This window comes from Choloepus didactylus, chromosome 14 (genome assembly GCF_015220235.1).
Source record: "Choloepus didactylus isolate mChoDid1 chromosome 14, mChoDid1.pri, whole genome shotgun sequence".
Taxonomy (NCBI): Eukaryota; Metazoa; Chordata; class Mammalia; order Pilosa; family Megalonychidae; genus Choloepus; species Choloepus didactylus.
This window is the reverse complement of record NC_051320.1, coordinates 35,065,974-35,138,062: the sequence shown is the minus strand read 5'-3', so window position 1 is coordinate 35,138,062 and position 72,089 is coordinate 35,065,974.

Here is a 72,089-nt window from a genome sequence, read left to right as displayed (position 1 = left end):
GACCAATTGCTGAGATAACGGGTTTTCAAAGAGAGAAAGAGTTTTGTTGCTAAGGGTGAAGCGGGAGATCAGATGGTCTATCAGCCCAAACTCCATCTCCCTGAACTATAGTAATTTTACAGTATCAAAAGATGAGCAGGTTTAGGATAATGAGCACAATGGCTCCAGATGATGTAACTAGAGGTGATTTAATTATTGAGCATGCCCAGATTGATTACATCCTTAGCCACAGAATTTATGTAAGAAAATGGCAGCCTGAATATGATGGGCATGATTTTTGGTATTATGGGATATAGGTCACTTGTAGATTAAAGTCTAAGCTACTGCACATGTCAGGTGAGCCCATTTTGGTTAGATCCAGCTTCAGTTATCAAGATAATTTTGGACTTGGGGTGGGTTAGTTCTAGGCTGATCCAAGACCATTCATTAATAAACATTAGGGGCCGTCTTTAGTGATTGTTAAGACTCTAATGTGGAAATACTGGATAAATGGGTACCAGTGAAGGTTAGTCACAAAGTTTTTACAATCACAAGAGCACAAGATAAAGGCTATACAATCATTATCAGAGATCAAGGCAGCTGGATTACAGTTCAGGTTTCAGGTATTCCCTCTGTCTACTCCAATATACCAGAAAGTAAAAAGGAATATCCATACAATGATTCAGTAATCGTTATCAGCCCTTAAATCCAAACTTCCCAGTTATAGTTTGGTGTGAGAATATAAAACACAGTATCCTCAAAATTAGTGGGAAATGAAGAAATATATTAATATACACTCATATTAAAGTCATGCTAAAAATCTTATTAGAGGTAATTACAAACCTCAATATGAACTCATGGCCTTCTTTTTTTTCCCAACTCTTTCACTAAAGTAACTAGGATCCTTTGCATCATCCTGCTTTTTTCCAGTGATTATGTCATTCACTCCAGGCGTCCAGATTTTGTTGTCTAAATCTGTGCTTTGCAGGGCAATTCATTCTAAAATTGCGAAGTACAAAGGCCAAGTGGACCCAGAATATTTTCTTGGGAAAAAGCAAAGCTTTCTAGGTATGGAAAGAAAGTGTTCATGTCTAAAAGCCTCCCACTAGTTAAATTGTCTATATTCTGTACAAAAATATCAACAACAAAAATGATTACAATCAAGTGAAATAAAATTAATCTATAAAAGACTATAAATATTTGATGATGCTTGAGAAGGACCAATAATATAAAATATGTAAGAGAGAATTCAATATACACTAACAAGAGCCAATTTTTTACTGTATTACCAAAAAGATAATTGCACGTGAAACACACAGTGCCTGTATTATACATGACCACCTCTCAAAGGTCAGCAATGGGCTGACAGGAAACTGGATTTATAATGATCGTCCTCAACAAACTCAGTCTCAGGACCACACAGATAAAGAGGTATTAAGTCAGATTATTGTGGAGAGAAGGCTTCCTGGGAACTGAAGTAGAAACATTATGATGACATCTGGGTGCTGATTCTTCCTTATTTCCATTGAATTCAGACACATGGAGTCCAGCTATTGCTGTGTGGGGTTCAAGAATACAGACAATGTTGGATTTCTGCAAATATTTTCAATTAAGGAATAGATTATTTAAGTTCTTCCTGAATAGTAAAGTGTAAAGGGAATATGCTGTAGCAAAAAAGTTGGTATTATCCTATCTGGCAAGATGCTGTTTTATGTTGACAGGCCACTGTACAATGTGTGATCCCATGTTATAAATTCTATGGCCAAGGGAAGCTGCCTGAGATGAGCAGTCTCTTAAATTGCTCTGAAGATCTCGTTCTGTCCAATAATTTTCAGCATATTTGACTACATAAATAGGGATTTTAATCTAATCTTGGAATGTGCATGTTTACGTGGTCTCTTCTCAGAATTGATAGCCTTCCTGAAAAGATACATATATTTTTTTCCCCATCTTTTTATCCTTGCACAAATAATCTTCATCAAGATATCAAGACCACCTATATTGTAACCGAGAAGTTAGGATTTAACAAATGATTATAACTACTGACTCATTATATAGATACTTCTTTTTACCTTCTAGTGAATTAGAACAGCCAGAAGGAAATTACTGAACTGTAATCCAGTTGCCTTGATCTTTGATAATGATTGTATAACTATATAGGTTTCATCTTGACCTTGTGATTGTAAAAACCCGGTGACTGACCCTCCTTTGTATACTCTTTATCCATTTTTTTTTTTAACTTCAAGGTCTTGTAATTACAAAGGCAACCCCTAATGCTAATGGAGGAACTTGAATCTGCTCAGAACTAACCACTGACTTGTTCTTATTAGCTTGATTCTAGCATAGCTCCATTCCTTTACATTTGTAAATTGTTTCTGCTTATACTTGCTATTCAGCTATTGAGATGGTAACAACGTCACTTCCCTTGTTTGAATCCATAAAACCATGAACTCCTCAGAGTGGGGAGACAAATTTTTAGGCCAATAAGCTGTCTGATCTCCTGCTTTGCACCTAACAATAAACTCTTTCTCTCTTTGAAACCCCAGTGTCTCAGGAATTGGTCATTTGAGCAGATTGGGCAGAGAACTCATTGCTTTAGATTGATAAAAATATTATTATCCTTTTTCCATTTCTTATTCCTAAAAGTTTCTCATTACATTACAGTTAGATTAAATTACACATTTTCATTTCTTCATTACTGGAACATTTATTCCAAAGTCATTTGTAAGTATGTCAAATGATCTGTCTGTTAAAATGGTAATACCTTTTTCAGAGTAATAATTTTTACTGAATTAACTTTTAGAAAGCATTTAATTTTTATTTTGTTAGGTGCTTTATAATTTTTCTGTACCTTACTTTTATCTCTAAATCACTTTGTAACCAAGAAGTTAGGACTTATGGGCTGGTTATGATTACTGAATCATTATATAGATATTCCCTTTTATTCTCTGGTATATGAGAGTAGACAGAGAGAAATACCTGAAACCTGAACAGTAATCCAGCTGCCTTGATCTCTGATAATGATTGTATAGCCTTTATCTTGTGCCCGTGTGATTGTAAAAACCTTGTGACTAACCTTCGCTTGTACCCATTTATCCAGTTGTTCGACATTAAATGATCACCAAAAACAACCCCTAGTGTTTATTAATGAATGGTCTTGGGCCAGCCCAGAACTAACTAATCCCAAGTCCAAAGTTATCTTGATAACAGAAGCTGGATCTAACCAAAATGAGCCCACTTGACATGCGCAGCAGCTTAGACTTTAATCTACAAGTCACCTATAACTCATTACAATACTAAAAATCATGCCCATCATCATATTATGGCTGCCATTTTCTTATGTACATTCTGTGACTAAGCAAGTAATCAATCTGCACATGCTCTATAATTAAATCACCTCTAATTACATCATCTGGAGCCATTGTGCTCATTATCCTAAAACCTGCTCATCATTTGATACTATAAAACTATCAAAATTACTGCAGTTCAGGGAGATAGATTTTGGGCCAATAGACCATCTGCTTTCCTGCTTCACTCCTAGCAACAAAACTCTTTCTCTCTTTGAAACTCCGATATCTTAGGAATTGGTCATTTGAATGCATCAGGCAAAGAAGCCACCACCTTGGTCTGGTAACAATTTGGCGACCCAGATGTGACTACGCCCAAGGCTCTGGAGTCCCAGTAGCACAGGTAAGCAAGGTAACCAAGCCTTTCACAGCCACTGGACTATATTAAGTCTAGAATATTGGCAATCAGGTTTTTCTCTGTCCTGTCAGCACTCCAGACCCTTGGTGCCTTAAAAAGCTCCAAGAGAGAAACTGTTTCCAATTTCATGTCCAGACATCTGACTGGGTGAGTATGTTATCAGGGTAAAAGTGGATCGGGGAGTTAATAGTGTGGCTCAAGTCCCCCTGGACCTGGCTTGAAGGCCTGGCCCTGCTTCCAGAACAATCCCCTTTACTTTGACCTCTAAACTTTTCTGTTTTCTGGGTACCATTCTGTATGGGATCCAAGGCTCTGACCTAAATTTGTCTGTTGTATATGCTCCTGGAAAATAAGTAATCCAACAATTAACTGGTGTTAAATGAAATTAAGAAGCCCTGTTTAACTGTTAGCCAGTATGTTACCTAGATATAGTGTTTAATGCTTTTTTAATTGTTAATTGGTGTGTTACTTAGATATAATGATGCCTGCTTAATTGTTAATTAGTGTGTTCTTGTCTAGCTATAGTGTGTTACTTAAATATATAATAAGTATTAAGTTCTTTAAATTTGTTAGTTGGTATCTTATTGCATTTGTATTGATCAAATTTTCCTAATTGGTTACTGATTATGGAAATTCTTTAAAAAGGGATCCACTGGGCTGTATTGAAAAATTGGAAAGATTTTAGTTATGAGCCTATGAAACAAATGTTTATTTCTGTACCACAATCTGGACTCAATATGATTTAAGATCATGGGAGAAATGGCTTGAAAATGGCTCTATAATTGTTCTATAAAAAGGGCAGAAATGGAATAAGATGATGTGTATTCAATCCTTTATTTGTCCTTCTCAAAAGTATTTCTGTGTTTCTGTTTCTTGTGTCTAACTTTCTGTTTGTGTCTTGTCTGCCTATTCAATATAGGATGGTAATAGCAAATTAACAAAAAATTCTTAAAGAGCTCTTTGAATTGCTTAAAAATGAATAAGCGCTATATCTCCTCAGTTTTGTGGTTACTATAAACAAACCTGCATTAGAAGGAAATCACCCCTGAATTTCCCTAAGGCAACAGAAGGCTGCCAGAGGGTTGCCTCTGGAAAAGGCAAAGAACTGTTCCAATTGTCCGGGTCACAGATTTAAGTGACATAGATCTAATAATTGGAAATAATTAAAAGAAGGGCTTAGGAACTCTCAAATCCCTCTGCCCTCATCTAAAACTTTTAAATTCAAGTTCAACAGACCAGACCCATTTTTTCCTTGTCTCACCTATCCCTGCCCCCAGGGCCTACCACCAAAGGCAGCGCTGAGGGAAGGGCTAGGTGCAGAAAGATGGCAAAAGTGTGGTTTATAATTCTTTCAACTGAGCCTGGAAATTAGAAATAGTAGGGCATAGAAGAAATGCTGTGCAATAGGTCATGGTTGTTAAAAATTATTTTTTCCAGTAATTACTTTGCAATGGTAACCATAGCGTTCAGATTATTATTAAAATATAAATAGCCTTGGGATAGGAGCAACTGAATAAGATCTAATTGCCAAAATTTCAGTAAGTGAAATGAAAGGTCTTTGAGAGCTATGGAAATGTTTTCCCGAATTTAGGCTTGGGAGAAATTAAACAATTGTGGTATATTTTCCAGAACTTAGTAGTCAATGTACTTTTTTTTATTAAGATTTATTCACACACCATACAATCATCCAAAGTATATGATCATTTGTTCACTTACCATCATATAGTTGTTCATTCATCACCCTGATCTATTTTTTAAACATTTTCCTTGTACCAAAAGAAGTGAAAATAAAAATAAAAAAATAAGAGTAAAAAAAGAACACCCAAATCATCCCTCCTGCCCTATTTTTCCTTTAGTTTTTTGCCCCCCATTTTTTCACTCATCCATCCACACACTGGATAAAGGGGACTGTTATCCACAAGGCTTTCACAATCACATTGTCACCCCTTGTAAGCTGCATTGTTATACAATTCTCTCCAAGATTCAAGGCTACTGGGTTGTAGTTTGATTGTTTCAGGTATACACCACTAGCTATTCCAATTCATTAAAACCTAAGAAGAGTTATCTATGTCATGCATAAGAGTGCCCACTACAGTGACTTCTCTACTCTATTTGGAATCTCTCAGCCACTGAAAACTTATTTCATTTCATTTCACATCACCCTTTTGGTCAAGAAGATGTTCTCCATCTCATGATGCTGGGTCCAGATTCCTCCCCAGGAGTCATATTCCACATTGCCAGGGAGATTTATACCCCTGGGTGTCAGATCCCATGTAGTGGGGAGGACTGTGATTTCACCCACCAAGTTGGCTTAGCTAGAGAGAGGGACACAATTGTAAGGAGGCCTAGCCTCTCCTTTGCAGTAACAAGCTTCTTAAGGGCAAGTCCCGTGATTCAGCGTTTGGCACATCAAACCATCATCCTCAATGTTTGTGAGAACATCAGCAAGAATCCAGGTGAGGAAGCTCAACATCTCTGCATTTTCCCCCAGCTCCCCAGGGGGGTTCTGCACATTTTTTTTTTTCATTGTTTTTAATTAACTTTATCAAAAAATTATTTAAAAACAGACAATAAAAAACATTTCAAACAAAACCAGAACAAAGGAATAAGAAAAAGCAAATAACCTAAAATATCTACATTACTTCCAATATGTTCCTACTCTATCCCAAGAAAATATACAGACTATAACTTAGCAAAAGAATAAAAAAAACAGATAACCTAAGATAATAACATTTCTGTGAACTTGTTCCTACCATACCCACTGGAAATTAACAAACCATAGTCATTCCTGGGCACTCCTAGAACATTAGATTTACCCACAATAACTTATCTGTTCTTATTAGATTATCGTTCCCCCTTCACTAATTGCTATCGCTAGGTCCCCTACATTCTACATTATAAACCATTTATTTTACATTTTTCAGTGTTCACATTAGTGGTAGCATATAATATTTCCCATTTTGTGTCTGGCTTATTTTGCTCAGCATTATGTCTTCAAGGTTCATTCATGTTGTCATATGTTTTACGACATCATTTCCTTCTTACTGCTGAGTATTATTCCATCGTGTGTATATACCACATTTTACTTATCCACTCATCTGTTGAAGGACATTTGGATTGTTTCCGTCTCTTGGCAATTGTGAATATTTCTGCTATGAACATTGACATGCAGATATCTGTTCATGTCACTGCTTTCAGATCTTACAGGTGTATACCAAGAAGTGTGATTGCTGGATCAAAGGGTAACTCTGTATCTAGTTTTCTAAGGAACTGCCAGACTGTCTTCCAGAGTGGCTGAACCATTATACAGTCCCAACAATGAATAAGAGTTCCAATTACTCCACATCCTCTGCAGCATTTGTAGTTACCTGTTTAATGGCAGCCATTCTAATTGGTGTGAGATGGTATCTCACTGTGGTCTTAATTTGCATCTCCCTAACAGCTAGTGAAGCTGAACATTTTTTATGTGTTTTGTAGCCATTTGTATTTCCTCTTCAGAGAGCTTTTTTTTCATATCTTTTGCCCATTTTATAATTGGGCTGTCTGTACTATTGTCATTGAGTTGTAGGATTTCTTTATATATGGCAAGATATCAGTTTTTTGTCACAAACATGGTGTGCTGGTTTGGATGTATTATGTCCGCCCAAACACCATTATCTTTGATGCAGTCTTGTGTGGGCAGGAAATGTATTGGTGTTGATGGGGTTGGAGACTTTTGATTGGATGTTTCTGTGGAGATGTGATCACTCAACCGTGGGCAACATCTTTCATTGGATAGTTTCCATAGAAGTGTGGCTCCACCCATTCAGTATGGGCCTTGATTAGTTTACTGGAGCACTATATAAGCTCAGACAGAAGGAGTAAGCTTGCTACAGCCAAGAGGGACACTTCGAAGAAAGCACAGGAGCTGAGAGGAGCTTCAGCTTACAGAGACATTTTGGAGATGGACTTTGAAAGCAGACTTTTGCTCCAAAGAAGCTAAGAGAGGACAAATCCCCCAAGAGCAACCAAGAGTTACATTTTTGAGGAGCTGAAGCCTAGGGATGAATGTCCTGGGAAAAAGCCATTTTGAAACCAGAACTTTGGAGCAGATGCCAGCCACATGGCCTTCCCAGCTAACAGAGGTTTTCCAGACACCATTGGCCATCCTCCAGTGAAGGTACCCGATTGTTGATGTGTTACCCTGGACACTTTATGGCCTTAAGACTGTAACTGTATAACCAAATAAACCCCCTTTTATAAAAGCCAAACCATTTCTGGTGTTTTGCATTCCAGCAGCATTAGCAAACTGGAACACATGGTTTCCAAATATTTTTTCCCATTGAGTTGGCTGCCTCTTCACCTTTTTGACAAATTCCTTTGAGGTACAGAAACTTCTAAGTTTGAGGAGTTCCCATTTATCTAGTTTTTCTTTTGTTGCTTATGCTTTGGGTGTAAGGTCTAGGAAGTGACTGCCTAATACAAGGTCATGAAGATGTTTCCCTACACTATCTTCTAGGAGTTTTATGGTACCATCTCTTATGTTGAGGTTTTTAACCAATTTTGAGTTAATTTTTGTGTAGGGTGTGAGGGAGGGGTCCTCTTTCATTCTTGTGGATACAGATATCCAACTCTCCCAGCCCCATTTGTTGAAAAGATTATGTCCCAGTTCAGTGGCTTTGGGGGCCTTATCAAAGATCAGTCAGCCATAGATCTGGGGTTTTATCTCCGAATTCTCAATTCAATTCCATTGATCAACATGTCTATCTTTGTGCCAGTACCATGCTGTTTTGACTACTGTGGCTTTATAATAAGCTTCAAAGTCAGGGAGTGTAAGTCCTCCCACTTCATTTTTCTTTTTTAGACTGTTTTTAGCGATTAAAGGCATCTTCCCTTTCCAAACAAATTTGATAGCTAGCTTTTCCAAGTCTGCAGAATAGGTTGTTGGAATTTTGATAGAGATTGCATTGAATCTGTAGACAAGTTTGGGTAGAATTGACAGCTTAATGACATTTAGCCTTCCTATCCATGAACATGGAATATTTCCGCACCTTTTTAGGTCCCTTTCTATTTCTTTTAGTACATTATGTAGTTTTCTTTGTATAGGTCTTTTACATCTTTGGTTAAGTTTATTCCTAGGTACTTGATTTTTTTAGTTGCTATTGAAAATGGTATATTTTTCTTGAATGTTTCTTCAGTTCAGTCATTTCTAGTGTATAGGAACATTACTAACTTATTGCATTAATCTTGTCTCCCGCTACTTTGCTAAATTTGTTCATTAGCTCTAGTAGCTGTCTCATTGATTTCTCAGGGTTTTCTAGATATAAGATCATATCATCTGCAAATAATGACAGTTTTACTACTTCCTTTCCAATTTGGATGCCTTTTATTGCTTTGTCTTGCCGGATTGCCCTGGCTAGCACTTCTAGCACAATGTTGAATAACAGTGGTGATAGCGGGCATCCTTGTCTTGTTCCTGATCTTAGAGGGAAGGCTTTCAGTCTCTCACCATTGAGTACTATGCTGGCTGTGGGTTTTTCATACATGCTCTTTATCGTATTAAGGAAGTTTCCTTCAATTCCTACCTTTTGAAGTGTTTTTATCAAGAAAGGATATTGGATTTTGTCAAATGCTTTTTCAGCATCTATTGAGATGATCATTTGATTTTTCCCTTTTGATTTGTTAATGTGTTGTAATACATTGATTGATTTTCTTATGTTGAACCATCTTTGCATGCTTGGAATGAACCCCACTCGGTCATGGTGTATGATTTTAAAAATGTGTCTTTGGATTCGATTTGCAAGTATTTTATTGAGACTTTTTGCATCTATTCATGAGGGAGATTGGCCGGTAGTTTTCCTTTTTTGTAGCATCTTTGCCTGGTTTTGGTATTAGAGTGATGTTAGCTTCATAAAATGTGTTAGGTAGTGTTCCATTTTCTTCAATGTTTTGAAAGAGTTTAAGTAAGATTGGTGTCAGTTCTTTTTGGAAAGTTTGGTAGAATTCCCCTGTGAAGCCATCTGACCTTGGGCATTTATTTGTGGGAAGCTTTTTGATGACTGATTGGCTCTCTTTGCTTGTGACTGGTTGGTTGAGGTCTTCTATTTCTTCTCTGGTTAGTCTGGGTTGTTCATGTGTTTCCAGGAAATTGTCTATTTTCTCTACATTATCTAGTTTGTTGGCATACAGTTGCTCATAGTATCCTCTTATAATTTTTTTAATTTCTTTGGTATCTGCAGTAATGTTGCCTCTCTCATTCATTCTTTTGTTTATTTGGGTCTTCTTTCTTTTTAATTTTGTCAGTCTAGCTAGGGACTTGTCAATCTTGTTGATCTTCTCAAAGAACCAACTTTTGGTGTTATTTATTCTATTTTTTGTTGTTGTTCTCTATGTCATTTATTTCTGCCTTAATCCTTGTTATTTCTTTTCTTCTACTTGGTTTAGGATTATTTTGCTGTTCATTTTCTAGCTGCTTCAGTTGCTCCATTAGTTCTTCAATTTTAGCTCTTTATTCCTTTATAATGTATGCATTTAGAGCTACAAATTTCCCCCTCAGTACCACTTTTGTTGCATCCCATAGATTTTGATATGTTGTGTTCTCATTTTCATTTATCTCTATATATTTAGTGATTTCTCTTGCTATTTCTTCTTTAACCCACTGATTGTTTAGGAGTGTGTTGTTTAATGTCCAGGTACTTGTGTATTTTCTAAGTCTCTGATGGTTATTGACTTCTAATTGTATTCCATTGTGATCAGAGAATGTGCTTTGAATAAGTTCAATTTTTTAAAAAATTTATTGAGGCTTGTTTTATGTCCCAGCATAGGATCTATTCTGGAGAAAGTTCTGTGAGCACTAGAGAAGAATGTGTATCCTGGTGATTTGGGATGTAATGTTCTATACGCATCTGTTAATTCAAATTCATTTATCAGATTGTTTACCTTTCAGTTTCCTTATTGGTCTTCTGTCTGGTTGATCAATCTATAGGAGAGAGTGATGTATTGAAGTCTCCCACAATTATTATGGAAACATATTTAGTTTTGCCAATGTTTGTCTCATATATTTTGGGGCACCTCAAGTGAGTGCATAAACATTTATGATTGTTATTTCTTCTTGTTGAATTGTCCCTTTCTTTAGTATGTAGTGGCCTTCTTTGTCTCTCATAACATCCCTGCATTTAAAGTCTATTTTATCTGAGATTAATATTGCTACTCCTGCTTTCTTTTGGCTGTACCTTGCATGAAATATTTTTTCCATCCTTTCATTTTCAATTTCTTTGTGTCTCTGTACCTAAGATGAGTCTCTTGTATGCAACATATTGATGGTTCATATTTTTTAATCCATTCTGCCAATCTGTATCTTTTAATTGGGGAGTTTAATCCATTTACATTCAATGTTATTACTGTGAAGGCATTTCTTGAATCAGCCATCCTATCCTTTGGTTTATGTTTGTCAGATATATTTTTCCCCTCTCTCTATTAGTGTCCTTTAATGTACCCTTACTGAATCTCTTTAGTTCTGAACCTTTCTCCATACCTCTCTCCTTTCTTTGTTTCTCTGTTGGTAGGGCTCATTTTAGTATCTCAAGTAGGGCAGGTCTTTTGTTAGCAAATTCTCTCAGCATTTGTTTGTCTGTGAAAATTTTAAGCTCTCCCTCAAATGTGAAGGAGAGCTTTGCTGGATAAAGAATTCTTGGTTGGCAATTTTTCTCTTTCAGAATTTTAAAAATGTCATGACACTGTCTTCTCACCTCTATAGTGGTCACTGAGTAGTCACTGCTTAGTCTTATGCTGTTTCCCTTGTAAGTAGTGAATTAATTCTCTCTTGCTACTTTCAGAACTTGCTCCTTCTCTTCAGCATTTGACAATCTGATCAGAATATATCTTGGAGTGGCTTTATTTGGATTTATTCTGTTTGGAGTTTGTTGGGCATCTATGATTTGTGTATTTATGTTGTTTAGAAAGTTTGGGAAATTTACCCCCAACAATTTCTTTGAATATTTTTCCTAGACATTTACCCTTCTCTTCCCCTTCTGGAACACCAATGATTCTTATATTTGTGCACATTATGTTGTCCATGATATCCCTGAGATCCGTTTTGATTTTTTCAATTTTTCCCATTCTTTTTTTCTTTCACTTCCATTCTTTTCTCTTCAAGCTCACTCATTCACTGCTCAGCTTCTAATCTAGTACTGTCTATATCCAGAATCTTTTAAATTTGTTTGACAGTTTCTTTTATTTCCATAAGATCATCTTTTTTTTTTTTTTAATTTACTCTTGCAAATTTTTCTTTATGCTCTTCTAGGGTCTTCTTCATGTCCTTCATATCTTGTGCCATAAACTCATTGCTTGTCATTAGTTCTTTGATCAATTGCTCCAAGTACTGTGTCTCTTCTGATCTTTTGACTTGGGTGTTTGGGTTTGGGGTTATCCATATCTTCTGGTTTCTTCATATGCTTTAAAATTTTCTATTGTTTTTGGCCTCGTGGCATTTGCTTATGTTGATATTGTTCTTTTAGGATACACAGACTTATTTGAACAATTATCTCTAATTTGTCAGAGCTACAGCTTGGTGAAGTGCACTTTCTCTGACTAACCAGAAGGTGGCGTCTGCAAGCCAGCTATTCCCCTCAAGCCAGTTCTCCCCAACTATATCTTTGTTGTGCATGGGTGCTGAATCTTGTGGGTGTCCAATTGGTGCACCAAATTTCCGTGTGTAGTTGGCTGCCCACCCTGAACGTGAGGGGTTTGTCTGAGCAGTTAGGAAGGGAGGGTGGCTTTGATTATCAAATCTCCCAGGCATTCCTGGAGATTTAAAGATGTTGCAGGAGTCCAAACCTTCAGTTCAGTCTCCCCACAGTCTGTCTCTGCCATGGACCCACAAGTCCCTGGTATTGGTGAATGGTCCCTGGGGAACTTCTATGTGGGTCCCTCTTCCAAGCCGTGCCCTCCTACGGCCTCCACAGGGGGAAGACTAAGCTATGTCACAGGTGAGTGCAGTCCCCAAGGGAAGCTCTGAGTTGCAGTGTCCTGAAGGGGCATTCCCAGCCCACTGAAAAGATGGCTGTATGGGGTATGGTAATTTCTCCCTTTCGTGGACCTCTGCCTTCCTAGCTCCGGAACAATTAGCTGCAGGTGTGCAAGAGACTATTGTCCATGCCAGATACTGAGGCATGTGCACAGGTTGTGGGAAGCACTTCCTGCTGCACTGGACTGTGCAGCTCTCACTGCTTGATCCACAAACACTTTTGGGTTTTTAAACTAATCCTTCTCCAAATGCCAACCCCAGTTTCTCCTGACCATGGCATGGCTGCCGGTTCTCCAGCAGGCTCACTCACTCATTTCAGGATGCAGGCTCTCGGTTTAACAAAGTGCATGGTCCCTGTGGATTTAGCAAACCTTGTCCAGCCAGTGCATCGCCAGAACTAGTATTCTGGAGCACTTGCTGTCTTTCGTCTAGTGTTTGTCACAGAGACATTTTTTGCCATATCTCTCCTAATTTGCCATCTTCCTGTACCTCATCAATGTATTTTTTAAGGTTGTTCATAATTTTAGTATATTGTGAAGACAAAGAGATTTTTTAACCTCCAATAGAAGGAACAGAAAACAAATATAGCTACAAAATTGCACTGGCAAAATCTAGTCTGAATCCTGATGATTTTTTGAATCAAATAAATGCTATTTTATTTTGCTTAAGTATGTTCTCCCTAAATTTGTACAAGCTTACTGATAAAGTAAATTGGTATTATAAGTACATTCTCAAAATTTCTCTTAAAAATAGCCTAACTAGGTGGGTATAAGTTGAGCAATATACCTGGTAATGGTGAAACTTATATAAAATGTAATTTAAAAAAAGATATACTGATGCTTCAAATATATCCTATTTAAGAAATCAGTTAAGTTTAGTAAGAAATATAAATGTTATTTTTGTAACCTTGATTACCTGGATTTCAAAGAATTTGGCTTTTTAATTAGTTTGCCATTTGTTACCCCAGTATGTGGAAGAATTTGAAAATCTGAATTTGTAGTGGCTTTGTTAATGTCAGGCAGCACATTCTGTGAGTATATTACATAATCAGGTAAGTGTTGTCATGAATAGGAAAAACATAATTCTTAGCTTCAAAGAGTTTATATTCTGGTTAGAATATACTTGTATGAGGGCACAGTATAAAACAATAGTATTTAAAAGTACCTGCTGATTATCTGAATAAAGAAATAAAAGTGCCAGAATAATTTTAAAAAGCAGATACAATTTTTTAAATGACCTAGGAAGGCCTCATAGAAGAGATGAAACTTGTAAGACCTTTGAATAAGAAAGTAACATTTGAATAAATAGAGCTTTGAATTAATTTTTTTAGAAGTCACAACTTACTATTATAAACTAACATATTGCTGGTGTTATCTAGAACTTGGGAATAACGTTGAAAATTTTGAGTTTTTCCTAGATAGAAACCCCTTAATTATTGAAGAACTGATTATATTTCAAACTTGGTCTCTTCTGACCTTTGACGGTAGTGCTGGATTGGACTAAGAGATTTTAGGCATATTGTAAAGTTATTATTTGTGTGCCATGAGTATAAAGTATATAAATGCCTGGCTATGATCCAAACCCAAGCATAATTTTTTTTTCCTTCTTCCATTATGTTGTAGTATCTCTGTATCTTCTTCCCTTCATGAATACTGTTATTGGAAGGTAGTATGCATGTTCAAAGAGCTTTGTAATTTGTTATTAAATTTATTTCTAATTATATGCAGTCTGAATAAAGACTATAGGAGGGATGGATTATTGTATTACTTTCCATATTAAGATGATCATATTTTCTGATTAAAGTGAATTTTGTTTGTATCTGACTACACACCCTGAATGAATATAGAAAGTTGTAGAGTTTATAAAACTGAATTCTGCCATAGTCAATGCTGACCCAAAATTTGATAAGCCTGTTTTTAATGTTTTTTTTAAAAAAGAGCTTTTGTGTCAAACTGTGTATTCATACAAAGCTAAGTGTAGTTTGCTGTCTATTGAAATAATGTGAATTGTTACTCTGCTCTTAATGAAAAGTTTTGAAAAGTTTTTCTTGAACATTTGAGTACTCTGTCTAGAAGACAAAGATTTTATGTCAGAATAATAACCTTGTTAATGTTAATGTTTATATTAGCCTTATCATCCTTTATTTCAGAAGACAAGTCTTCTCACTTTTAAGGGGAAACTGTTAGAAAGGATTTGTTCTTTCACTGTGTAAAAGTGAGGTGCTAAAATTGTTTAACATATTACATAGGAGGTGTTTGGGAAGTATTACAATAATTAAAATGTTTTTTTTTAATCTTTCTGTTAGCTAAATCTGCATGAGTGAAGTGTTATTCATATGTTTAGAAATTGTATAAAATTCATAAAAACTTGTCCATGTTATATCCTGATGCTGATCTGTATGATGTTAGACATGGCATGGTGTTGTTAGTCATGGTTTTAGTTATTCTTAGAAAAAAGCTACAGATCATGAAAACAGCCAAATTTACTTGTCAGTTGCACTGCTTTGCCCTAATGCTTCTCTAAAAGTATATGTAGTCAGCTGTAAGTCAGAACTTCATCTACAACAAAAAGGGACTTTAAAAGAGAAGCAAGACAAATATATAAATTATGTCTTGCCTGTTAATTAACATAACCCTGGTAAATGTGTAAAAGTGAAACCTAGAAGTACAGGTCTCTCCAAGAAAAACAAACAGTTTCATCCCTCTGCCCCTTTTCTCGGCAAGAACTCAGAAGAGTCATCACCCAGACATCCCTCAAGATTGAGGGAAAATTATCACATGAGAGGGAGGAGCTGTAACCAAGAAGTTAGGATTTAAGGGCTGATCATGATTACTGAATCATTGTATGGATATTCCTTTTTACTTTCTGTATATTAGAGTAGACAGAGAGAAATACCTGAAATCTGAACTGTAATCCAACTGTCTTGATCTCTGATAATGATTGTATGGCCTTTATCTTGTGCCCTTGTGATTGTAAAAACATTGTAACTAATAGTCACTTATACCCATTTATCCAGTTTTTCGACTTTAAACTTATGACCACTAAAGACAGTACCAAATGTTTATTGATGAAGGGTCTTGGGTCAGCCCATAACTAACCCACCCCAAGTCCAAAGTTACCTTGCAACCAAAGCTGGATTTAACCAAAATGTGTCTGCCTGACGTATGTTTAGTAATTTGTCCTTAAAAAGTAGCTAGAGATACTTGAAGATTTAACCACAAGAATGTCCTGAAAGTATTGGGAGCATTTTAAATATAATAGAAGTAGAGATTGGTTAAATACATTATTATTCATCTAATCTACAGCTAATAAAATAGTGCAGAAGAATATGTAATATGCAAAATATTCATAATATAAAATTTAAAAATCACTACTAATCATCATAGTACAATATTCAATTTTTATGTAATGAAATCTCTTTCTCCCTCTTTAAACACACACACAGTCAAACACACACCTGACAGCATTTACTCTCAAGTATTAATATTGAGGTCATTATTAATAGTTATTAGAGACAGTGAGTTTTGCTTCCTTCCTCTTTCTTATTTATATTTTGTAAATTTTCTGTATTACATAATAGGATATTATTTGAGACATTAAAATGATGCATTCCACAAAAGCTTCCTTATAACAGCCACCTACCTCTACATTTCATACGGCATTAGTAACTTACTATACAGACTGTGCCAGTTTGAATGTATTATGTCCCCCAAAACACCATGTTCTTTGATGCAATCTTGTAGGGGCAGATATATTTAATGTTGATTAGATTGGAATCCTTTGATTGAGTGTTTCCATGGAGATGTGCCTCGATCAACTGTGAGTGAAAAGCTTGATTAGATAATTTCCATGGAGGTGTTACCGTGCCTATTCAGGGTGGGTGTTAACTGGATCACTGGAGTACTTTAAAAAGAGCCACACAGGCCCAGACACTTGCTACAGCCAAGAGGGACACTTTGAAGAAAGCACAGGAGCTGCAGATGACAGTTTGAAGACGACCGTTGAAAGCACACTCTTGTTCCAGAGAAGCTAAGACAGGACAAACACCCCAAGAGCAACTGAGATTGACATTTTGAAGAGGAGCTGTGGCCTAGAGAGGAACGTCCTGGGAGAAAGCCATTTTGAAACCAGAACTTGGAGCAGATGCCAGCCACATGCCTTCCCAGCTAACGGAGGTTTTTCCAGTCACCTTTGGCCATCCTCCAGTGAAGGTACCTGATTGTTGATGCGTACCTTGGACACTTTATGGCCTTAAGACTGTAACTGTGTAACCAAATCAACCCCCTTTTATAAAAGCCAATCCATCTCTGGTATTTTGCATTCTGGCAGCATTAGCAAACAGGAACACAGTCTAACCTCAGAGAGAGAGCAAATGCAGCTCAGAAAAAAAGCAGTGAGGTAACATTCTGAATGTACTTTTAAAAGTTGATGGCAAAAACAACAAATTAAACTTTCATTTCTAACTGCCAGACTTTGCTGAGTAAGAGAAAAGCAAACAAACAGCTTATATATTCTCAAAGACTAGAGCCTAGAGGATTTTGTGGTTGGATTACATTCAAAATGGCCCCAATTCTTCATTCTTACTTATATGTTTATATATACTTCTTTGCCTTGACCCTTTTCAGGTTCTCCCTTCCAGAGGTGGAGTCTCTTTCCTCATCCTCTGATTTGGGCTTATCTTGTGACCTGCTTTGCACAGCAAAATGCAGGAGAAATGGCAATATGCCAGTTCTTAGTCTATGCTTCAAGAGGTTGTGAGCACTTCTCATCTCTGTCAGACTCCTGTTTGTTGCTATAAGAACAACCCAAGCTAGCCTCCAAGAGGATGAGGCTCTATATAGAGCAGGGTCAAGTTATCATGGCCCAGAGAACTGAGGCCATGGTAGACAAGCTAACCTGCAGTGAGCCAACCAGCTGCTCACAGATACAGGAGCAAGCACAGCCAAGATCAGCCAAGGCAAGTCCTGATTGACAGAACCACCCAACCAACACATAATAGACTCATAATCAAAAATAAATGTTTTTGTTATGTGTCACTGATATTTTGTGCTTGTTTTCTAAGTAGTATTATTTTGGCAATAGCTAACCAATACAAACTTAGAGCATCAAATTTACAATATAAATCATAGAGTAAGGAAGAATATAATGTATGATGTCAGATGAGTTTTCACAGCATTAGGATTATTACTTGGTAGTGGGAATATCACAGAAGAACTACTTAGACTTAAATGCTGGTGGTCCCAGGGGATGGCTAAGACTGAAGAACTAGATGACAAAAACTCTAGACATGTTTAGGAGAGAAACCAAGAACTGCAGATACTTGTATCCTGCTTTCCAGAGAGTGGCCCAGCCAGACTAAAAGCCTCTTAGAGAGGCCTCTCATCCAACATGGTGTTTGTGTGTCTGCCATACAGAAGTCTCACATTGTCCTACATAGCCCAGATTAGTTCTCATTCTCACCGTCGATTGCCTTTTGAAGACAGGGTTTGTTTATTGTAATTCAGGAAATGAGAATGATGTTGATTCCAAGAGGTTATGATGACTCCTTTTCAGCACATGCTTTTCTGAAATTGGTTATTATTTTGATAGTTTATAATAATCTATTTCAGGTTAACAACTTGTAATTCATGTAAATAATATCATGTAATTTTGGGGGGATTGTTGTCAAATTTGGGAAAACCTATATCAAGTTTATTTGACATTGCAGTGCCACTCAGCATGAAGGAGAGTATAACTAAAGAGGACTCAAGTGGAATGAGATATCAATCTTCACAAATTATGGTTAAAATATATTAGTTTTTCAAATTTTACCAAATTTGAACACACTTCTAGAGTCCCTGTCAGAGTCTTGGAAGAGTGTTGTGGAAGGTAGAATTCTAATATGGTCCCCAAGATTCCCGACTTTTTGGTGTACATGGCCTGTATAATCCTCTTCTCTTGAAGACAGGCAGAACCTCGGAATATGATGGGATATCACTCCCTGATTGGGTTAATAAGCAGTTGAGTTTGATTTAATCAAAAGGGAGATTATCCAGGTGGGCCTGACCTAATCATATGAGTCCTTAAAAGGCACTGGGCCCTTCTTGAAGGCTGAGAGATGGAAGGGATCCCTTGGCCATGATTTGAGAGCAGCATCTGGGACTTGATATCTAGCAAGAAGCATGGCTCTCATTCCTACACCCACAAGGAACTGAATTCTGCCAAAACCCTGAAGAAGCTTAGAGGCAGATCTTTTCCCAGTTAAGTCTCCAGGTGCGAACATACTTACCTGACACCTTGATTTCAGCCTTATGAGACCCTGATCAGAGGAACTAAAATGTGCTGGATTCCTGAGCCATGGAAACTGGAAGATAAATTTGTGTTGTTTTAAGCCATGATGTTTATGGTAATTTGTTATGTAGCAATAAACTAATACAGGCCTGTTCTAGTTTGCTAATGCTGCCAGAATGCAAAACACCAGAGATGGATTGGCTTTTATAAAAGGGGTTTTATTTGGTTACACAGTCACAGTCTTAAGGCCATAAAGTGTCCAAGGCAACACATCAGCAAATCAGGTACCTTCCCTGGAGGATGGCCAATAGTGTCTGGAAAACCTCTGTTAGCTGGGAAGGCATGTGGCTGGCGTCTGCTCCAAAGTTCTGGTTTCAAAATGGCTTTCTCCAGGATGTTCCTCTCTAGGCTGCAGTTCCTCAAAAATGTCACTCTTAGTTGCACTTGGGGTATTTGTCCTCTCTTAGCTTCTCCGGAGCAAGAGTCTGCTTTCAACAGCTGTCTTCAAAATGTCTCTCATCTGCAGCTCCTGTGCTTTCTTCAAAGTGTCTCTCTTGGCTGTAGCTCCTCTTCAAAACATCACTCACAGCTGCACTGAGTTCCCTCTGCCTGTCAGCTCATTTATATGGCTCCACTGATCAAGGCCCACCCTGAATGGGTGGGACCACGCCTCCATGGAAATATCTCATCAGAGTTATCACCTACAGTTGGATGGGGCACATTCCATGGAAACACTCAAAGAATTCCAATCTAATCAGCACTAAAATGTCTGCCCCACAAGATTGCATCAAAGATAATGGCATTTGGGGGACATAATACACTCAAACTGGCACAAGGCCCTAAAGCATAAGCTTTATTATCAGTCATGGTCATCAGTAGCAGATGCAGGAGCATGATGTTCAAAGACAAGCTGAGACCACCACAGGTCAGTGGAGGCCAACATGCAATACCCAAGGCTAAAGGGATCAGCTACAAGCCAGACAATGGCATCCAAACTCAATTCCCATACCCATTGATTACTTGGAGGAGAAGGAGGAAGAAGAAGGGATGCAAGGAATAATCTTGAATATCCCAAATTTAAATCCTGGTTGACCACATTTAAACCACAAGGGAATGGAATACTTCAAATTATGAAGCCCAAGGTTTCTATCATTAGTGAAGTGAAGGCTGCTAACCCAAGTTAAATTCAGTCTTGGAAATTCTAAAGTAATAGTTTGCAAGTTGGCATCTCAAATTGGAATCTATTCTTCAATCAGTCAGTAATTTTAAAAAGCAAGATTAATAAGACATTTTTGTTTTGCCATTATTTTTTGTTGAAGAGATAGAGATAGAAAGACAGTATATAATCTCAAGTTTTTAGATGATCAAGATAGAAAAAACAACATTGCAGCATAGAAACAGAGGCTTTGGAAGTCCAGATTCCTCACTGCACTGAACTGTGAAGAACACAAAGGAATAGAAGGCTTGAGGTGAGAATCATACTTGCTCAGAATTTGGTAATGGGATCCCTCCCTAGGCCATTAGCTACCTTCAGTTATGGCAAGGTGCAAAGAGCTGCCTTTTGAAGGTGACTGTACCTCAGAGCCTCTGGTTTGCTTTAGAATGCTCATACTCTGAGCTTTTAAAGAAGCGTTTTCAACCTTTTTATAGCAAGACACAGATAAAATGGTAACATTTGCGTGGAATAGTTAGGTAACCTGGAAAAGTATGAGGCTTGGCCAAAAAATTTTTACAAGTCCTTTATATTTTTAAATTGTGAGATAAATAAAATCAGAGAATTAGTGAAGGCATTGACTATTCAATTGATAAGACTCCAGAAGTTATTTTCATAAATTTTCATGAGAAACTTGAACTTTCATCCACAAACAACTTTTTTTAGTATCAGGTTTTATGCTTGGATTGGCCACACAAACAGAATTTTTATGAATAATTTTCAATTATGATCTTTTTAAATGCTTGATAGTCACAATCATGCCAAACATTGTCCACACAAGTGATAAAAATTTTAAAACCATTTTCCACAACCACTTAAAACTTTACTATGGCTACAATTATATTTAAGAAATTTAATATTTTTCTTTTTTTAAAAAATTCATAATTCTGATATTTCCTGTGAACATATGAATGGAATTTTAATCCAGTTGAAATTGTCATATTAAGTTATTTCAAAAACTAAGATGAAGACATTGCCAGCATTGAATTCCTAGGTTCTTGGTCATGCTGCAAGAAAGAATTCAAGGGCACAGCACATATCGAGCAAGCAGGTGGAAAATTTATTAAGTGCGCATATGAGAAGAGCATATGGTGCTCTCGCAAGAGGACAGAGGCAAGAGGTGGGAGGCCCCTGCACTATGGGGCAATCAGCTTTCATTGCTTAGCTTTACTTACTCCCCCTCTCCCCTCCTTGCTCAGGGCTCTTCCTCCTACCCTTCCTTCTCTCCAGGATGGCACCTGGTGGTATACTGCATTTGGGTGGGTTGGCTGTCCCTGGGAGTTTTGCATAGGTGGGCAACCTTGGGCAGGTTGTCTGTGCAGGACAGGCTCTCCTGACTTTGATTAACTGTCCTTGCTCAAGGTTCTTCTTCATGGTACCTTGCCTACCCTCTCAGGTCCTTGCTCCAGCCTGCCTCAAAACCATGATTTATACAAAGTGCATACTATATCTTTAGAGCAGTCTGTACAGCCAGCTTGGATGCCTCTGAAAGGGTACATAATCCACAGACAGAAGTATCAGATACCTGAGAAGATGGAGAGTCCACTGCTTGCTGGGAATGCCCAGGCTGCTTTCCCACTTGCCTTCCTGCCAGCCCTCCCTGAATGGCCACACTAAGGCTGCCTCCCTCAGCTCCACAGGTCCTGGGTCCTTGGGCACCTCATTCCCTGCATCAGCCTCCTGGGGCAGCTGATCAATCCGTGAATCTCCTTCTGCCAGGCACTGCCCATCACAATGGAGCGGCCAGGGTTGGTGGGCTAGCAGCACTTACTGAATGCACATTCCTGGGGAAATGCCAGTACACTCGGCCCCCAGTCAGAGCCATAGACAAGTCTGCAGAGGCCAGAGGCAGCCAGCCTTGGGGCTCCTGAGCTCTGCCCTCTCCCCTGGGAACACCTGATTGAGAATCTCCAAAATGACTCACTGCTATACTTTCTAAAAATGGTTACTGTGAAAATATTGATCCAAACATGAAAAACCAATTGTGTATCTTGTTTCTAGAAACCTCGGACAATTGAGGTAATTATTTACGTACGCCTTTCTTTATTTAAGGTATACACCAAACACGAAGGAAACGTGAAATGAGAAATACAGCTAAGGAGTTCACTTGGAAAGCACATTTGTCATTGACATTTCTTCTAATACTATCTAAAGTAGTTCTGTCCCCTGCCCCCACTTGGTCCCTTTTCACAAGTCAGTATCTATAGAGCACTATGATAGGCACTGTGAGGTGTGATGAATGGAAAATGGAAATACATGGTTCTAACTTCGAGCCAAAGAGTCCCCACCTACCTGGAAGGAATCATGAATCTGAAAGAGTTACAAAATCACTAATCTTGGAGCATTTCTCTTGATCACCAAATCACACCATGGGATTAATATAAACATTGAGGGGAGGTACATTAACTTTTTTTCCAGCCCATAACACATTCAGAATTAAACAGGTGTTTAATGATATATACAGAGATTAAATAGATCAAATTTTCTAACATAAGGAAGCTAAAAATCAGAGCATGAAAACATTAATTATATAGTATAAGAGTCTCCAGTATTGCTCATGAAGATGTTTGCACTGGGAAGAAAAATAATTTTTTTTCCAGTCCATAACACATTCAGAATAAGACAGGTGTTTAGTGATATCTACAGAGATTAAAGAGATCAAATTTTCTAACATAAGGAAGCTAAAAATTGGAGCATGAAAACATTAATTATACAATATAAGAATCTCCCGTATTGCTCATGAAGATGTTTACACTGGGAAGAAAAAAAAGACCAATCAATACTCTTCAAATGAAGGAAGTTTGTGTGTATGTCAGAAGAGTATCTTCTGTTTTCAGTCAGCAAATTGCCTATTCTATAGAAAAACAGAGACCAGGTCAGATAACTTAAAGAATATGCATCTACTATGAGACAGTTGTTTTAAGTGTAACAGGTTCTTAGCAAGTGTGATACAGTGTTTTATTCTTTTTTCTCTCTCTCTCCCTTCCTTGGATGCTGTGCCAGTTTGAATGTATTATGTCCCCCAGAAAATGCCATATTCTTTGTTGCAATTTTGTGGGGCAGACAGATTAGTGGGGATTAAGTTGGAATGTTTGGATTAGGTTGTTTGCATAGAAATGCGCCCCACCCAACTGTGGGTGATGACTCTAACTGGATAATTTCCATGGAGGTGTTACCCTACCCATTCAGGGTGGGTCTAAATTAAATCACTGGAGCCATATAAATGAACTGACAAACAGAAAGAACTCAGTGCAGCTGAAAGTGACATTTTGAAGAGGAGCTACAGCCAAGAGGGACACTTTGAAGAATGCACAGGAGCTGAGAGAGTAGCTGCAGCTGAGAGACAGCTTGAAGACAGCCATTGAAAGCAGACTTTTGCTTCAGAGAAGCCAAGAGAGGAAAAACACCTTAAGAGCAACTAAGAGTGATATTTTGGAAGAACTGCAGCCTAGAGAGGAACGGCCTGGGAGAAAGCCATTTTGAAACCAGAACTTTGGACCACATGCTTTCCCAGCTAACAGAAGTTTTCTGGATGCTACTGACCATCCTCCAGTGAAGGTACCCGATTGCTGATGTGTTACCTTGGACATTTTATGGCCTTAAGACTGTAACTGTGTAACCAAATAAACCCCCTTTTATAAAAGCCAATCCATCTCTGGTGTTTTGCATTCGGCAGCATTAGCAAACTAGAACAAATGCCTTCTCCATATTTATGTTAACTATTATATAGATGTTGCTAAAATTTAAATCAATAACTGAATGAAACTTGAATTTTTTTTATATTTAATAAACTCATAAAGGTGCAGGCCCAAGCTGTCAGGCTTACCCAGGTGACTTTAAGACATATGCAACTCCTGGAGCTGCCACCACTTCCAGCTGCTTGAATGAACAAAATTCTCCCATCCTCCTAAAACAAGGTGGCTGACACTGCAGGGACTCTGCAGTGTCCTGAAGTGAGGGAGACCCAAATGAACCTCTGGGTGGATAACCTCTTCAGATTTGTATCTCAGTTATCTTTTGATTTATTTTTTCTACCAAGAAGTGTAATATATATTTGTAATCCAGTGTAATACCTCCCTTAGTCATCTTTGGCATCATTATATTTAACCATTTTGATAGGAAACACATCATTTTAAAGATGGAAACTTTTTGCTCACATTAAATCAACCATCCAGAAGAATATATTTGATGCATTTTATGTTAGTGCTAAGTTAAAAAAAAAGAAAGAATATCGAAACTAACATCAGAAAGGGATTTCAAAAGTGTGCTGGCTGCAGCTTTAGTATATTTTCGCCACCAAAGCAAGAGGAAAGGTAGATGTGCCAGCTTTGTATTTAAATTCTTTTTTTGTTTGTTTCATTATTTTTCATCATTTTACCTGGAAATTATTTTATCATGAGTGTTATTATCCTTTGGTTGATTTCATTAGTGTATCACCTTCAGTGACAAGCATGTTTTGAGAGTATGAACAATAAGTTTTTTTTTCTTAGAGACTGGGAGCTTTAGATATAAAATTAGTGTTTGTCAAGCTTCTTAATTTTTTTTTTTAATTTTAGGGAGAATTAGTCAATACTGTGGGATGAGACCAGTTGGTTGCTTTATCTGCAAACAGAATTCAAAGGAAGGGTATGATCTACTGGACACTATCATTGCCCATAGATTTCAAACAATCCTGCTAAAATTCTAGAGCAAATCAGCTTCATGAGGCCATGCTACCTCTTCATCAACACATACAAGAAGCTCTGGCAATTGGCAAGCTGTGTTTTTTTTTTTGTTTGTTTTTTTAATGCAGTATCTCCTTATGTGCATTCTGCAGGAATTTAATCTCTCTCGCCAGGAAAAAAAAAAAAAAAAAAGAATTGTAGCCAAATAAGTTTCAGAAATATTGGGTAACAGAAAATTAAACTTTTTGTTCTATAGTACTGCCTTTGGGAAGTATTGCCATTCTGTGAGCCACAGATACTATGATCATAATCATAATCATCATCAAGAAAGATGGATGTGAATCCATTGTGTGCAAAGCTCTGGACAAGGCTCTAGAACAAATGTTGCCTCTTTGTCTCTTCACCCCAGAAGAGTCCCACACACATCCCCAAAAGTCATTTGGCTGCAACGGGGAGGGGAGGGTGGTTGCAGTACATCGTGTCAATTCTGAGTGGCAGGCACTCGGAAGGACAGATGGCTGCTACTGCACACAACCATACACCTGCCTGTACGAGTCTGATCGTGTAAACCCTCACATGGCAAAATATCTCAACAGGAGTGATTTCTGAAATCTCTACTGCTCCAGTTTTTTATGTCTCCTTTCAGAAATGAGTTATCAAATGGGGACAAGGGTGCTGTTTTTCAAGGCTTTGGAACACCTTTGAACTGTGTGACCTTCCATTATTCTCCATTCACTTAGTGGTTAGTCACCCCCAGAATACCACTTTACCATCCATACACATTTGAAGTACAAAAAAGTAGCTTCACTGCAGGATGGCTGGGATGACAGCTATTCGATGTTGGAAAGCGAGAGGTCTTTAAGAGACAGGGCTTGAGAGAGTTGCTCCTACCCAGTTTGGGTAGTTGAGGTAACTAAGAATGCCCTCCATTCTGCCCATATCTGGCCTGAGTCCAAGCATTTTCTGCCTGATTCTTTATCCTGGATATCTAAGAAAGCTGTTATTTCTTCAAGTAGTATCTCTTTCTTCTCAGAGTCCAAGCTGAGTTCTCCTTAAGCCTTCCTGGCACAGAAGGTTAAAAACAATATATTAACTAACATTATTTCAACATTTACTGTGTGCAGGGAACTATGTGAAGTGAAGTATATGCATTAGGCCTCACCCCACCCTGCAGTTCCTTCTCTCTGCTTGGCTGAGCTGCTCCCACGGCCTGCTCCCAACAGCAGGTTGCTCTGTTTCAGCTTCTGTGGAAGCTTCTGTTGGTACATCTCCAAGCTGTGTCTCTGTCTCCTACTTTGAGGTCTGGATTCCAACTCTAATCAACAGTTCCGATTGGGGCCTCTAACTAATATATTGTCTTATCTCTTAATGCTAACCATTGTAATACGTCAAATTAACTCCAAAGTCATGTTAGGCTTTGCATGTAATATATGCATTATTCCCACATTATAGATCAGAGGTCTGCAAACTACGCCCATGAGCCAAATCAGGGCATCATCCGTTTTTCTGTTTTATTTTACAACCTGCAAGCCAAGAATGCTTTTTACATTTTTTAACAGTCACATTTTAAATAAGTACCTAAATAATAGCCTCAATTGTGCTCTTTGGCCCACAAAGCCTAAAATATTTACTATATGGCCCTTTAAGAAAAAGTATTCTGCTCCTGTTATAGATTCTATAAAAGATAGCTCACCCAAATATTATGAGGATGAAGAGTTATTTATACATAGAGAATACAAATTAATTTGGAACATGGTATAGATGGTTCTAATTTGGGGGAGGGGTGGTGATGATAGTTTACATTACACTTTTCTACTGTTCTAAATAGAATCACTCTCACAAGGGTCCTAGATGCTACCTCCTATTGTCTTTATCTTTCCTATTCTCTTTTCTCCTCTTCCCTTCTATTCTCTTTCCCCTTTCTCTTTCTTCTTAGAGGTGGCATGTTGTAGTAGAAATGGCATGAGCTTCATAATTGGGGCCTTCAGTCACAACTGTTTCAGTCCTTGTTGCTCAGTGTTCTGCAAACCAGAATCCTGGGCCCCTCCGGGGGAGCTGTTAGAAGTGCAGAACCTCAGACCCCAACATAGACCTACTGCTTTGTAACACACATTAAGATTTGAAAAGAACTGGTTTAGGTAGCTGTAGCATAAGGAAAAACTTGGCTAGTCTTAGTCTGCATTTCCTGGGGAGGTAACCTCTGAATCTTTGGAACTTCCTGTGATAGGAGTGTCTTTTAATATTCATGGTGGGCCCAGGATCACACCTGTAGTCTCAGGGTGGGGGCTGGCCACACCAGAGAGATCAGCTACTTATTAGGGAGGTGGGCTTTGAGCCATTTCAAATCAGCCCAAACTTCCAACCTCTGGAGGGGCAGGGGGCTGCAGATAGAGTTCATACCCATGGGCATTATTGATTCCATCCATCATGCTTCTGTAATGAGACCCCATATAAACTTGGGTGATTGATAAGACACATCACTGTGCCAGGAGGGTGATATGTCCTGACTGCATGTGGAAAGGACACGGAAACTCACCTTTGAGATCCTTCCAGACCTTGCCCTATGCATCGCTTCTTTTGGCTTCTTTTTATTTGTATCCTTTTACTATAATAAAGCTATAATCATAAATATGGCACTTTCAGTGAGTTACGTGAGTCATTCTCGTGAATTACAGAACTTAAGGGGGTGGTAGGAACCCCAAATTTGTAGCCCCTGAACTTGCGACTGGTACCTGAAGGGCAGTCCTGTAGAGAATCACCCTTACCCTGTAGGGTCTGGCCTAAATCTGGGTAAGGTCAGAATTGAATTGAGTAACTGCAATATTTGTCAGAAGTTGTAAAAGGTTTTGATAAACTATACAGTCACTTAAACTTCTGATCACAGCATTAATTATGAGGACTGAATGAGACCATAAACGTGCATACCTAGCTCAAGGATGAAATATAATCTGTATTCAACTGGAAGATCCCATTTTTCCTGGACCAGGGAATACACATTTTAGGAAATTTTTCTGGTTCCTTGTCTTTCAAAGCATAAGTCTTATTTTTAAAAGCCTTCATAGATCTTGGAGCCTAGATGGGAGGGTGGCACTAATAGCATGTATTATACTTTTTATAAAACTACATAACTACTATCAATTACTACATAACTACTATGAGATCTCATGCAATGAATTTCATTAGGTAAAGGATTTTAATTCTGATTCTGATATTTCCTCATGTTTGGCATTAGATTAGACTTTCAATCTACATATTTTTAGTGTTAATGTTATATGACATTGGATTATAGAATAATAATTAGCATTTTAATAATTTATTTTATTGGCTTTTTCAACCTTATGCCAACACTAAAATGAATGCTGGGTAGGGTCGATCTAAGCTTCACGTTTCGTACTGACTTCCTGACACCATAATTTCAGTGTCGTTGCAACCTGATGTTAATAGCCTTTCAGCTCTACCAAACTGGAAACTTCATCTTCTTAAAATGCGGTTGCCAAGGAAACAGCAGAGATACGGGATTTTTGTTTTCAGAATGTATCAAAAGACTCAATGCCAATATAGGATCACACACTTATTAATATGTGCAAACCTGCACTGTTTTTAAATTGAAGAGGGGATAAGAAGAAAATGGCTCCTAAATGTTTTCACTGAAACTGTCAAGGAGATCTTGTTTAATCCTCATTCCATATTTGATTCATTTATTTATATCCACCCTTTGTTCCAAAAAGCAATTTAGATATCCTGAGTCCTTGAGGTTGCTAACAGACAATTGGACAGATATACACAACATGTTTCCACTACTTATGATCACATCCTCTGAAGAGGTATCTTTTGTTGAACCTGAAGTTAAATGGAATTTTCTTTGTCAGGAACATATCTGTACTACTTCTTTATTCTCATCGCAGTGCCAGGTCCTATACGGTACTTCAACAAAATCTCTTTGTAATCATTTAATTAAGCCTTTCATCTTGCTACTCCTCTTTCCCTGATAAAAGCAGACTGAAGCCTCCCACTGTCTTGTTTAGACCCCTTACAGCTCTTACATCTGTGAACATCCAGGAGCGTGGACACAAGGACTCTGTATGGAGCTTTGGGGGCTTGTCATGATTTGGAGGTGAAATCCTAGTGAACCAAATTTCTAGTCTCAGCATCAAACTACCCTTGAATTGGTTAAAATGAAAGGGATACACACTGTAGTAAGAATGGCTACTTTGAACTGATCTTCATATGACACAAAAGCTTGTCCTAAGTCTTTAATCACTGCTTCCTGAATAAGTTTCTTTTCATGATTCCTTCAATTGACCTAAAAAAAAAAGATGTTCAAAAAAGATGTCTCAAATATAAAGTTGTCAGTCATGTAAACAGTAGGAAGGATTTTATTCACACCCTTACAGGTGAGGAACCCACGGTGTAGTGGAACAAACATATGCTTCAGAGCCGAACAGATCAGGGTTCAAATCAAGACTCTGCTATTTGCTCTAATGTTTCCTCCGCAACAGCTTTTTTTTTTTCTTGCTTTTCCAATGGGGATATATTAGGTTATAAATTTACAGTTCTAAGGCCATGAACATGTCCAAATTAAGGCATCAAGAGGAAGATACCTTTTGTGAGGAAAGGATGCTGGCATCTGGGGTTCCTCTGTCACATGGGAAGGCATATGGTGATGTCTGCTGGTCCTTCTCTCCTGGGCCCTGGTTTCAGAATAACTCTCTCAGTCCTTCTTGCTTCTCCTGGGTACAAATGCATTTTAATAAGATGAAACTTCCAGTTAGATAGAATGATTAATTACGTCAACTCCAAAGACACAAAAAACGTGGTATCTGGAAGGTCAACGTGAAAAAATAACTATCAACCTCAGCAAATTACTTCATCTCTCTGTTCACATTTGATTCCACAGCTAAGAACCCAACTTAGTGCATAATAGGTGCTCAGCAAATACTGCGAATGAAGGACTCCCTCAGAGCCCCGTTTCTTCTTCTGCCAAAAGGGGATAATAAAACTACCATGCATAATTTTTTGGAGGTTGGAGATAACACGTGTGAGATGCACAGCACATTATACAAATTCAATAAATGGCACCATTTCTTTCCCAGCTAGACAGCTGGTCGTTAACAGGATAGTAATCATTAGTCATTTGTGTTTATATCTCCATGTCCTAGCACAGTGCCAGACTCATGGTAGGCACTTAGAATTTGTAGAATGAAAACCTGAAAAGACATATGTGAAGGTACCCCACAACCCTGGGGGCTTTAGTATCTCCTTATGTTCCTTTGCCAGGAATTATGCTGAAAAAAGTCATGAAAGATCTTCCTGGGATTTTTTTTTCTTCCTTAAAAATACTCTCTGCTTGCCTAACCCCAAATTAATTGTTTCTTTTTATAAATTAACACGTGAAAGGTTCTCAACTCCAAGAAGACAGACAATCAGTCAGAGAGGTTTTTCAGCAAAGTAATCTTATTTTCTACTTGATGGCAATACATATTGATCTGTATTATTCTGCTTTCTCTGTTGGTGAGGAGCCCCCTTTATCTCTCTCTCTCTCTTTCTCTCTCTCTTTCCCTCTACTATTTCAAAGGAGGTCTGGGAAGATGAGAGACATAATCCCACTCTTAGCTCATACCCCTCTGGCTTGTCCCTATTATTTCAGAAAGTAATTGGTTTGTTATTATGTGTTATTACATCTACTCAGCACATTAGAAGTGAAAGCTTTCATAAATTCGTTTTACAATGTGATATAGAAATTTTTTGGAATGAAATTTTCTGCTTGTATAATTATCTCTGCATATTACCAACTAGAAATATGGAAATGTTTGCATGGGATAATAAATCATGTACTTTATCTTCAAATATGACAACTCTTAAAGTAAAGGGTGAAATCTAAAGTAAGTGATAAAATAATGGTGAAATCCAACATATGTGACAGTATTTTTACTTTGTTAACTATAATGCATTAAAGGAGTAATCAATGTGATTTTGAAAACTTCATTTTTATGTGTTAGACTACAGATATGCCTGATTCATGTGAGTTACTCCAGGCTTTCTCTCTGCCCATCCCCACCGTTCCCTGCTCCTCTCCAGCAATTTCATGGAGGTCTTGGGACCTGTTTCTTTCCCAGAGATTTTCTTGTTAGAAGGGAGCCGAGAGGAGTTGGAAGTGATGTTGCTCTACAGAGAGGGGCCTCTTGCATGCTTTTCCTCAGGAGGAATAAGGAACGGCATCCTTATATAACAGCAATGAGTAGATGGGGAAAAAAAAATGTTAAAAGGAATCATGGCAGATTATCGTGGACTGAATGGTAGCCCCGGGTAGAGTTGTTGTGCTGTATGTGTTACCTTCACTAAAACAGATCAACACAGTCTCTTGCACTTGTTGTGGGACTATTGATCATTTCAATCCCCATCATTAAAGAAATGCAAAACGGTTCATATACACCTGTAAATGACAGCACTACACATTGCTCCAAGTTTATATTAACTTGTGTTTTCTGTTATAATACAGTCTGAAGGAACCTTAGTTGTCTTGATATTCCATGGACCATTGTGCTCATCAAAGAGGCAAGTACTCTGGCTATCTTGGAATGTGCAGTCAGTGCGACATAATCCCTGCAAACAGTCAGAAGCCTGCCACCACAGTAAGGTTTTTCGGTGCCCAGTGGTCAGGGGCATGCCGGGCTATCCATTATCCTGGATAAAATATATTGTACCTTATAAATTGTATCATCTACTGCTAAGGAGAAATAGCACCAATTAGGCTTCCTTGTATTTGGGAGGCAGTACAAGCTACCTTAAGATTATTGCTTTGACCCATTTATCAGGTGACTCTGAAGGTCACCAGGTGTGAGTAGGATCTGCAGCAAACCAGAACATGGTACAAACTGTTCTGCTTCTTGAACCATATGACCATTATGTCCAGAGCTACTGAAGGGATTGGTGGCAACTCTGAGAAATCTCAAGAGAGTTACAGAGATGACTAGGATTTTAGAACAAGAACATTCAAGAACATTCCCTCTGCTACAGAAAATTACTTGCCATTTGAAAACTGGCTCCAATAGTGTAACTAGACCCAAATAAAGAGTGACTGCCTGACTAGGGGAAATCAAGTGATTATGCAATCAGAGCTTCCTATTAGCCATTGGGTTTTGTCAAGTCCACCAACTCATAATGTCTGGTGAGCAAAATAGCAATTTATCATGTGATGGTAATGGTATATTTTGGATAAGGCCCAAGATGGTCCAAGGACTCAAATAAATTTCACAAAAAGGTGGCCTAGACCCCTTATTCACCTACCTCTTGCATTCAGTGCTTTTTTCTCAGTTCTCATTTCTATGGCCTCTTGTAGTGTTTTCTATAGTCAGTTGATGGGGCAGTGAAGTCTTGGGTCTAGTTTTCAAATGGATCAGCTATATGTGTAGGAAGTTTGCTTCCAAGTGGGCAGAGTTTTGAGTAGTATGCTTGGTTATTTCCTTTGTATTGAGGCAGAAATGATGCTGAGGTAGGAATATACATGCATTCTTGGGCAATGACAAACGATGTGGTTCTGGGGTAGGAAAACTGTGGTCTGGGGCCAGATCCAGCCCACTTTTTTATCAATGAAGTTTTATTGGAGCACAGCTGCACTCATTTGCTTATGTATTGTCTATGACTGCTTTTTGCTATGATAGCAGAGTTGAGTAATTTCAAGAGACACCATAAGACCCACAAAGCCTAAAACATTTACCCTCTGGCTGGCCCTTTACATAAAAATTTTGACAACTCCTGGTGTCATTGTTGGTAAGGGGCCAAAACAACAAGACTGAAATATCAGAGACATGAATATCCAGGGGAAGGTATGTGAATGTAGGTATGAGTGAGGGCACAAAATGTGCAGATCTTTCTGTTTCATATCAATGTCTACCAGTCGTCATCCTCCACGACAATAAACAACCAGGTGGAGAGGTTAACTCAGTCAGTGGCAGTCTGCCAGCATCTGGACTCAGCCACACCACAGCTTGCACAAGGGGCTCCTGAATGTTGTATCCAGATCATAGGGATGGAAGTTATGAATGGGGCCAATGGCGTGAGCTGCCTCTCATGAAGGCTAACCTAGCTACTACTACTTCCAGGGAGAAAGGTTTATATACACCCAGGCACACACTGTAATTGCATAAAAGAAGTTATATTTGGTACCTTGTCATTTTTGCCTAGTCATAAATTCCCCTTTTGAGTGACACCCCCCCCCCCCCACCATCTCCCACCACCTCCCAGTTAGCCCTTCTATGGGCAGAACCACAATTAGCAATACCTGCAACTTCACATGGTCTGTGGTTTGGATAATAAGAGCTGCCCTTAACCTCTTCTGAACAGCTCCTGACACTTCTCTGAATGCCCCCCTGCCGTTTCTGCCCTTTGCACGTAATTACTAGCAGGGCAGGTACTTCCACAGCCCTTGCCACTTCTGCTTTTTGCTCCATATAGTTTAAAACTGCCAATCCCCAGCTACTGCGGCAAAGTCCTACCCATCTGCTCTGGGTTACAATAAAGTCAAGAGCCCGGGGCCCACATGTACTCCTCTCCATACCCCCTCCATGGACCCTCGCAGGAGGCTAGATTATATTAGTCCTGGGTCCCTCCACTGCCCTCATCCTCCTCTTGCCCCCTCGAGGCTTACTGATCTAACGAAGCTGTCTTTTCATGCATCCTCAGCTGGCTGGCAATCTGGATTTGCATCTCATCACCTGAAGAACTTCCACATAACATCCAAAACACACTCATGCACCGAAAGGAAAAGAGAGAGAGACACACCTATATATACTTATAGAGTGATACATCCCAAGATAAGAGTTTGCCCCCACTAGCACCACTATCCCAGGGCTTACAGAGGGCCTGATATGCCTGAACCACCAACGTGAGATGCCCAAATAATACTGCATCACACCAAGGACCCCATTATATAGAAAAAAGGGTGCAACAATGGGCACTGTCTAAAGGATCCACTTGTTCTACCTTAAAGCTCATCACTCTTACACAGCCTGTCTGACAGAGCGTTGGCATGGACTCTAAGAGGTTTAGCTATGATGACACCATCATGCAGGTTTGAGACACTGTCCTCCAGAATGTGATATATATGTAAAACCCATGGTTTTTATATGGTACTGTGTGACCAGTAGCTAAAACACACACAGGCTAGTCCTCTCACCATCATTCCCACGCATTCACTTGCAGAATTTGCACTTTCTATCATTGCAACTTTAGCCTCTTTGGGAATAGAGGTCCTGACATACTGGAAGCAGGTAGGAGATGGGAATGGGAGCTAATGCTTCTGTCAGGGGCACAGTAAGTGTTCTACTAAACCTAAAGCTATGACTACTGTCATCTGATCATTCTGAGCTCCTTATGCCAGTAAATAAGAAGTCAAAGAAGGAGCCACTATACTGGTGGGAGTAATTGGTCCTGATTCCCATGAAGAACCAGGTTGGTGCTAAATAATGGGAGCAAGGAGGACTATATCTGGAACCCTGAGGAATTTGGGTATCTTTTGATGTTTCCATATCCATTGAAAACAGGAAAGTGATCATGTGTCATCCTTGAATTACAAAAGCAAAGTAACCAGGGGCTCAAAACCCTCAATGACAACAACCTATACCACAGAAATACTGATTTCTGACAAGGGAAATACAGAGTAGATCAGGGAGGAAGCAGATGATAATATTAATTAGGTCCTTGGTACAAGCTTCAGGCAGTGTGGACTGTAGCTTGTTCCACTAATCCTCTCATTTTAAGCCTTTCTTTTAAAGATTGTGGCTAGGTACCACCCTGATTAATCAATGGCAGAGAGGACTCAATGTAGAGCATGAGTAAATCTGAGTGGTGCAAGGGGTAGACTCAATGGAGGCTGTTAACGATCCACACCCCCCCATATCTCCTTGGCCCTCCTCAGCTGCAGTACAGTTTGAGATAGTTTATTTTATCACAAGCACCAATGTCTCCCTTTGAATAGATCCTTACAACAGCATGTGTTTTGTTTTGCTAAAGCTAATAAAATGTAATATACCAGAAATGGGTTGGCTTTTACAATGGGAATTTATTAACTTACAAGTTTATAGTTCTGAGGCTGTGAAAAATGTCCAAATTAAGGCATCAACATGATGATACCTTCTCCCTGAAGACTGGCTGCTGGTGATCCTCCTTCTCTTTTGGGTTTTGCTGCTTCCTGCTTCTGGCTTCAGTAGCTTCTTCTCTGAGTTTCTCTGAGTTTTTCTTCTGCAGGAGTCTCTGGGGCTTTTTCTGACTTTTATCCTCTTATAAAGGTTCCAGCATGAGGATTAAAGCCCACCTTGAATGAGGTGGGTCATGTCTCAATTGAAATAACCTAAACAATAGATTCTACCTATAATGTGTCTACACCCACAGAAACGCTTTACAATCACACCATGGGAGCTAGCTCAGCTGCTGAGATACCACTGGGAAGTGTGGAGGAGTTAAAGTTCCAAGGACACACTAGGAACTGGTCTAAGTGGAAAAATTAGCCTCTGGGTCCTGCTGAGCCATGTTCTACATCATTTAGTATCAGTCCCCTGAGAAACCAAACCTTGGTTGACCACATGAATAACCTAATATTAAAGGTTAATCAAAACATGCTTCATTGGATTTTCTCCCTTCCCTGACTAAAATCTCCTCCCTCACTTGTGCTTTCCAGAATTATTTTCCAAGTAAACTATCTACATCCAACACCCTTTATCAGGTCTAAAAGTAAACAAAACAAAATAAGATAAAACAGAAAATATCAAGGGTTGAAAGGATGTGGAAACCAAAATTCTCATATGTTTCTGTGTGTGTGTGTGTGGGGGGGGGGAGACGTAAATCAGTACATTGCTTTGGAAAACTGTTTGGCAATATCTACTAAAGACAAATCTGTCACTAATCCTCCTAGGTATGTAACTAACAGAAATTGTGCATGTTCACTAAAAGACATATACCAGAATGTTCATATACACATTATTCAAAATAGCTCAAAGCCAAAAATTTACCCAAATCCCCAGTAACAGTAGAATAGATAAACGACCACATTCACACAATGAACACAGCAATGGGAGTGGATAATCTACAAATACTTGCAACAATATAAATAAAACTCACAAACACAATGCTGAATGAAAGAAGTCAATATAAGAACATAGGCTGTGATTTCATATATGTAAAGTATAAAAATAGGCAACATCAATCTAGGCTGTCAAAAATTACAATAGTGTTTGTCCTTGGGGGTGAGGGGGCTAGGAACGGAAATGAGAGGGGCTTCTGGGATTCTGGTGATACCCTCTTTCTTGATATGGTTGCTAGTTATGGTTGCGTTCAGTTCATGAAAATTCATTGATCTGTATACTTATTTCCACTTTTCTCTATGTATATTTTATTTAAATAGTAGTTTATAGAAAGTAAAATTGTAACCTCATCATTGTTATAAAGTCAAGGACATCTGACCTACATGTTTAAAAGATTATAACTATTCCTAGATAAAACACTAAATTATTAATAATAGCTTTGTTTAGATATGGTGATATGAATGAGTTTTCTTCTATTTTTGTGCATTTAATGAACAAATAGAGCATACATAACAGAAAGTATTTTAAGCTGAAACTGCTTTTTCTTATTGTTAAATTAAATCTATTTGTCATTTTTTAGTCATGAGCAAATGACTAAAAGAGATTTGGGTAGAGCAGCATTATGAAAGTCTTCAATACCTTTACTAAAAGTACTCTGATACCCAGTGCTACCTTGTGCCAGTGTGGATATATTATGTCCCCCAGAAAAAGCCATATTCTTTAATTCAATCTTGTGGGGGCAGATTGATTAATCTTTCTGATTAGGGTGTGACCACCTGATTGAATGTTTCCATGGAGATATGACCCACCCATTCAGGGTAGGTCTTGATTAGTTTATTGCAGTCCTTTAAAGGGAGCACAAACAGATTGCAGGAGGAAAAAAAAAAAAAAACTCCCCAAGAGATGTTTGCTGATGCTAAGAGATGAAGCCCAGAGTTTGCCTGGGATTTGCTAAGACAGGACCCCCCAGGCACTAAGAGAGAAACATCCTGGGAGAAAGAACCAAGGATGCACAGGAGCTGAGAGAGGAGCTGAAATGCAACTCGAGATCAACAGATGCCATTGGCTGTTCTTCAGTGAAGGTATCCTCTTGTTGATGCATTAGTTTGGAGACTTTTAAGGCCTCAGGACTGTTAAATTTTTAATCAAATAAATCCCCCCCCCTTTTTTTAGCTTAATTAATTAATTTATTTATTTTTTTATCATTTTTATTGAGATTGTTCAGATACCATACAATTATCCAAAGATCCAAAGTGTACAATCACTTGCCCCTGGGTACCCTCATACAGCTGTGCATCCATCACACTTAATTTTTGTTCAATTTTTAGAAACTTTTCATTACTCCAGACAAGAAATAAAGTGAAAGATGAAAGAAAAAAAAAAAAAAGAAAAGAAAACTCTAATCCTCCCCTATCCCTAACCAACCTCCCTCAATTGTTGACTCGTAGTATTGATATAGTACATTTGTTACTGTTTATGAAAAAATGTTGAAATACTACTAACTGTAGTATATAGTTTGTAACAGGTATATAATTCTTCCCTATATGACCCTCTATTATTAACTTCTAATTGTATTGTCATACATTTGTTCTGGTTCATGGAAGTGATTTCTAGTATTTGTACAGTTGATCATGGACATTGCCCACCATAGGATTCAGTTTTATACATTCCCATCTTTTGACCTCCAACTTTCCTTCTGCTGACATATATGACTCTGAGCTTCCCCTTTCCACCTCATTCACACACCATTCGGTGCTGTTAGTTATTCTCACATCTTGCTACCAACACCCCTGTTCATTTCCAAACATTTAAGTTCATCCTAATTGAACATTCTGCTCATACTAAGCAACCACTCCCCATTCTTAAGCCTCGTTCTGTATCTTGGTACCTTATATTTCATGTCTATGATTTACATATTATAATTAGTTCCTATCAGTGAGACCCTGCAATAATTGTTCTAATGTGTCTGGCTTATTTCACTCAGTATATTGCCCTCAAGGTTTTGTCATCAACCCATTTTTTTTTAATATGGTTTTGTTCACTCACCATACATTCCATCCCAAGTAAATAATCGATGGTTTTCTGCATGGTCATACATTTATGTGTTCACCTCCTTCACCATTATCTATATAAGAGCATCTACATTTCTTCCACAAGGCAGGAGGGAGAGTTAAAAAAGGTAGAGAGGAAAACGAAAGAGGAAAAAAAAAGACAGCTAGGAAGCAGCAAAAGGAAAAATAACCTTAAATCAAAGTAGAATAAAGAAGCAGACAATACCAACAATGTCAAGTGTCTAATATGCCTCCCCTATCTCCCCCTCTTATCTGCATTCACCTTGGTATATCACCTTTGTTACATTAAAGGAAGCATAATACAATTATTCTATTAGTTACAGTCTCTAGTTTATGCTGATTGCATCCCTCCACCAATGCCTCCCCATTTTTAACACTTTGCAAGGTTGACATTTGCTTGTTCTCCCTTGTAAAAGAACATATTTGTACATTTTATCACAATTGTTGAATACTCTAGATTTCACCAAGTTACACAGTCCCAGTCGTTATCTTTCCTCCTTTCTTGTGGTGTCTCACATGCTCCCCACCTTCCTCTCTCAACCGTATTCATAGTTACCTTTGTTCAGTGTACTTACATTGTTGTGCTACCATCTCCCAAAATTGTGTTCCAAACCACACACTCCTGTCTTCTATCACCATGTAGTGCTCCCTTTAGTATTTCCTGTAAGGCAGGTGTCTTGTTCACAAAGTCTCTCATTGTCTGTTTGTCAGAAAATATTTTAAGCTCTCCCTCATATTTGAAGGACAGCTTTGCTGGATACAGGATTCTTGGTTGGTGGTTTTTCTCTTTGAGTATCTTAAATATATCACACCACTTCCTTCTTGCCTCCATGGTTTCTGCTGAGAGATCTGCACATAGTCTTATTAAGCTTCCTTTGTATGTAATGGATCGCTTTTCTCTTGCTGCTTTCAGGATTCTCTCTTTGTCTTCGACATTTGATAATCTGATTATTAAGTGTCTTGGCGTAGGCCTCTTCATATCTCTTCTGTTTGGAGTACGCTGCGCTTCTTGGATCTGTAATTTTATGTCTTTCATAAGAGATGGGAAATTTTCATTAATTATTTCCTCTATTATTGCTTCTGCCCCCTTTCCCTTTTCTTCTCCTTCTGGGACACCAATGATATGTACATTATTGTACTTTGTTTCATCCTTGAGTTTCCGGAGACGTTGCTCATATTTTTTCATTCTTTTCTCCATCTGCTCCTTTGCGTGTAGGCTTTCAGGTGTTTTGTTCTCCAGTTCCTGAGTGTTTTCTTCTGCCTCTTGAGATCTGCTGTTGTATGTTTCCATTGTGTCTTTCATCTCTTGTGTTGTGCCTTTCATTTCCATAGATTCTACTAGTAGGTTTTTTGAACTTTTGATTTCTGCTGTATACATGTCCAGTGCTTCCTTTACAGCCTCTATCTCTTTTGCAATATCTTCTCTAAACTTTTTGAATTGATTTAGCATTAGTTGTTTAAATTCCTGTATCTCAGTTGAAGTGTACGTTTGTTCCTTTGACTGGGCCATAACTTTGTTTTTCTTAGTGTAGGTTGTAATTTTCTGTTGTCTAGGCATGGTTTCCTTGGTTATCCAAATCAGGTTTTCCCAGACCAGAACAGGCTCAGGTCCCAGAGGGAAGAAATATTCAGTATCTGGTTTCCCTGCAGGTGTCTCAGAAAATTGCTCCACCCTTTGATGCCTCAGGTCACTGTGCTTTTCTGCCCAGCAGGTGATGCCTGTTAGCCTATAATTCTTGACTGGTGTGAGAAGGTATGGCCGTGTTCCCCCAGGCTCTGGGGTCTGGTTCTGAATCGAAAGGGCCCCACCCCTTTCCTCCTAGAGAAGACAGAGCCCCCAGGTGGAGGTCATTAGCATTTCAATGGTCTCACTCTCTGCTTGTGCTGTCTCCACCCTTCTCCGCTTCACAGCCCTGGAAACTGAAAATGACTGGGGCTTTCTCCACTGAGCCGAAAAAGAAACAGATAGTCCCCTTCAGACCCAGTCCAAGGCGACCCTCCGGCTCTCCCAGGTCAGTCGTCATCCAAAGCCTCTGTCTGTTTTTTGGGGATTCGTACCTGTAGTGAGCAGTTCACACTCGCTACTTTAAACCCCAGTTGGAGCTCAGCTGAGCTTTATTTGCTTGCTGGGAGAGAGCTTCTCTCTGGCACCACGAGGCTTTGCAGCTCGGGCTATAGGGGAGGGGGTCTCACGACTTGGTTCCGCAGGTTTTACTTACAGATTTTATGCTGTATTCTCGGGCATTCCTCCCAATTCAGGTTGGTGTATGATGAGTGGATGGTCTCGTTTGTCCCCCCGCAGTTATTCTGGATTATTTACTAGTTGTTTCTGGTTTTTTGTAATTGTTCCAGGGGGACTACTTAGCTTCCACTCCTCTCTATGCCGCCATCTTGCCCCTCCCTCCAAATAAATCCCCTTTTATAAAAGCTTATCTATTTCTAGTATTTTGCATAACAGCAGCATTACCAAACTGGAGCATACCTCTGTAAGCCTATGACATCCTGGTGCTACCTCTACAAGCCCCTGACATCCAGTATTATCTCTATAAGCTTCTGATAGCCAGCGCATGTTGCTGTATTGTCAGTACCAACTGAGCAGTGAATAAGACAGGGAAAACAGAAATACTGCCTGACCATTTCCTCTTGCCCATTGTCAGGATGGAGTGAGTGTTTACAATAGCACTGAAATTGTGATGCCTTGACCACACATTCTTAACCATCCTTCACCCTATGCTAAACATGTTCACCTTTATTATAGTTCTAATCTTGCACAATATATCATAATCTTATACACTTGCTTGTTCTCTTCTCCCATTGGTCCTTTCTATAGCATCTTTTCAAGTCTAAAAAGAATAATTACGTCATCAGAACTCTTGAAGAGTGGTTAAAATTTACCTGAATTACTCCAATTGCCCCAAATTGGGGAAAAAATTTAAGATGAAGAAAGGAAAGATATGCATTATTTTATTAATTTTCATTTTCAACCAGTAAAACAAACTATAATTATTATTTTATATGTAGTAAAGCTGGAGATCAGAAAGGGTATCAAACATATCAGAAGTTACATAGCTTCATTCAAATCATTGGCTTGCTATGAAAAATTATAGTTATTGGGAAAATAACTAATAGAAATAGTAGGGGATTTAATGTAATCCTGAGTTACAATGTTCCTAATTTACCTGCTTAGCTAATTTTTTTTATCATTCAAGTAGCAGGGGAATAATAGATTCATCTCAACTAAAAATTCTAGAACAATCAACTGAACATGTTAAATACCTTACCCAGATTTCCACATTTTAAGAGGCCTAGACAACATCCATCAGCATACCATCAATTCTTCTTTTAATTTTCATAGTACCATGAAGATATTTGTTTGGAGACTTAATGGTTTTAATAGCAGCTGCCAGGATCACTAACCCCAGGAGACATGCCCTCTCCTCCAGGGTAGTTTTGTCATTAATGTGAAATCCTTTAGTTAAGTGCATTTCCCATTTTGGAGCACCAGTGTCTTACTTCCACAACCCTGTTGCCACTGGTTAAGTCAATGAATTATAATCAGAAAGTAGAGCAATTTTAGGCAACAGAGGATGAGATGAGTCAATGGGCATACATCAACTTGATATTGCTTGTGGTTAATATCTATATACGTCAGGGTCCAACCAGGGAAACAGAAACCATTATGGGTATTTAAAATGAGAAAACTAGATGCACAAATGACATAAACGACATAAGGACCATTAAGGCAACTCAGTCATAAACAACAGCAGGAGGCCACTTCCATCTGTAGGCTAGAGGATGCAGTGCTGCATGAGTCCAAGTGGAATCTGGGTGGGCTTGTCCAGGAGGAGCTGAAGCCACAAAAGAGGCACAGCCATTGTCATTGATTCCACCTGAAGTAGAGGGACTAGATCTTAGAATAAACAGGTGAAATCCAAAAACTCAGATTTGGGAAATATGCTGGGAGAGACCTGGGCCGCAGAGCAGCAGAATGCAGGTGGAGAAGAAGGGTCTAGATTCACACTCTGATGAATTTTCACCCAGCTCTGGCCACAAAAAACCCTGAAAGAGAGTTGGTCATTAGATCCAGGGCTAGTCTCAACCTTGACATTGGTCATTCACTTGTGAAATAACCAATTATCTCTTTTTCTTTTTTTTTTTAATCTTCATTTTATTGAGATATATTCACTTACCACGCAGTCATACAAAACAAATCGTACATTCGATTGTTCACAGTACCATTACATAGTTGTACATTCATCACCTAAATCAATCCCTGACACCTTCATTAGCACACACACAAAAATAACAAGAATAATAATTAGAGTGAAAAAGAGCAATTGAAGTAAAAAAGAACACTGGGTACCTTTGTCTGTTTGTTTGTTTGTTTCCTTCCCCTATTTTTCTACTCATCCATCCATAAACTAGACAAAGTGGAGTGTGGTCCTTATGGTTTTCCCAATCCCATTGTCACCCCTCATAAGCTACATTTTTATACAATTGTCTTCGAGATTCATGGGTTCTGGGTTGTAGTTTGATAGTTTCAGTTATCCACCACCAGCTACCCCAATTCTTTAGAACCTAAAAAGGGTTGTCTAAATTGTGCATAAGAGTGCCCACCAGAGTGACCTCTCGGCTCCTTTTGGAATCCCTCTGCTACTGAAGCTTATTTCATTTCCTTTCACATCTCCCTTTTGGTCAAGAAGATGTTCTCTATCCCACGATGCCAGGTCTACATTCCTCCCCGGGAATCATATTCCACGTTGCCAGGGAGATTCACTCCCCTGGGTGTCTGATCCCACGTAGGGGGGAGGGCAGTGATTTCACCTTTCGAGTTGGCTTAGCTAGAGAGACAGGGCCACATCTGAGCAACAAAGAGGCATTTGGGAGGAGGCTCTTAGGCACAATTATAGGGAGGCCTAGCCTCTCCTTTGCAGCAACCGTCTTCCCAAGGCTAAAACCTATGGTAGAGGGCTCAACCCATCAAACCACCAGTTCCCTATGTCTGTGGTCATGTTAGCAGCCATTGAGGTGGGGTAGGCCAATACCCCTGCATTCTCCACAGGCTCCTCAAGGGGGCACTACATATTTTTTTCCTTGTTTTTTTTTTGTTTTTTTTTTAACCTTTTTTTCCTTTTTAAATCAACTGTATGGAAAAACAAAAATTAAAAACAAAAAAAACAAAAAAAAACAAAAAAGAAAAACATACAATAAAAGAACATTTCAAAGAGACCATAACAAGGGAGTAAGAAAAAGACAACTAACCTAAGATAACTGCTTTACTTCCCACCTGTTCCTACTTTACCCCAAGAAAGTTACATAATACAGCAACATTTCTGTGAACTTGCTCCTACTATATCCATCAGAAATTAACAGACCATAGTCATTCCTGGGCATCCCCAGAACGTTAAATACCATATCTATTCTTCTTGGATTACTGTTCCCCCTTCCTTCATTGCTCTCTATTGCTAGTTCCCCTACATTCTACATTATAAACCATTCGTTTTACATTTTTCAAAGTTCACATTAGTGGTAGCATATAATATTTCTTTTTCTGTGCCTGGCTTATTTCGCTCAGCATTATGTCTTCAAGGTTCATCCATGTTGTCATATGTTTCACGAGGTCGTTCCTTCTTATTGCCGTGTAGTATTCCATCGTGTGTATACACCACATTTTATTTATCCACTCATCTGTTGAAGGACATTTGGGTTGTTTCCATCTCTTGGCAATTGTGAATAATGCTGCTATGAACATGGGTGTGCAGATATCTGTTCGTGTCACTGCTTTCCGATCTTCTGCGTATATACCGAAAAGTGCAATCGCTGGATCAAACGGTAACTCTATTTCTAGTTTTCTAAGGAACTGCCAGACTGACTTCCAGAGTGGCTGAACCATTATACAGTCGCACCAACAATGAATAGGAGTTCCAATTTCTCCACATCCCCTCCAGCATTTGTAGTTTCCTGTTTGTTTAACGGCAGCCACTCTAATAGGTGTTAGATGGTATCTCATTGTGGTCTTAATTTGCATCTCTCTAATAGCTAGTGAAGCTGAACATTTCTTCATGTGTTTCTTGGACATTTGTATTTCCTCTTCAGAGAACTGTCTTTTCATATCTTTTGCCCATTTTATAATTGGGCTGTCTGTACTATTGTCATTGAGTTGTAGGATTTCTTTATATATGCAAGATACCAGTCTTTTGTCAGATACATGGTTTCCAAAAATTTTTTCCCATTGAGTTGGCTGTCTCTTTACCTTTTTGAGAAATTCCTTTGAGGTGTAGAAACTTCTAAGCTTGAGGAGTTCCCATTGATCTATTTTTTCTTTTGTTGCTTGTGCTTTGGGTGTAAAGTCTAGGAAGTGGCCGCCTCATACAAGGTCTTGAAGATGTTTTCCTACATTATCTTCTAGGAGTTTCATGGTACTTTCTTTTATATTGAGATCTTTCGTCCATTTTGAGTTAATTTTTGTGTAGGGTGTGAGGTAGGGGTCCTCTTTCATTCTTTTGGATATGGATATCCAACTCTCCCGGCCCCATTTGTTGAATAGACCATTATGACTCAGTTCAGTGACTTTGGGGGCCTTATCAAAGATCAGTCGGCCATAGATCTGAGGGTCTATCTCTGAATCCTCAATTCGATTCCATTGATCTATATCTCTATCTTTGTGCCAGTACCATGCTGTTTTGGCAACTGTGGCTTTATAATAAGCTTCAAAGTCAGGGAGCGTAAGTCCTCCTGCTTCGTTTTTCTTTTTTAGAGTGTCTTTAGCAATTCGAGGCATCTTCCCTTTCCAAATAAATTTGATAACTAGCTTTTCCAAGTCTGCAAAGTAGGTTGTTGGAATTTTGATTGGGATTGCATTGAATCTGTAGATGACTTTCGGTAGAATTGACATCTTAATGACATTTAGCCTTCCTGTCCATGAACATGGAATATTTTTCCATCTTTTAAGGTCCCCTTCTATTTCTTTTAGTAGAGTTATGTAGTTTTCTTTGTATAGGTCTTTTACATCTTTGGTTAAGTTTATTCCTAGGTACTTGATTTTTTTAGTTGCTACTGAAAATGGTATCTTTTTCTTGAGTGTCTCTTCAGTTTGTTCATTTCTAGCATATAGAAACATTACTGACTTATGTGCATTAATCTTGTATCCCATTACTTTGCTAAATGTGTTTATTAGGTCTAGTAGCTGTATCGTCGATTTCTCAGGGTTTTCCAGATATAAGATCATATCATCTGCAAACAATGACAGTTTTATTTCTTCCTTTCCAATTTGGATGCCTTTTATTTCTTTGTCTTGCTGGATTGCCCTGGCTAGCACTTCCAGCACAATGTTGAATAACAGTGGTGATAGCGGGCATCCTTGTCTTGTTCCTGATCTTAGAGTGAAGGCTTTCAGTCTGTCACCATTGAGTACTGTGCTGGCTGTGGGTTTTTCATATATACTCTTTATCATATTGAGGAAGTTTCCTTCAATTCCTACCTTTTGAAGTGTTTTTATTAAAAACGGATGTTGGATTTTGTCAAATGCTTTTTCAGCATCTATTGAGATGATCATTTGATTTTTCCCTTTTGAATTTTTAATGTGCTGTAATACATTGATTGATTTTCTTATGTTGAACCATCCTTGCGTGCCTGGAATGAACCCGACTCGGTCATGGTGTATGATTTTTTTAATGTGTCTTTGGATTCGATTTGCAAGTATTTTGTTGAGGATTTTTGCATCTATATTCATTAGGGAGATTGGCCAGTAGTTTTCCTTTTTTGTAGCATCTTTGCCTGGTTTTGGTATTAGATTGATGTTAGCTTCATAAAATGAGTTAGGTAGTGTTCCATTTTCTTCAATGTTTTGAAAGAGTTTGAGTAAGATTGGTGTCAGTTCTTTCTGGAAAGTTTGGTAGAATTCCCCTGTGAAGCCATCTGGCCCTGGGCATTTATTTGTGGGAAGATTTTTGATGACTGATTGGATCTCTTTGCTTGTGATGGGTTGGTTGAGGTCTTCTATTTCTTCTCTGGTCAGTCTAGGTTGTTCATATGTTTCCAGGAAATTGTCCATTTCCTCTACATTATCCAGTTTGTTGCCATACAGTTGTTCATAGTATCCTCTTATAATTTTTTTAATTTCTTCAGGATCTGCAGTTATGTCACCTTTTTCATTCATTATTTTGTTTATGTGGGTCTTATCTCTTTTCGATTTTGTCAGTCTAGCTAGGGGCTTGTCAATCTTGTTGATCTTCTCAAAGAACCAACTTTTGGTGATATTTATCCTCTCTATTGTTTTTTTGTTCTCTATATCATTTATTTCTGCTTTAATCCTTGTTATTTCTTTTCTTCTACTTGGTTTATGATTGGTTTGCTGTTCATTTTCTAGCTTCTTCAGTTGATCCATTAGTTCTTTGATTTTGGCTCTTTCTTCCTTTTTAATATATGCGTTTAGTGCTATAAATTTCCCCCTCAGCACTGCTTTTGCTGCATCCCATAGGTTTTGGTATGTTGTGTTCTCATTTTCATTTGTCTCTATTTAGTAATTTCTCTTGCTATTTCTTCTTTAACCCACTGATTGTTAAGGAGTGTGTTGTTTAACCTCCAGGTATTTGTGAATTTTCTAAGTCTCTGATGGTTATTGACTTCTAATTGTATTCCATTGTGGTCAGAGAATGTGCTTTGAATAATTTCAATCTTTTTAAATTTACTGAGGCTTGTTTTTTGTCCCAGCATATGATCTATTCTGGAGAAAGTTCCGTGAGCACTAGAAAAGTATGTGTATCCTGGTGATTTGGGATGTAATGTTCTGTATATGTCTGTTAAATCTAATTCATTTATCAGATTGTTTAGGTTTTCAATTTCCTTTTTGGTCTTCTGTCTGGTTGATCTATCTATAGGAGAGAGTGATGTGTTGAAGTCTCCCACAATTATTGTGGAAACATCAATTGCATCCTTTAGTTTTGCCAGTGTTTCTCTCATGTATTTTGTGGCACCTTGATTGGGTGCATAGACATTTACGATTGTTATTTCTTCTTGTTGAATTGCCCCTTTTATTAGTATGTAGTGGCCTTCTTTGTCTCTCAAAACATCCCTGCATTTAAAGTCTATTTTATCTGAGATGAATATTGCTACACCTGCTTTCTTTTGGCTGTAGCTTGCATGAAATATTTTTTTCCATCCTTTCACTTTCAATTTCTTTGTGTCCCTGTGTCTAAGATGAGTCTCTTGTATGCAACATATTGATGGTTCTTTTTTTTTGATCCATTCTGCGAATCTATATCTTTTACTTGGGGAGTTTAATCCATTTACATTCAACGTTGTAACCGTGAAGGCATTTCTTGAATCAGCCATCTTATCCTTTGGTTAATGTTTGTCATATATATTTTTCCCCTCTCTATTAATATCCTTTATTGTACCCATACCGAATCTCTTTAATACTGAACCTTTCTCCAAGTCTCTCTGTCCTTTCTTTGTTTCCCTGTCTGTAGGGCTCCCTTTAGTATTTCCAGTAGGGCAGGTCTCTTGTTACCAAATTCTCTCAGCATTTGTTTGTCTGTGAAAAATTTAAGCTCTCCCTCAAATTTGAAGGAGAGCTTTGCTGGATAAAGTATTCTTGGTTGGAAATTTTTCTCACTCAGAATTTTAAATATATCATGCCACTGCCTTCTTCCCTGCATGGTGGCTGCTGAGTAGTCACTACTTAGTCTTATGCTGTTTCCTTTTTATGTGGTGAATTGCTTTTCTCTTGCTGTTTTCAGAACTTGCTCCTTCTCTTCTGTGCTTGACAGTGGGATCAGAATATGTCTCGGATTGGGTTTATTTGGATTTATTCTATTCGGAGTTCGCTGAGCATTTATGATTTGTGTATTTATGTTGTTTAGAAGATTTGGGAAGTTTTCCCCAACAATTTCTTTGAATACTCTTTCTAGACCTTTATCCTTTTCTTCCCCTTCTGGAACACCAATGAGTCTTATATTAGGACGTTTTATATTATCTATCATATCCCTGAGGTCCGTTTCGATTTTTTCAATTTTTTCCCCATTCTTTCTTTTATGCTTTCATTTTCCATTCTGTCATCTTCCAGGTCACTGATTCATTGTTCAACTTCCTCTAGTCTTGTACTATGAGTGTCCAGAATCTTTTTAATTTGGTCAACAGTTTCTTTAATTTCCATAAGATCATCTATTTTTTTATTTTGTTTTGCGATGTCTTCTTTATGCTCTTCTAGGGTCTTCTTGATATCCTTTGTATTCTGTACTATTGTCTCATTGTTCATCTTTAGTTCTTTGAGTAGCTGCTCTAGGTGCTGTGTCTCTTCTGAGACGATATGTCTTGGGTTACCATATCGTCTGTTTTTTTCATATGCTCTATAATTTTCTGTTGTTTTGGGCCTCTTGGCATTTGCTGAACTTGATAGGGTTCTTTTAGGATTTGTAGACCAATTGAAGTCCTTATCTCTAATTTATCAGATCTATAGCTTCATGGAGTACACTTTCTCTAACTAACCAGCAGGTGGCGTCCACGAGCCACCTGTTCTCCACAAGCCAGTTCTCCCCTGCTGTGCCTTTGTGGTGAGTGGGGGAGTGAGTCTTGTGGGGTCCAATTGGTGTACCAAGCTTGCGTGTGTAGTTGGTGTTGCCTGTATATGGGGCGTGTTTCTGGGCAGTCAGGGAGGGGGGGTGGCTCTAACAATCAAATCTCCCTGTTGATCCTGGAGTTTTAAAGCTGCTGCAATAGTCTAATCCTTCAGTTCAGTCCTGCCACAGTTTGTCTCTGCCACTGACCCACAAGTCCTTGGTATTGGCGTATGGCTCTTGAGACTTGCAAGTGGGTCCCTCTTCCAGGGTGTGCACCCCCTGGTCCTCTGTTGAGGGATGACTGTGCTATGTCACAGGTGAGTGCCATCCCCCCAGGGCGGTTCTGGGCTGCTGGGCTGTATAGGGAGGCTCCCAGTCTGCTGAAATGATGGCTGAATGGGGCTTTGTTAATTCACACTGCTCCACCTTCCCAACTCTGGGACAATCAGCTGAGGTTGCAGGGAAGGCTAATGTCCACGCCTAGTTTTGTGGAGTGTGCCTGTTATTTGAAGCACTTCCGTCACTGTGGGTTGTGTGGGGTAGCTCTGGGCTATGGGGCTGGCGATGGGCAGGAGTGTTTCCTGTCCACCAGGATGATGGCTGTGAGCAGACACACCCCCTTTTCTTGGAATGTTGTGGTGTTTAGTCAAATTTCTCAGCCACAGGATTATTGCCTTTTGTCTCAGAGCTCTCTTAGTTCTGCTCTTGTCTTGACCTGCCCAAATTGCAAGTCTTTGAAGCTTTCTGTATTGGGCTTCTTAGCGTAATTGTTTTAGAAAAAGAAAAAAGGATTTTAAAAAAAAAAAAAAAAAGGGCCCTCCTCACAGATCTAATGGTTTATTGAAATGCTAAGAGACAAAGCAATTAGGGCTATTAAGGAAAGTTCCACAGGGCAGAGAAATCAGCTTTTCTTCAGGGTTTGCATATGAGCCCGAGGGCCTGAGCTCTGCCTTTCCCCTTTCTATGTTCACCAGAACTCCAAAAATCCTCCGCTTTTATTTTGGAGTTTTCCGTGTTGTTTTTTTTCTATGTCTGTCTCCTCTCTGCTGGGCTGGCTGCTCTCAAATTCTCTGGTGTCTGGTCTCAGTCTATCTATGGCTGGAGTTTGGATCAGTAGAATGAGTTTCCGATAAGGGCTGCCACTGCAGTTCTCCCTTCTCCTTCCCGGAGCTGACAGCCCCTCCTCCCACGGGACTGAGCCTGGCAGGGAGGGGCACGGGTCCCCTGGCCGCAAAAACTTACAGATTTCGCAGATCTCAGCAGTTCGACGTGTTCATGAGTGTTGTATGAAGTATGCCCAAAGTCAGATTGCTCTGTGGTGTCCAGTCCACGCAGTTCCTGGCTTTCTACCTACTTTCCTGGAGGAGTAACTAAAACATACAGCTCACCAGTCCGCCATCTTGCCCCGCCTCTCCCAATTATCTCTTATTCCTGGTATTTAATACGTTATTAATGAAAAGTTCCCTGAACCAATGTCTGAACTAATTTACACTGTTCTGAAAGGGCAAAAAACTTAATTGGTAGCAAGATGTTCTGCCTATTTTTTTGGCCTATTTTTCCTATTTAAGGTAGCATTTAGAATACACAGATATAAAATATATTTATATCATTAGAATATATTTATCAATTCTTTCTAAAATCTACAAGGTAAGGTGTTAAATACCGCTATTTGTAAGCTATGTAGTTATATATTGTAAAACTATATAGCTCATATGTACCACTACTGGGAGGTAGTCTGTTTCAAAACTAGACACCAATTCTTGTGGGGAAGAATGATTGGAGTAGAATATCCTTTGTGAGAAAATTACTTTTCATTACCGTATATTGAAGGTTCACCAAGGAATTTGGAGCAGTAACTCTTTAAAGATTATGGCTCAATAGAGTTTTAAACTGAAATTGGTTGTTTCCATTTCCTGGGTGGGTGTGGAGTGCAGGGAGGTTATATTATTTTATGAACACACTTGTTTTTAAACAAGACTCTAAAAAAAGACTCATACAGCTGACAGTGGCTCTGACATTTTGCTTTAATATTCTGAATGAATATGTCACTATGTGAAGTGCAGTTGATTTGTATCTGGAGCTTTTTGATGATGCTCCCCTATTTAAAGATATAGTACAGGCAGTGTGGACACTTTAACATGGCCTTTGACCTGAATGAATATGCCTTGGGCTGTTTGCCCATTTCTTTTGTAGCAGCTCTTTCCAAGAGATGTCCTTCCACATGGAGTCAAAATAAAAGGATGTCTCAAGGTTAAAGCATTCATCCTCCTTAGTTAGGTTACAGATGATATAGATTTCTATCCTCTACAAGTGCTATCTGAAAACTTTGCTATTGCTTCATCACTATTCATGAGAACTCTAAGAGACCAATTCAAGTAAGAAGATGCCTTCCTTTATGCTGGCTTGTTTAAAGGCTCAAAGAGTCTTTGGAATGTAGGACAGAATAAATAGCATTTCAAATACTGCATCTAAGGATGGGTGGAAGAAAAAGGGTTTATTTTCCAATGAATTATCATAGAAGGAAATGAATCTTGCTAAAACATATCTGCTATGAAACTATGACAGAAAAAAAAGAATGCTTGTATCTTTTGTTATTGTATTTTTTTCCATGAATATTATTATACTGAGATCCCTGCAGAAATGGCAAAATTGGTCAATATATTTGAGGTATAGTTGGCATAATTTTGTAGAAATTATTGTGCTAAGTACTGTGAAATAATTTATTTGCTGCTGTTCTCTTATATTCTTTCTTTAGTGTGCCTTAGATTACTACAAACTCTTTAAAACCCATGCAACTCTGGGAAACTAATATAATAGTACTGTGGATTTAGAGATAAAATTTGTAAGAGACAGGCATTGATTATCCATATATTTATCCTATTTTTGTCCCCTGAGTTAACAACTAAGGATAATAAAATTTTAATATTATTTGATGCACATTTTCATGTTTGAATTTGTAAATAGAATTAGATATTGCTAGTAATATTTAGGAACTGCTAACTATTCATGAAGGATTATTTTGTTGGATCTCTAATAGAAAACTAAAGCATAAGGATTTATATTCTAGTAATCATGTCTTTCACTATTAAGTACTTATGATTTCATAGTTCCAAAAGGTAAAATAGTCCTAATTTAGAATAAAACAGATCTAAAAAATGAAATACATCTATATATACTGAATTGGAGGAATCTCTATGATATGTTCTTAAGGAAAAATTTAAAAGAAAAGTTCAGGTTAATGGATATGGTATGATCCAATTTTTGTAAAAGTAATATGTAATTATATATTTATATATATGTCTGTGGTATGTGTGTACAGGGATAAAAAACAATATCAGGTTGGTGGTTTACTCAAGTGTGTATGTACTAATTATTAACTTTTTAATACTTCTTTTTATGAGCTTATTTGTTAACAAGAGCATGTAATGTTTTTGATATTAAGAAAAGGAATAAAGAAAATATTTAAAAACTACAAAACAGAAAGAATCATATAAATGAGATTAATTTTTCCCTACTGTATTTGTGCTTGATGAGGGATGCTTGCTTTATTTTTTTCTTGATAGGCATATTTAGAATCATTGCAATATCAACCCAAATACAATTATATGAATTAGTTTTAATTCATCATTTTTATTAAAAATGAATTTACTAAATAAAGTCATAATACATGAGTCTTTACATTTTAAAGCATTTAATGTTTAAAGTGAATTTTAAAAACCCCAACCATACAGAATGTATTCTATTATATGGAATGTATTGTACAGAATATGTTATCTTTTCACCATTAAGTTTTGCTAAGAATTTTTATTCGACTTAACCTCTCTGTAAACCATGAACACTTTTCAGTTTTGCCCTTTAGAAAAGCAGTTTGTGTTATGAATATTTTGGAAAGTGGTTCAGCTGTTTAAATAACAATAATGGATTTTCCTCAGCAATTTTACTTTTTGAGTTCAACCCTGCAGTAAAGTACACTTAATTTGTGGATTAGAGCTTTTCAAACAACACAGTCACCAACACAATTACAGACTGCTGTAGAAACTATTTGCAAGGCAAAGAACAAGAAGGTCAGCACAAATACTGCAGCCATTATCAGTGAAGCCATTGCAAAGGATATGTGGTAACAGTCAAGAGATAGTTTGCAAATTTGTGCAAGTTGTTTTGCATTCATTCATTTGGGAAATGTTTGTTGAATACCTGCTCTGTTCAACCACTGACTGAGGTAGATCCTGGCCTCATAGCCTATCTCTGCATCATGGACTTTTAGGAACACTCAAGCTTTCTCCCCTGATCCCTACTTAATCAATACCCCTAATTCCCTGTGCTCCTCCTTACCCTACAAAACTTTCTGGCTGAGGCTCCAACCACGCTGAAACCTTCACTACTCCCTAGTGTGCCTACTTCTATCAGCTCCCACCCACTGAATTGTGTTCTTATTAACATCAGTTGAGTTTTTTCTTAAGCCTATTTATGCCAATTTTACTTGCTATTGTAATTACGTAATTCAATTATCTACAGGTTGAACAAACGTAATATGAATACAAATAGACGGAGTTTCTTGAAATCTAAATAGGACGTTTTGGAAAGAATTGTTAAAGAAGAATTACGAGAATATTGGCAGGGCCTATATTACTGGGGTTCAGAAAATGCATCCTTGCACAAAGAACATTTGAGTCAAGTTATGTAGGACAGTGGAGTCAACTAGGTGAAGGGAATATTGTGGCAAAAGAGAAGGAAGAGCTTTCTAAAAAGAAGATATAGCATGTCAAATGCTTCTAGGCGAAAAAGGTTCTATGGCATCTCTGAAGAAGGCTTAGATAGGCAAGTAGAGAGTGAGGGGAAGAGGAGCAAAAAATAATGCACCCAGGGTAGGAAGCATCCAGATTATTCAAGACCTTGAGGCAGCAGGACATCTTGAAGGGTTTAGGTATGAGGTGATATGATTGGACTTGCCTTATGAAAAGATTCCTCTGGCTGCAGATCATAGAGCAGACAGTGGTGGGAATGGACATGGAGCGACGGGTTAGAAGGTTAACGGAATAGTTCAGGCAAGAGGTGAAGGCAGTGATTGAGCTCCAAAGAGGTACACATATTTGAGAGACTTAGGAGGATGAGTATTCAGTCTCCTCAAACCATATACATGCACATTTACCTCCTCTGCATGTTCTCATATAGTTTGTAATGCATTTTAAAATCAATACTCAATGTTTTCATTGTTATATATAAATGCTTTTCTTCACAATTGAGCCATATAGTCTACTGTATTTCCTTTCTTATACAATTTTTTGTTTTCCAGTGTTAATAATCACTTTTTTGTTTGCTTAATTATTCTAATAACTCAACAAATTCATTGTCAAAATCTCTGCCAGAGCTGTGCAAACTTTCATGATCAGGTCAAATGCATCAAGTAATTTATCTGTTTCAAGGTTTCTTTTCAAAACATCCCCATTGGCCCCCTACAACATTTTACTCCTCCAATCTGTATGAATTTCTTACTATTGCTACAACACAGCTGTTGTACTCTTTCAATTCCTTGGGAAAATTAACTTTAGGGTATTTTAAAAAAATCTTCTTCTGTCCCTTGCATTAGTATTACCACTATTTCCACAATTTTCCCACCTTTTTTATTTTGGCCTTCAGATTAGAGACTGCATAAATGTATGGTGATCTTTTTTAGTCCAATTCATAATTAATATGAAAGCTCTTACAAAGTAGGAGCTATCTGCTTTCGTGACTAGGATTTGTGGGTCAGTAGGTTTTATTCTAGGGCTACAGCATGACAAGCTGATGTTTTCATTGGGTAATTGCAGATTTTTTTCTTCTCTTCAGGGTCTGTCAGTTTTCTCAAAAAGAAACTTTGTCAATAATTTCTTCCTTATTTTCTTCATTATGGTAAATGTGTACCTTTACAAAAATTTTATGCTAAGATTTTAATGGTTTTAATTGTTTCTTGGAAGGAAAGCATGTGTTCAGCTTTTCATCTTGTACTGGAAGCCCTGAATAAAAGTTCCACAGTAAGCTAATTAGGAGGAAAGGGAAATGAATGCAATAAATCAATCTTCAGTTAACTCCTAGAAAGACATAAAACTGGATCCTTTGTGCATGTGGTTAGCACATAGGGTTAAGTTAAACTGTCCCTGAATTTGAAAATAAATGTAATCTCTGAGAATGAAACAAATTACAATATAGTTATAATGAAGGCATAGAAGGAGAGTGATATGTCCTTATTCTGATGGTAGACAAATATCTGGAAAATGTGCTCAGCTATGTGTTAAATGAAAACAATGCCAATGGAAAAAGCTAATTATATTGATGGAATCCCATCTAACAGTTACACTGGTGAGCAGGAAATACTTTGAGTGATCCCTACAGACAGAAACTTGAAAGCATCAAGGAGTTTAGGTTGTTCTTTCATCTCAGCAGGGAAAGTAAAATAAAACAAAAAAAAAGTATTTAAGAAGAATATGATATTAAGTATTAAATTTTTTTAAAAAAGTCTTTTAGGAAAGAAGTTTTATCTCAAAGGAGTAAAAATTAGCTTATAATTCTGAAACTGCTAAGAAGTAACTTTCCAGTGCCTGAGTGCTGAATTCAAGTAAAGGCAGAATAACCATCAGAAGCATCACAAACTCCTTTACACTTAGTAGTGGGTTATATTTTCTATTAAAGTTTTTCTCCTGGAGAAATTAAAAATGTGAACTCCATCAAGAGTTTGTCTCCAGAGAAAAAGAGAAAGAGGGAAATGACCAAACAGTAGACAATAAGTAAACAAAAGCCCTTAAGTGTTTATGTATGGATCAACTGCTCAGGGGAAAGACTGCAGAGAATTATGAAAGACTTTGGTCAACTTTTTGTAATTCATTTTGATAGAGAAAGGGGACTGTAAAAACAGAGACCAAAATGAAAATGTTTAAATTTGAAATGTTTGTTAAATGAATATAGAAGTTCCAAAATAAGGAATAGAAGTGGTTACTGGACAATAAATATACGAAATAATATTTAGCTTCTCAAGCAATGAATGAACTGGAAGTTAAATCAACAATGAGATGCTATTTATTACCTATTTAATTTGACAAATATGAAAGAAGACCAATAATGGGAACACTGCATTCTTATGTCCTAAACAGTGTGTAAGTTAGTACAGCTATCTTAAGGGGAATTTGGCAATATGTATCAATAGTTTAAAAATATTTACCTATTGACCCTACATTCCCACTTACAGAATTTATATATTAAAAAGGAGGTTGGGTTTAGTCAACTATAGCTCATCCATTTCTTAGAAAAATACACAGTAATTAACATTATATATGAAGTTATTTCTTTTCAAGGAAAGATGTCCATGATATATTATAGATTGAAATAAAAACAGACTACAATAGGATATGCACATAATGATTTCTGGTAAAAATGATATAGCATACATACATAAAACATCCAAAATTTATGCTTCAAAAATTCACTTAGTTCTCTTTGGGTAATGAGATTTTGCTTTGGCTTTTTGTAGTTTCCAATTCTTCTATAATGAGCATATATTGGTTGAGTAAATCTAGCAATTTAAAGAGTGATGGTTAAGAGTGGGAAGATAAGTAAAGAAAAGAAAAATTTCAATTTCCTCTTCATAAAGATGAATTTGGAATGAGAAAATTCCTAAGGCATACTAAGATAACCATGAAAAGCATTGTAGCATTTTATAGTGCTTTTAGGAAAAAAGCCAAACTTAAAAGATTGAAAAAAAGTATGAGGGACATCTAGTATTATGTTAGACTCATTAGGATGTTTCCCAATCCCACTGTAATAATCACAAGAAAATGAAAGTGAAAATATTCCTTAAAGTTTTAACATTTATCTGATCTTGAAAGAATAAAAGGAAAATTCTTAGATGCCAGATGTGAAAAGAAAAATTGAATCCAGGGCAGCAAGATGGAGTTGATGCTGATGGGCTTCTGAAACTGAATATGTTTCTACAGGGGCTCAGATCATCATACTCTTGCAGGAGGATGTTAATTAAACCACTAGGGACAGGGGAGCTGGAACTCAAACTCCCACATGAAGTCTGGGGCCTGAAAATTCTCTTTTGTCTTCAAAAAGATAGAGAACACTCTGCCCACTGGCCCAGGAAGTTGACAAGGATGAGTGTTGCATCTGGGGCTTTTGTGGGAAAAAACACAGAAATGTCACTCTCAAGAAATACAAACACCAGACCTGTGCCACACACTGATATAGAGCCCAAATTTTCAAATACATTTGTAGTACAGGCACTCTAGATCAAGAAATTAACAGAGCACTGTCTTCATCCTCCTGGGGCCCATACAGAAACACATATAAAATCCATAATTATACCTTCAACACCCAGAGTTCCCCAAATTCTAACACTGTATGTAGGGGTGGGGATGAGGGTAGCCCATTGGATGTGACTCAACTGTAAAAATATTAGATGAGGAGGTCTTCAACCATCATCAGGAAGAGCCAACAGATACTTGGAAATAAAAGCAAGCCTACTTCTAAATAATTTAAGGTCAAGGAAAAAAATCAGAATTGAATTACAAAATTTTTAGACTTAAACAACAGTAAACAAACTACCTACTCTCATATCCAAATTCAAACATACCAATGAAGAAACATCTAGAGAGACATTTACAGCTTTAAATGTGTATATAAGAAAATAAGATGTGAAATCAATAAGCTATGCATTTAGTTCAAGATGTTTAAAATTATTTACAGCATAAACCAAAAGAGGGATAGAAAGAAGTCAATAAAGATAAAATAAGAAAAGAATTATATAGAAATAGAAAAAGATCAAAAAAGTAGATCAATAAAATCAAAGCCATTTCTTTGAAGACACTAATAGATATATCTCTAAGATACACTAATTTTAAAAAGTGATGGGGCTAAAATAAGCAATATTATGAATAAAGAAAGTTCATAACCATAGAGTAGAGATTAAAAATTATATGAAAATAGCAAAAACAATTTTATGAATGACTTTATATAAGTTTAAAACTTAATTGGAGTAGATAATTTTCTAGAAAATCAAAATTAGCACAATTGAATAAAGAATAAATAGAAAACCTGAGAACTATAAACATTAAATAGAATTTTTTAAACTAACTAAAAATCCATGACCCAGGAGGTGGGGCAAGATGGTGGCATAGGGAGGGGTAGAATTTAGTTAGTTCTCTAGAGCAACTAGTAAGTAGCCAGGAACAACTAGTAAATAATCTGGAACAGCAGTATGGGGGACACCCATGACCAGACTCACATTGTATACCAGTCCACAATGGGTGGAACTGCTAAGATTGCAGCACAGAACTGTAAATAAAGCTCCCCAAACTGCAGAGCTGGCACCCCTCCCCCACTGACATGGCAGGCTGAGTAAGAACACTCCCCTGGGGGAAAAAGAAGTGACCTCTGCTGGGAGCAAGGAAAGGTAGCTAACCAAACTCCAATTGTGGTTTTAATTAATGAATCTGGACTACTGAATACAAGTAATGAGAACAGATAAACCCAGAGGAAGCAGGAAAGGAATCCCGAGGTCTCTCCCAGTAGAGAGGAGGTAGAGCTGATGGAAAATAAATAAATAAATAAAAGTAGAGGATTTTGGAGTTGGCTGAGTTCAGAATACTGGAAAAGGGCTGTGTCCCAAGAAAACAGGTACATGGAATGTGGAACCAACTCTGATTGACCAGCGAAACTGGGGGGCTGGGGACTGGCTCCAAAAAGGGGATTTCTTTCTTTTTTTCCTCTCAGTTGAAGTAGCTCATTAGAGACAGCCTCAGGCATTTTCAATTGTCAGCACTGACCCAGGCAAGAGTGGAGTCAAGATAATTAGAGAGACAAAGGAAGAAGTCAAGTGAAGGAGATAATTCCCTAAAGGGCTTATCTTCCCTAAGAAAATGGGGGGCATGGCCCAGATCAAGTGGCTGCTTTTCCTCAGAGAATTCAGACCCCAGGGCCTGGGGTAAAAATAAAACAGAAAAAGCTTAAGATTGGCTTCTGACTCACCCTTGGTCCCTAGAAGGGACATGGTCTACTAAGAATTAAAGGCACCGCACCTCTTTACGCCAGTGGGGAGAAAGAAGAGAAAGTCAGAGATTATATAACTTAGTGAAACCTAGAGTGGTCAACGATGGTGATTAAATGTACAAATATAAGAATGTTTTTACATGACAGAGAACAAATGAATGTCAACATTGCAATGTGCTGAAAAATTGGACAGTATAGGGGAAAAATAAAATCAATGCAAACTAGAGTCCATAATTAACAGTAACATTGTAAGATGCTTCCATTAATCATAACAAAGGCAATATACCAAAGCTAAATGTCTGTAAGAAGGGGATATAAGGGAGTAGTATGGGATTCTTGTTGTTGTTGTTGTTGCCTGAACTTTCATTGTATTTTATTTTATTTTTATTTTTCTACTATCTTTTATTTTTTCATTCTTCAGCTTTTTCTCCTCTTCCTCTTTCTTTTCAGAAGAAATGGAAATATCCTTATATAGATTGTGGTGGTGGATGCATAACTATGTGATTATACAAGGAATCATTGATTGTTTACTTAGGATGGATTGTATAGCATGTGAACAAAAATGTTTAAAAAATAAACAGAGGGGAGGCGGGGCAAGATGGCAGACTGGTGAGCTGTATGTTTTAGTTACTCCTCCAGGAAAGTAGGTAAAAAGCCAGGAACTGCGTGGACTGGACACCACAGAGCAATCTGTCTTTGGGCATACTTCATACAACACTCATGAAAACGTGGAACTGCTGAGATCAGCGAAATCTGTAAGTTTTTGCGGCCAGGGGACCCGCGCCCCTCCCTGCCAGGCTCAGTCCCGGGGGAGGAGGGGCTGTCAGCTCCAGGAAGGAGAAGGGAGAATTGCAGTGGCTGCTCTTACCGGAAACTCATTCTACTGATTCGAACTCCAACCATAGATAGACTGAGGCCAGACACCAGAGACTCTGAGAGCAGCCAGCCCAGCAGAGAGGAGACAGGCATAGAACAAAAACAACACGAAAAACTCCAAAATAAAAGCAGAGGATTTTTTGAGTTCTGGTGAACACAGAAAGGGGAAGGGCGGAGATCAGGCCTTGAGGCGCATATGCAAATCCCGAAGCAAGGCTGATCTCTCTGCCCTGGGCACCTTTCCTTAATGGCCCTGGTTGCTTTGTCTATTAGCATTTCAATAACCCATTAAATCTCTGAGGAGGACCATTTTTTTTTTTTTTTTTTTTTTTAAATCCTTTTTGCTTTTTCTAAAACAATTACTCTAAGAAGCTCAATACAGAAAGCTTCAAAGAATTGAAATTTGGGCACGTCAAGTCAAGAGCAGAACTAAGAGAGCTCTGAGACAAAAGGCAATAATCCAGTGGCTGAGAAAATTCACTAAACAACACAACTTCCCAAGAAAAGGGGGGTGTCCGCTCACAGCCACCATCCTGGTGGACAGGAAACACTCCTGCCCATCGCCAGCCCCATAGCCCAGAGCTGTCCCAGACAACCCAGTGTGACGGAAGTGCTTCAAATAACAGGCACACACCACAAAACTGGGCGTGGACATTAGCCTTCCCTGCAACCTCAGCTGAATGTCCCAGAGCTGGGAAGGGGGAGCAGTGTGAATTAACAGAGCCCCATTCAGCCATCATTTGAGCAGACTGGGAGCCTCCCAACACAGCCCAGCAGCCCAGAACTGCCCTGGGGGGACGGCACTCACCTGTGACATAGCACAGTCATCCCTCAACAGAGGACCCGGGGTGCACAGCCTGGAAGAGGGGCCCACTTGCAAGTCTCAGGAGCCATACGCCAATACCAAAGACTTGTGGGTCAGTGGCAGAGACAAACTGTGGCAGGACTGAACTGAAGGATTAGACTATTGCAGCAGCTTTAAAACTCCAGGATCAACAGGGAGATTTGATTGTTAGAGCCACCCCCCCTCCCTGACTGCCCAGAAACACGCCCCATATACAGGCAACACCAACTACACACGCAAGCTTGGTACACCAATTGGACCCCACAAGACTCACTCCCCCACTCACCACAAAGGCACAGCAGGGGAGAACTGGCTTGTGGAGAACAGGTGGCTCGTGGACGCCACCTGCTGGTTAGTTAGAGAAAGTGTACTCCACGAAGCTGTAGATCTGATAAATTAGAGATAAGGACTTCAACTGGTCTACAAACCCTAAAAGAACCCTATCAAGGTCAGCAAATGCCACGAGGCCAAAAACAACAGAAAATTATAAAGCATATGAAAAAACCAGACGATATGGATAACCCAAGCCCAAGCACCCAAATCAAAAGACCAGAAGAGACACACCTAGAGCAGCTACTCAAAGAACTAAAGATGAACAATGAGACCCTAGTACGGGATATGAAGGAAATCAAGAAGACCCTAGAAGAGCATAAAGAAGACATTGCAAGACTAAATAAAAAAATGGATGATCTTATGGAAATTAAAGAAACTGTTGACCAAATTAAACGATTCTGGACACTCATAGTACAAGACTAGAGGAAGTTGAACAACGAATCAGTGACCTGGAAGATGACAGAATGGAAAATGAAAGCATAAAAGAAAGAATGGGGAAAAAAATTGAAAAACTCGAAATGGACCTCAGGGATATGATAGATAATATGAAACGTCCGAATATAAGACTCATTGGTGTCCCAGAAGGGGAAGAAAAGGGTAAAGGTCTAGGAAGAGTATTCAAAGAAATTGTTGGGGAAAACTTCCCAAATCTTCTAAACAACATAAATACACAAATCATAAATGCTCAGCGAACTCCAAATAGAATAAATCCAAAAAAACCCACTCCAAGACATATACTGATCACACTGTCAAACATAGAAGAGAAGGAGCAAGTTCTGAAAGCAGCAAGAGAAAAGCAATTCACCACATACAAAGGAAACAGCATAAGACTAAGTAGTGACTACTCAGCAGCCACCATGGAGGCGAGAAGGCAGTGGCACGATATATTTAAAATTCTGAGTGAGAGGAATTTCCAGCCAAGAATACTCTATCCAGCAAAGCTCTCCTTCAAATTTGAGGGAGAGCTTAAATTTTTCACAGACAAAGAAATGCTGAGAGAATTTGCTAACAAGAGACCTGCCCTACTGGAGATACTAAAGGGAGCCCTACAGACAGAGAAACAAAGACAGGACAGAGAGACTTGGAGAAAGGTTCAGTACTAAAGAGATTCGGTATGGGTACAATAAAGGATATTAATAGAGAGAGGGAAAAATATGGCAAACATAATCCAAAGGATAAGATGGCCGATTCAAGAAATGCCTTCACGGTTTTAACGTTGAATGTAAATGGATTAAACTCCCCAATTAAAAGATATAGATTCGCAGAATGGATCAAAAAAAATGAACCATCAATATGTTGCATACAAGAGACTCATCTTAGACACAGGGACACAAAGAAACTGAAAGTGAAAGGATGGAAAAAAATATTTCATGCAAGCTACAGCCAAAAGAAAGCAGGTGTAGCAATATTAATCTCAGATAAAATAGACTTCAAATGCAGGGATGTTTTGAGAGACAAAGAAGGCCACTACATACTAATAAAAGGGGCAATTCAGCAAGAAGAAATAACAATCGTAAATGTCTATGCACCCAATCAAGGCGCCACAAAATACATGAGAGAAACATTGGCAAAACTAAAGGAAGCAATTGATGTTTCCACAATAATTGTGGGAGACTTCAACACATCACTCTCTCCTATAGATAGATCAACCAGACAGAAGACCAATAAGGAAATTGAAAACCTAAACAATCTGATAAATGAATTAGATTTAACAGACATCTACAGGACATTACATCCCAAATCACCAGGATACACATACTTTTCTAGTGCTCACGGAACTTTCTCCAGAATAGATCATATGCTGGGACATAAAACAAGCCTCAATAAATTTAAAAAGATTGAAATTATTCAAAGCACATTCTCTGACCACAGTGGAATACAATTAGAAGTCAATAACCATCAGAGACTTAGAAAATTCACAAATACCTGGAGGTTAAACAACACACTCCTAAACAATCAGTGGGTTAAAGAAGAAATAGCAAGAGAAATTGCTAAATATATAGAGACGAATGAAAATGAGAACACAACATACCAAAACCTATGGGATGCAGGAAAAGCAGTGCTAAGGGGGAAATTTATAGCACTAAACGCATATATTAAAAAGGAAGAAAGAGCCAAAATCAAAGAACTAATGGATCAACTGAAGAAGCTAGAAAATGAACAGCAAACCAATCCTAAACCAAGTACAAGAAAAGAAATAACAAGGATTAAAGCAGAAATAAATGACATAGAGAACAAAAAAACAATAGAAAGGATAAATATCACCAAAAGTTGGTTCTTTGAGAAGATCAACAAGATTGACAAGCCCCTAGCTAGACTGACAAAATCAAAAAGAGATAAGACCCACATAAACAAAATAATGAATGAAAAAGGTGACATAACTGCAGATCCTGAAGAAATTAAAAAAATTATAAGAGGATATTATGAACAACTGTATGGCAACAAACTGGATAATGTAGAAGAAATGGACAATTTCCTGGAAACATATGAACAACCTAGACTGACCAGAGAAGAAATAGAAGACCTCAACCAACCCATCACAAGCAAAGAGATCCAATCAGTCATCAAAAATCTTCCCACAAATAAATGCCCAGGGCCAGATGGCTTCACACGGGAATTCTACCAAACTTTCCAGAAAGAACTGACACCAATCTTACTCAAACTCTTTCAAAACATTGAAAAAAATGGAACACTACCTAACTCATTTTATGAAGCTAACATCAATCTAATACCAAAACCAGGCAAAGATGCTACAAAAAAAGAAAACTACCGGCCAATCTCCCTAATGAATATAGATGCAAAAATCCTCAACAAAATACTTGCAAATCGAATCCAAAGACACATCAAAAAAATCATACACCATGACCAAGTGGGGTTCATTCCAGGCATGCAAGGATGGTTCAACATAAGAAAAACAATCAATGTATTACAACACATTAAAAACTCGAAAGGGAAAAATCAATTGATCATCTCAATAGATGCTGAAAAAGCATTTGACAAAATCCAACATCCGTTTTTGATAAAAACACTTCAAAAGGTAGGAATTGAAGGAAACTTCCTCAACATGATAAAGAGCATATATGAAAAACCCACAGCCAGCATAGTACTCAATGGTGAGAGACTGAAAGCCTTCCCTCTAAGATCAGGAACAAGACAAGGATGCCCGCTGTCACCACTGTTATTCAACATTGTGCTGGAAGTGCTAGCCAGGGCAATCCGGCAAGACAAAGAAATAAAAGGCATCCAAATTGGAAAAGAAGAAGTAAAACTGTCATTGTTTGCAGATGATATGATCTTATATCTAGAAAACCCTGAGAAATCGACGATACACCTACTAGAGCTAATAAACAAATTTAGCAAAGTAGCGGGATACAAGATTAATGCACATAAGTCAGTAATGTTTCTATATGCTAGAAATGAACAAACTGAAGAGACACTCAAGAAAAAGATACCATTTTCAATAGCAACTAAAAAAATCAAGTACCTAGGAATAAACTTAACCAAAGATGTAAAAGACCTATACAAAGAAAACTACATAACTCTACTAAAAGAAATAGAAGGGGACCTTAAAAGATGGAAAAATATTCCATGTTCATGGATAGGAAGGCTAAATGTCATTAAGATGTCAATTCTACCCAAACTCATCTACAGATTCAATGCAATCCCAATCAAAATTCCAACAACCTACTTTGCAGACTTGGAAAAGCTAGTTATCAAATTTATTTGGAAAGGGAAGATGCCTCGAATTGCTAAAGACACTTTAAAAAAGAAAAACGAAGTGGGAGGACTTACACTCCCTGACTTTGAAGCTTATTATAAAGCCACAGTTGCCAAAACAGCATGGTACTGGCACAAAGATAGACATATAGATCAATGGAATCGAATTGAGAATTCAGAGATAGACCCTCAGATCTATGGCCGACTGATCTTTGATAAGGCCCCCAAAGTCACTGAACTGAGCCATAATGGTCTTTTCAACAAATGGGGCTGGGAGAGTTGGATATCCATATCCAAAAGAATGAAAGAGGACCCCTACCTCACCCCCTACACAAAAATTAACTCAAAATGGACCAAAGATCTCAATATAAAAGAAAGTACCATTAAACTCCTAGAAGATAATGTAGGAAAACATCTTCAAGACCTTGTATTAGGAGGCCACTTCCTAGACTTTACACCCAAAGCACAAGCAACAAAAGAGAAAATAGATAAATGGGAACTCCTCAAGCTTAGAAGTTTCTGCACCTCAAAGGAATTTCTCAAAAAGGTAAAGAGGCAGCCAACTCAATGGGAAAAAATTTTTGGAAACCATGTATCTGACAAAAGACTGATATCTTGCATATACAAGGAAATCCTACAACTCAATGACAATAGTACAGACAGCCCAATTATAAAATGGGCAAAAGATATGAAAAGACAGTTCTCTGAAGAGGAAATACAAATGGCCAAGAAACACATGAAAAAATGTTCAGCTTCACTAGCTATTAGAGAGATGCAAATTAAGACCACAATGAGATACCATCTTACACCGGTTAGAATGGCTGCCATTAAACAAACAGGAAACTACAAATGCTGGAGGGGATGTGGAGAAATTGGAACTCTTATTCATTGTTGGTGGGACTGTATAATGGTTCAGCCACTCTGGAAGTCAGTCTGGCAGTTCCTTAGAAAACTAGAGATAGAGCTACCATTCGATCCAGCGATTGCACTTCTCGGGATATACCCGGAAGATCGGAAAGCAGTGACACGAACAGATATCTGCACGCCAATGTTCATAGCAGCATTATTCACAATTGCCAAGAGATGGAAACAACCCAAATGTCCATCAACAGATGAGTGGATAAATAAAATGTGGTATATACACACGATGGAATACTACGCGGCAGTAAGAAGGAACGATCTGGTGAAACATATGACAACATGGATGAACCTTGAAGACATAATGCTGAGCGAAATAAGCCAGGCACAAAAAGAGAAATATTATATGCTACCACTAATGTGAACTTTGAAAAATGTAAAACAAATGGTTTATAATGTAGAATGTAGGGGAACTAGCAGTGGAGAGCAATTAAGGAAGGGGGAACAATAGTCCAAGAAGAACAGATAAGCTATTTAACGTTCTGGGGATGCCCAGAAATGACTGTGGTCTGTTGGTTTCTGATGGATGTAGTAGGAACAAGTTCACTGAAATGTTGCTATAGTATGTAACTTTCTTGGGGTAAAGTAGGAACATGTTGGAAGTTAAGCAGTTATCTTAGGTTAGTTGTCTTTTTCTTACTCCCTTGCTATGGTCTCTTTGAAATGTTCTTTTATTGTATGTTTGTTTTCTTTTTAACTTTTTTTTTCATACAGTTGATTTGAAAAAAGAAGGGAAAGTTAAAAAAAAGAAAAAAGACAAACAAGGAAAAAAAAAAAAAAACATGTAGTGCCCCCTTGAGGAGCCTGTGGAGAATGCAGGGGTATTCGCCTACCCCATCTCCATGGTTGCTAACATGACCACAGACATAGGGGACTGGTGGTTTGATGGGTTGAGCCCTCTACCATAAGTTTTACCCTTGGGAAGACGGTTGCTGCAAAGGAGAGGCTAGGCCTCCCTGTATTTGTGCCTAAGAGTCTCCTCCTGAATGCCTCTTTGTTGCTCAGATGTGGACCTCTCTCTCTGGCTAAGCCAACTTGAAAGGTGAAATCACTGCCCTCCCCCCTACGTGGGATCAGACACCCAGGGAAGTGAATCTCCCTGGCAACGTGGAATATGACTCCCGGGGAGGAATGTAGACCCGGCATCGTGGGATGGAGAACATCTTCTTGACCAAAAGGGGGATGTGAAAGGAAATGAAATAAGCTTCAGTGGCAGAGAGATTCCAAAACCAGCCGAGAGATCACTCTGGTGGGCACTCTTACGCACACTTTAGACAACCTTTTTTAGGTTCTAAAGAATTGGGGTAGCTGGTGGTGGATACCTGAAACTATTAAACTACAACCCAGAACCCATGAATCTCGAAGACAGTTGTATAAAAATGTAGCTTATGAGGGGTGACAGTGGGATTGGGAATGCCATAAGGACCAAACTCCACTTTGTCTAGTTTATGGATGGATGTGTAGAAAAGTAGGGGAAGCAAACAAACAGACAAAGGTACCTAGTGTTCTTTTTTACTTCAATTGCTCTTTTTCACTCTAATTATTATTCTTGTTATTTTTGTGTGTGTGCTAATGAAGGTGTCAGGGATTGATTTAGGTGATGAATGTACAACTATGTAATGGTACTGTAAACAATCGAAAGTACAATTTGTTTTGTATGACTGCGTGGTATGTGAATATATCTCAATAAAATGATGATTAAAAAAAAATAAATAAATAAACAGAGGGATACATGTGCTGGAGAAAAATGTGGAGAGAGGTATGTACCTATTCCTTGTTGGTGGGGAAGTAGAATGGGGCAGCCCATCTGGAGGGCAGTGTGGTGGTTCCACAGGAAGCTAAGAATGGGGTTGCCATATGGTCCTGAAGCCCCATTATTGGGAATATACTTGGAAGAACTGAGAGCAGGGACTCAAATGGACATTTGCACACTGGTGTTTATGGCAGAAGTATTCAAATTTTCAGGAGGGTCTAAGGGTACATCCACTGATAAATGAAATGGTGAACTGTAGTGTATACATACAATGGAGTATTGAGCAGTGGCAAGAATGAATGAAGTTGTGAGGTAAACAACTAGTTGACTAGACATTGAGGACAGTATATTGGGTGAAATAAGCCAGAACTGAAAAGACAAACATTACAATGCCTCACTAATATGCACTAACTGTAATGTGCAAACTCTGAGAATTGAATCTAAGAGCATAGGTTATCAGGGGAAGGCTTATTTTAAAGGTTCCTAGATTGTAAGCTCTTACAACAGTGACATCCATTCATGAGTTGTAACAGACATTTCTAAATTCTGAGATGCTGAGCTGTTTATGACTAACCTGGTAGGTCCCTGGAACATCAGGTATCTGTGTGACACCTGAGACTCAGAGCCAGAGCTTGGAAGCTACGAATGTCAACATTACCCCATACAGCAACTGTTAAAAAAGCTGAAAAAGAGATCAGACTTCAATTAGAGATATGAATGAAATGGACTTTGATGGGACTAAGGTAAATAAGACTAAGGGGTAAAGGATGATATTGACTATGTTTTAAAACTTCAACTTCTATGTGAGACCAAAGGAAGAGATGTTTATTTGGTGCACAATCTACATTTTCTGTAGCTCACTATATAAGCTAACTTTTATGATCAGTTTACTCAAATGCCATAATTACATCTAACCTTGAATAGAGGTGAGATCTGGTTTGTTTGTACAGATTAGCATGAAGCCCCAGTACATCTCAGAGTAATTTGGACAGAGAATAAAAAGCCCTTTGGACCAAAAGTGGGGAGAAAAATGAAACAAAATAAAGTTTCAGTGGCTGAGAGATTTCAAATGGAGTCAAGAGGTCATTCTGGAGGTTATTCTTATGCATTATATATATATATCCCTTTTTAATCTTTTATGTATTAAAATAGCCAGAAGGAAATACCTGAAACTGTTGAACAGCAACCCAGTAGCCTTGATTCTTGAAGACAACTGTATAACTATATAAATTATATAAATTATAAATATTATAATTTCTTACTCATGTTACATGCGGTTTTTAGTCAATTTGGTTCTTTGTTCTGGGTTGTCCTTACTCTAGATCTAGAAAGGACTTCTGGAACATTCCTGGTCCCAGTGGTAGAGGTAAAGAGTTTTGGAAGATCTTGCATCAGTAATTAAATGGTCCAGCCAGGAAGTTTCATGCTTCATTTTTCCTCAGAACTCATTAGTCAGAACTAGTCACAGAGCCCATTCAAATATGGGGTCAGAAAGTCTAATCCTGAGAAGTTGTTTAGTGTCTAGAAGAGTGTCTAGGAGCCAGGAATATTTTTGGTAAATAGCAATAATGAGTACTACAGTCCAACATGCTGTCCAGCAAATACTTACTTCTCTCTCAGAAAAATTAAGTGCACCCTGTCCACCAGGAATCAAAGCCAAGTTCGCATTCAGTCTTGGCATCAAGCTCAAAGCTCAGCATTTCAGGGTATTGTTTATTAATCTGTGCCACAGAGTTATGCACAGTAGTGTCTACATTAAGTACATGTCTAACTCCTCTTGCTCTGGAGACTAAAAATCTAAAGAGTTACCTGTAAATCCCACACCCAATATTCAGTGGTGGAACAAGGAAAGGATAATTATGATCATACCCCCAATAGTGACAGATATTTTAGTCCAAGTCTGTGGTTTATTTGTTAGTACAATTCTCTTAAAAAATGTTTGGGTTTCTTATTTAAGTCAGTTCTATATGTAAATAGCCACAGCGATAGTCATTTTCTACTTATACTTTTTTGATTATTTTTCTTTGTTGTTTTATCCCCTATTCTGTCATTACCCACCCCTCTATGCTTCCTAACCCCTCTCTTTCCTCCTGCCTTAATTGCAGATATTTGAGCCTTTCAGGTTTTAGTTGGAGAGTCGCATGTTTCATCTTTTTCCCTTCAGCCATTTTGTTCAAATGGATAGATTTCCTAGATACTACAGGTTTATTTTGACCTTTGCTTGGAAACTCTTGATTTATTCAGAGATTTTACAGTGGTTATGACTATCATGCCTTACATTTGAATCATACCACAAAGATGAATTCTAATTGAACCTTTATTTATCAAAAGCTGTCTCAATTTTACCTTTCACCAGTGATGGATAAGAATTAGTTGCCTCTTACAAGTCTTCATGACTAAAATTCCAAACCATTCTCTTTCATTAGTGATTGCAAGCTCGCTAATTCTTTCCCAGGTACCCCACCGCATGCCAATCTGTCTCACTAACCCACAAATACTACTACTTTTCATTTTTCCAACCTTTTTCCCTAAAGTTACAAGTTTATTTTGTACATTATCTGCTTTCCAAGTGAATGTGGATGACAGCTTTACCATATATTTCATCACCAAATAATATGGATTCCAGCTTCACATATCACTTTCCTTACTTTCCACTACCTGGTCCCTAAATCAATGACAAATTATTTAGTTCTTTGGTTTTGGCAATGTGCCACCTATAGGTAACAACACCTGTATCAGTAGTATAGGCTAGGTTATGTTAAAATAACAATCTCATAATCTTATTGTCTTGAAACGACAATGGTTTATTTATCATTCATATTATATGTCCATCAAAAGTCACCAGAAACTCTGTTCTGGTTGTTCTGACTCTAGAACCCAAGCTCACAAAGGAGTTACAATCTGGAGCATTCATTTCAGAGCTCTTGAAAGATTCACATCAACAATTAAATGCTCTGGCCAGGAAGTGACATATGTCACTTTTGCTCACAAGTCATTATGGAGAACAAGCCACTTTACCCCTCCTGTGCTAAATATCTTTCTTTATTCCTCTAAATCCCTCTAAATCCACTAAATACACACTTCTCCACATTGTTCTGTGTCCTGAAAGACTACTCTCTGTCCTCTGGTTTCTAGTTGGGTTCAGCCAATGGGAGGCACCAGCAGGAGATTTGGGAGGTACTAGCAGGAGATTGGAAGGCAAGAGGAGAGTGGGTTGAGTTTTTTAACCCCCCAGCTTCCTCCATTCTGGGTCACCATGTTCCTCCACTGAAGGCCCCATTTCAGGTCAGGTAGCCATCCACTTACAACTACCCTCTTTTGTTCTGGAAACCCCCTCCTGTTCCTTCAGGCCTAAGAGTAACAGTTCTCCCCCATTGTGAGCCTTAGTGTTCTGCATTATCATTTGTTGATTTTTAGAAATCCTGTTGCAACTTAGTAAAAATTTCTTTATTAAACACTCCTCAATTACTCTGTATGTGCTGCATTTTTCCTACCAAGATCTGGACTGATATGCCACCCAAGTTAAGAGAGAGCCAGTAAGTACAATCCTATCTATAGCCCAGAAAGTGGAGAGCCATAAATATTTGACTAACAGCACAAATATTCACAAGTATGTAGGATTCATCAAAGCCCCAGTTGTATTTAGGGTGATTCAATCACTTCAAGAACATGCCCTGCCATACTGATATTTGTCAAACCATACATAAGAATAAAATTAGGGCAGATGGGAAATTGTGCAAATTCATTTCCTTAATTGAGCTCACACTTATGTAAATTTTTTTAGATATATATCACATGACAGGTGAGAATATCCTTATAAGATGTCTATAGGCGAGGCATCCATCTTGGGCTTGTTGTAATATGAAAGCTAAAATCTCAGTTTTAAGCTTACAGAAAGAAACACTGCTAAGAGTCACTACAGCTGGTAACTCATATAGTAGGAAAAGAAGTAGAATATATGAGCTAGATGGCTACAACACAGCTCCCTGCTGCCCCGTGCCCACCATCAGACAATTACAATCCCAGCCTCTACTTCTCTCCTCGCCCAACCTCTCAGTTTTAGTACAAAATGCCTCAGCAACATGGTATTTTAGTTCCCTGGCTTCTAAAACAAATACCATACAATGGTTTGGCTTAAATAATGGGAATCTTTTGGGTCCTGGTTTTGAAGATAGAAGTCTAAAGTCGAGGCCTCAGCAAGGCCACGCTTTCTTCCTGACTGTGGCATTCTAGTGCCAGCTGCCTGTGATCCTTGGTTCTTGACTTTTCAGTCACATGGCGAAGCCTCTGGCAGCCCCCTCTGGCTTCTCTCTACATCCAACTTTCACTCTGCCTGTAAAGCACTCCAGTCATCCAGATTAAAGCCCAACCTGAACCAGTGAGGCCACACCTTAACTGAAGTAACATCTTGAAGAGATCTTATTTACAGTGGCCCACACCAGCCAGCATGTGGATCAAGACCAAGAACATGTCCAAACTGAGGTACACAATTCAATCCACCAAAGTGAGGGAGTTCAAGCTGATTTTCCAACAATCACGGCTTCCTTTTTCCTCACATAAACTTCCTCTCTACCTCCTCCCTTTATTGATTGTGCTCAGAGTGCCCCACAGAAATGCTCACCTGGACCTGGTCTCATAATTAACCCTTTCTCCTCCCACACCTCTTTCAGAAATCCAAGTCCTTCAAAATCCTTCAGCATTCTGCCATAAGCTAGAGGTATCATGCAATAAAACTCTCCATAAGGAGACAGCAATCGATAATAAGTTATTGTACTACCACACTGTGGTGGTTTGAAGATGTATGTACCCCAGCAAAACATGTTCTTAAAGCTAATCCATTTCTGTGATGTACACCCATTGTAAGTAGGACCTTTTGATGAGACGACTTCATTAAGGTGTGACCCAACTCATTCATGGTGGATCTTAAACCTATTACTGGAGTCCTTTCTAAGCAGAATGAATACAGAGAGAGAGAGAAAGACATGGAAGCAAGAAGCTGAAAGCAATGAAACCCAGAAGAAAAGGGAGAGAACAGCAGATGCCCCCATGTGCTTTGCCTTGTGGTGGAGGACCCAAGGATCGCC